Source organism: Hibiscus syriacus, unplaced genomic scaffold, assembly GCF_006381635.1.
Source record: "Hibiscus syriacus cultivar Baekdansim isolate YM2019G1 unplaced genomic scaffold, ASM638163v2 tig00002847_pilon, whole genome shotgun sequence".
In the NCBI taxonomy this organism is placed as follows: Eukaryota; Viridiplantae; Streptophyta; class Magnoliopsida; order Malvales; family Malvaceae; genus Hibiscus; species Hibiscus syriacus.
In genome coordinates this window covers 1019988-1092076 of record NW_024061949.1, presented here as the reverse complement: position 1 = coordinate 1092076, position 72089 = coordinate 1019988, and the positions used below count along the sequence as shown (strand labels likewise).

General features: G+C 34.4%; 1 protein-coding gene and 3 pseudogenes across 1 annotated transcript; all 4 read right to left on the bottom strand.

Annotated features, from left to right (window-relative positions):
• Positions 1–22142: 22142 nt before the first annotated feature.
• On the bottom strand, positions 22143–25699 carry LOC120159915 (annotated as a pseudogene).
• A 3199-nt stretch (positions 25700–28898) lies between these two features.
• Positions 28899–30579, bottom strand: LOC120160498 (elongation factor 1-delta-like). Its single transcript, XM_039170910.1, has 8 exons — positions 30558–30579; positions 30330–30425; positions 30116–30232; positions 29886–29973; positions 29663–29786; positions 29444–29557; positions 29166–29327; positions 28899–29027 (listed from the first exon to the last, which is right to left on the bottom strand). Coding segments are annotated over exons 2-8 (693 nt in total). The 5' UTR covers positions 30416–30425; positions 30558–30579; the 3' UTR covers positions 28899–29025.
• A 454-nt stretch (positions 30580–31033) lies between these two features.
• On the bottom strand, positions 31034–54354 carry LOC120159905 (annotated as a pseudogene).
• Positions 54355–69450: 15096 nt separating this feature from the next.
• LOC120159893 overlaps positions 69451–72089 on the bottom strand; it is a 3487-nt pseudogene continuing 848 nt past the window's right edge.

The window sequence follows — 72089 nt, the reverse complement described above, 5'->3', positions numbered from 1 at the left end:
TTTTTTTGATGGCACGGATGATGAGCAGCCTCCACTTCAGGAGCCATCACCTCACCCAGAGCTATCACCTCACCCAGAGCCATCACCTGATCGACCCGACTATACACCTCCACAACGACAGCCATCACCTATTTTGTCACATCATCGAGCCTCTTCTCCACCATCACCGCAAGATAGGCAACCGACAAAGTTGCCACGACGTTTATCTCCCTGTTCTCCATCTCCACGGGATGAGTTAGGGGAGTTACGTATTGAGGTCAATGCCTTGCGTGAGGAGGTCGGTACTTTACGCAAAGACGATGGTGCATGGCGTGTTGAGGTGTCTACTTTACGCGGTGAGGTAGCCGCTCTACGTGAGATGGTAGCATCGTTGCAGAATGAGGTTCATACTCTACGCAACGAGGTAAGTTTACGATTTTTCATATTTAACTTGATGATAAATTTACTCGTAATTTCACTTAGATTAACCATTTCACTTAGATTGCTTAATAAATTCATTCGGTTGCTGTTAGTATTTGTTTTTTGTTTTGTTTTTGTCTTTTGGTTGAAGTAATGCAATCCATTCAAGTTTCAATTTGCAGAAGAAGAATAGTTTACTTTCGTAACATGAAAATGACTATCGCAATGCGGAAATGGCTATCGCAATGCGAAATGAAAATCGCAACGACAAAATCGCAATGCGAAATGAAAATCGCAACGCGAAATGAAAATCGCAATGCAATTTGTGTTTCGCGTTGCGATTTTATCATTGCGATTTTCATTTCGCATTGCGATTTTTTCGTTGCGATTTTCATTTCGCATTGCGATAGCCATTTCCGCATTGCGATAGCCATTTCCGTGTTGCGATAGTCATTTTCGCGTTGCGAAAGTAAGTTTCGTGTTGCGAAAGTAAACTATTCTTCTTCTGGAATGTTTATATATGTTGTCCTTTTAAATGTTTATATAAGTGCTTACTTCTAGAATGTTATCTGATGCATTTTGTGAACTATGATAGAATAATGACTTGGGTGAATACAATGCAAGTTTGAAACATATTTGTCTTTGTTTAATATCATGTCTGTTTATTATGATTATGTATTAATTTTTTTTAGCGGCCCGATAAGGTGGATGCTTTACGTCGGGTTTTCCTTGCACGACGGAGTTCACGCATCAGACGGCGTACACGTGCTATTACGTCTCTGTTCACCCCAATGGTGCGAAGACTCCGCAAGAAGAAGCCCGACTCACCTGTCATCCCTCAAGAGTCCCCTCTAATCGTTCAAGAGGCCCCTATCATCCCTCAAAAGTCCCCCCCCACCGTTCAAAAGGCCACTGTCATCGTTGAAGAGGTCCCTTCCACCATTCCAGAGCCCGATTCACATGGGGTAATATATCGAATTATTGAGAAACCCCCACCGTTGCCGGACATGATGGATGAGAGTTGGCTCTCGTATGAGTTACCTGCTAGTACCCTTCCGTTATCTGAAGTGGAGAGGAGACAACTACTGGAAACAATTCTGGATAATACCCTTTGGGCTAAGACCGCAGTTGATTTTTATCTACATGAGCGGAGCCAAGGGTGTTACACTGACATAAGCAAACTCAACGATGAGATGTATTTGTTGCTTAATCGGTCTTGGTGGGGTTGTTATTGGGGTTGAAGACAGTGGCTATTCGATGGGGAGATAAGTCTTATATTTGTCTTATATATGATTTTGATTAATTTTTTTAAAAATTAATGTAATTCACTAATATATGTCTTTTTTTGTAAAATAACATATCGATGCGTGGGTGTCACGTCTTCTAATAATAAGGAAGCTTAGGAAAAATAAAAAAAATTCGCGATATACAATAATGTCGGCGGCTTTTCACGCAGTTCACTTGAAGAATCAACGAGATGAATCATTTTCGTTGGGCAATGGACAAGCTAAACTTTATCCCGCATGGTGGGAGGTCGATAAGGTTAGTGTTTATCTTTTAAATTTTTTAAAGGTGTTCATAAATAAGTGCGCAAATAAATGAATTATTACTTATGATTGCAGGTGTTTATCCCTGTTTTGGAACGTCGTCATTGGCTTCTCGTCCAACTTCAGCTCTCATCCCTGAAGATAATAGTATATGACAGCATGATAAATTACATATCACTGTCTGATTTGAGAGATATTATCAAGGGATGGAGCTCTCATTTGGCTAAATTCTTGGATGGGATTAATTATTGGACTCATTCTGGACACAAGAAGCCAAAGAAGTTCAATGTCACAGTTGTCAGAGACGAGACCGCGCCACAACAATCGTCGGGAGCCAGAGGGGATTGTGGTCCTCTCGTATGCTTGTGCTTGGCGCGTTTGACGACGGGAAGCACAGAGTTTATATCTCCCACCGATAGAGATAGAGCTGCAGTAGGCTTGTGGTTTCGGCATTATATGGCTAGAGTGATATATTCGAGATGCTGCCTACCTGCATCCGCGTTATGAAAGTATCCATTGTTAATTGGTAAGTCAAATGCAAGTTTTGTTAACATATATACTCCTTTTGGTTTGAAAATGTTTGGTTAAGTACCTAGAATTCAATAATTTGTTGTTTGTAGGTTTTAGATGTGTAGGAAGTCGTTTGAGCAAATGTTTGGTTTCTGTAGGTTAATCCTTAAGTGAGCTGCGTGAAATGGATGTACGGGTGCAAAAGTTGATTCATTGATTCAATAATTGATGAGGAAATAAGAATTATTATTATTTTTTGACTGTTTAATTGATTTGTAAAAAATGATTTGTAAATGTTGATTTGATTAATTGATGTGTACATAATTCTTATTTGTGCTTGTTTAATTGATTGAAATGTAATAGTTGATTTGTTGATTTTCAATCTGCATTATGTTGAAGGCAAAACAGACTATCGCAACACGAAACTGACTATCGTAACGAGAGAATCGCAACGCGAAAATGGCTATCGCAACGAGAAAATCGCATTGCGATTTTCTCGTTGCGATAGCCATTTTCGCGTTGCGATAGTCATTTTCGCGTTGCGATTTCCCCGTTGCGATAGTCAAATGAATGTCTAATAAGTGATAACAACTGAACAGATCATAGCAATGTTCAAACTCAAGTTACTAATACATGCCTAACTGAAAATGTTAAAAGTGCACACATAAAATACACATAATACAACGTTTGCATTTAAAAATCACCTAAGTTAACAGTCCCAAAAGGTGAAGCCGGTTGTGATTGGGATTTTGAAGATGATTGCGATTTTCAGAATCTCGTTGCGAAAGTCAGAATCGCGTTGCGAAAGTCAGTATCGCGTTACGATAGTCAGTATCACATTGCGATTTTCCAAATTCGCATTGCGATTTACTTATTCGCATTGCGAATTGGGAAAATCGCAACGCGAAATTGTAAAATCGCATTGCGATAGTCATAATCTTGTTGCGAATCTGGAAACTGATTTGCGATAATGGAGATCGCGTTGCGAATTAGCGATCGCATTGCGATTTTTTGGTCATTTTTGCAAATCCGGAAAAAGTGGTTAAAATCGTATATATATGGGATTTTTGGTCACTGGGTTTTTCTCTTTTTCAGTGACCAAAATTGTCTTATAATATACGATTTTAACCAACTTTTTTTGGATTTGCCAAAATGACCAACTAAATCGCAATACGATCGATAATTCGCAATGCGATATCCGGTATCGCAAATCAGTTTCCAGATTCGCAACGCGATTCTGACTATCGCATTGCGATTTCCCAAATTCGCGTTGCGACTTTCCTAATTTGCAATGCGAATACGTAAATCGCAATGCGAATTAGGAAAATCGCAATGCGATTACGTAAATCGCAATGCGAATTAGGAAAATCGCAATGCGATTACGTAAATCACAATGCGATTACGTAAATCGCAATGCGATTACGTAAATCACAATGCGATTACGTAAATCGCAATGCGATTTAGTAAATCGCAACGAGATTCTGACTATCGCAATATTGAATTTCAAATTCGCAACTCGATTTCTGAATTCGCAACAGGTTTTAATTTCGCAACACAAATGTTTTGGGTATATAACTACGCAATAGCAGCAACTCATAACCTAAATCCCTAAATCGCAACTCATTCAATCTCCATCTATCACTATCTCCGGCGACATCCGTTCCTATATCCAACGACATCCTTCCCCATCCGGCAACAGGTTTTAGTTTCGTAGCTCGTTTGTTTAGTAAATTAATTTACAATAATGAAATCATCTAATGTTGATCATGTTTGGATAGATTTGTGTTTTGGAGGGTCATGGGAGAATGTTCATGGTGTTTTACAATATATGCCTTTACCCATGAATCTTCAACTAAAACTGTCATTAAAAAAGTTAGCTTATGAAACTCTAATGTTACATATTGCAAATAAATTGAATTTAGAGCCCCTAAGTGGATTTAGGCTATCTTATCAGAGAAATGGTAAAGTTTATTTGTTAACCGACAATGAAGATGTTGAACGATTCATTGCTTACATTAGTGTTTCAAGTGATGATGTTACATTGTATGTTGTTGAACCTAGAAGTAGTGAAGTTGGGTCAGTAGCGGGTAGTAATCAACTAAGTTTTTCAACCCCAGTTTATGGTGCTCAAAATTTAATGGTTCCACCACAATTTCATCACAAGCAATATTTTTCACCATATTTCCAATACCAAAACAATCTCAAAACCCACAACCTTTCCCTAATCCAAATCCCAATCAACTTTCAGCACCAAATTCTGGTTTTCGTATTGACCAGTTAGACGATGATGAGCCAACAGAAAAATTTGTGAGTACTAGTCAGTATTCGAAATTTGATCTTGGTCAATACCCGGACTTTGATCTTGGTCAATACTCGGATTTTGATGATTTTTCAGAAGAAGAAACAGACCATGCGTGTAATGATTTTGATATTGGTCAATACCCGAATTTTGATGATGAAACAGCCGTTGCCGAGGAAGATGTTGTTGATGATAATGAGGAGGAAGTTACGACTGTAAATGAACATGTTGAACATCCATTCTGTAATTCATATAACACTGAAGAAGAAAAAGAAGAAGAAGAATCCCCAAAAAAAAAAAAGAATGCCACGGGAGTATAACTGGAATATGCCAGAATTACTTCAATACCGGAAAAGAGTTTGGTAAATATAGTTGATTGTTACACAAAAATTATTCGTATCAAGAAAGATGATTGTTTTGATACAAAGGAAGACTTGAAGATAGCTTTGTATATGAAATGTAACATCCTCAATACCGGGTTAGTGACCAAATTGTAAAGTTTCAGAATTTGGTGACTAAAGTATAAGAATGAAATAGTTCAATGATTATTTGAATATATAATGAAGGTTATTTAGTAATTATTAAAGGAAATTAAGGGTATTATGGTCTTTTCCTTTAAAAGATATTCTTCCCCCTTTTATAAGAGTGAAAACGTGGGAAGAGAGATCTGGAAGCTTTCTTCTTCTTGCTTTCTCTTCTTCACGTGGGGCTTAGCTACATAGGTAAGTTTAATTTCAGTTGGTTAATTCTTGAGTTTTAAGCTTAGTTTTGATTCTTTGGGTATTAAATAAGCTTAAGGAAAGCTTATATGGGATTTAAACAATAAGATAAAGGAATTAAGAAGGAATTTGTAATATGAGTTTTTAAGATGAAATTTTGATATGGTATGGTTGTTGAAGTTTATGGATGAATTGACTTGTCATCAAATCTAATTAAGAAGTATGAAGTGTTAGAATTGGAATTAGAACACATTGAAAATTTGGTATGATTCTTGAATCTCATATGGAAGATAGGATTTTGAGGTTTAAGATGAAATAAATGAATATAGATTGGTTTAAGTATGTGTACTAGAGTTAAGAATGAAAGGGGATGATATGAAGTGTTTGAGAGGAAATGAAGTAATTTTCGGTTGAAATATGATTTTGGGCAAGGGGAATCGGTACCCATTCAAGGGAAACCGATACCCCTTCAAACGAACAAATTTCCAGAATGTCATGAGGGAATCGATACCCCCTTAGTAGGGAACCGATTCCCCCTAAAGGAAATTGTGAATATAGTTTAATAAGTTCGTTTAAGTTGCTAGTATCTAATTACAAGGTGTAGGTATCTAATGATTGCCTCAAAATGTACATTTATGTAGATTCTGCGCGTAAAGCAATTCCGGAACATTTGGCAAGTAAGATCGATCAAGGGAAAGATAAGAGATTGAAATTGACTAGTGAGGCCAGGTGAGTGCATACTAGTGATATGTAGTGTTTAAGGAAAAGACTTGCGATGAGTCTATTTCCTAGAGTAATATGCATGAAGTCATGGACATGATTATGTGTGGTTTATAATTATATGTGATTATCTGTATTACATTAATTGTATGTATGCATGACTAAAGATAATGATATGATTTGTATATGCTATATGATGTAAGACTTTATTATGTAATAATGGAAGAACATGAGATAAGTTATATGATAGAGTCATAAGAAATGAAATGAACATGAGAGAATAAGATAATCAAGTATAAGTTATATGATATGGTATAAGTGATTATACGAGAAATGTTTAGGACTCTAAGAGAATAGTATGAATTCAAAGGCATAAATAAGGATACATAAGTAATATAGGGAAGATTGATAAATTAAAGGAAACTATGGTTTATGTATTATAGGAAGCTACAAAGTTTATTAAAGGGTATTGTGGAAGTCATGAGAAATTGAACTAAATAAATAGATGGTTTATGTGAATAAAAGGAAAATGATATAAAATAAGTTATGAATTATAGGAATATAGAAGATAAGTCGAGAGATGTAGGGAAATAGAAAATATATGTTTATTAAGGGTCATAGGAGAACAAGTATATGTAATATGATAATGAAATATAAGACTATGTGGATACTGGTTATGAGATAAAATATGTAATAATAGGAAAATATGATGAAAGTGAGTTTATAAAAGTGATATGAACTAGGTAACATGGGTAACAGTATATGTATAATGGAAACATGAGTTGGACAGTACCTAGTGGTATGATTTATTATGATTATTATAATGGAGCTATATGAAAAGATTATAATGAATATATGAAATTGAATTAAGTAAAGATTAAATTAGTACCTAATAAAATACTATTAAATGACATATGTTTAGAAATATAGCATAATTATAATCTATGGGAATCAAAGAAATAGAGCATAAGGTAGATAATAGATATCCCTTATTATGTCTATGATATTTGTCATCAGTAATATGAAAGAACTCTGAAAATTGATATAAGCTAGGAGGAAGTGTTCTATGTGTTATATGAAGCATATATGATATGTGAACAAGATATGATATGTATGTTTATATAAATATCTGAGAAATGATCTAAGCTATACGATATGATATGTGTGATTATGTGCACTTTGTGATATATGTTATATGATATGGATCTATGTAACTACGTGAGAAAGTATATAAGCTATGTGACATGTAAATGTGACTCATATGAAAATGTTCTATGAGTAATTGAACTATGTGTTATGTGAAATGATAAGTATAAAAAAATGCCCATGTTATGTGTCTTGAGAGCTAGGGGTATAGTTGGCATGCCAAGAGAGGGTCTACGCCCTTCGGGACAATATTCTACGCGGTCCTTCGGGATATATATATATATATTCTTTGGAACATGTGTGAAGTCTGGTGAGACACATATATGATCCCTAGGTATGTATATGATTCTTAAGGAATTCTATGTGGTCCTTATGGACATCATTATATGGCACTACGGTGCAATTCTACGCGGCACTTCGGTGCATTTATACGAGCTGTGGTGACGCATAGTGCACAACTCACAATACTCAGATACCTTAGGTTTCTCAATATGATATCATGGGCCAATAAACTCATTATACAAATTTATGAATGTTAAGTAATATGCTTACAGGTATGGATATTGGTGATATGAGAACAATGTATGTGATATATGTATATGATTTGTGATATGATGTGTGCATGATATGATATATATGTGATAGGGGTATGGTATCTGTTACATAATATGCACGAATATGTTGATGTATATGTAAATGAGTTGTATAATTTGATAGCATAAACAGTCATGCATGATTAGTGGGTATGAATTCCATTAGATGTGTTTTTTCTTTATGCCTCACTAAGTCTTCGACTTAGCGTGTGATTGTTTCACACGTAGGTTCCGAGAAGAGTAAAGATTAATGCAGAGCAAGACAGGTCAGTTTCCTTACCAAATGTCAGATCAGAAAATATAGGTACTGTATATAGAGTGTAGTTGGCATGTAGTCTAAAGATATAAATTGTATGAACTCTGATATGTTTTGTAAACGTTTTGAATAAGTTAAATGTTATCAAAGTTTTTTTTTTTAAATTACTCACTATTTTATATGAATAAATGTTTGAAAAGTCAATGTGACACTTCAGACTCGTATTCGGGTCGGATACGGGTTGGGGGTGTTACATTTAATGGTATCAGAGCTATGGTTTAGCCGATTCTCAACATAAACCGAAGTCCAAAGTGTCATAAAAGATGTACATGCCAACATAGATTGAAAAAAAATTTCTGATCTGATAGTGTAAGGAATATGTTGTCTCGCTAATAGAATAAGAATAGTTTAATACAGTAGAAATCCGATCGTGATAATTTCGAAGTAAGTGAAAGGTGATATTCCTGATTGTGATAGCTATTCACCTGCCCTGGCCAGGCAAGATGAAGAGCGGACACCTCAGGAAATGCCTAGTAAGATCAAAAGTTGATTTCAGAAAACTGAAATCATATCTGAATAATGATAGAAAGTTTTCATCGTTTGGAATCGGAAACACGATATAGAGTAGTTTTGTTATTATATGGATAAGATAGAATATGGTGAACAGGTGTCACCATAAGAAGGTTAAAAAGATCTAAGGACGTGATGAGTACGTATAGAAGAACTCAAGGATAAGTGCATCAGTGACAAGTGTATAAGATGTATAAAGTCAGAGCTTATGAGTTTGAAACGAAGTGATAGTATTGCGCATAAACAAGAGTATGTTATGATAAGGTTTGCGGTTAAGATGGAAAGAGTTAGCATTGGCTAACTAGAGTATGTGATAAAAATGTACTGGAATTATAAGATTATAAGATATTGTCATGATATGATAACCAGATCTGTAATGGATCTGGATATAGTTGCATATTTGGATCATAGTAATGTGGTATAGTAAAGGAAAAGGAAGTAAGAATTTGTATATTTAAGTAAAGCTGAGGATTGATAAGAAGAGTTTGAGAATGTGTATATCGATGATCAGATTATAGGACATAGGAAGTCAGAATGTTGAGTTTGAGCAAAAGAAATTTCAGGATGTATGAGAATAGAAGTGAAATTGATAAGTTGAGTAAGCGAATTTTGAGATAATTTAGATTGGAAAGGATGTATATGATTGGTATAATAGGGATTGTGCCCTAGATTGAACAAAAGTTATTATCTAGCTGTCAGAGTAAAGGTGCTAGAGTTATAAGATTGGAGGAAAGATATAGTGGAGTTAATTGATTATGATGTGAATTGAATATAGTTGTATATTCTGAGCAGATAGCTATGATGTAGAAACAGAGATAAGTATTTGCATGGAACCTTCAGGAAGGAAAATACAAGTATAAGAAATGATAAGAATGAAGTTATATAAAGAAATGGGTTATCAGAGTAATGAGGATGCAATGAAGATTGGTACATATAAGATGAGTATAAGTGATAAGACAAGAGTATGTGAACATGAAAGGAAATATATAATTTATGTATAAGGAATAAAGAAATGAAAGGGATTGATTTAAAAGAATCAGATACGATAAATATGGAAGTACAGAGGACAATTTTGATATAGAAAGACAAGTGTGTAAGGTGATGTGAAAATATGTTTGACTCCTTAAAGTATATGTTTAATCACATTGAAGAAGATTTAAAGTTCTATTTGGTCAAATGATGACGAAATACAGTTGGTATGGTTATAAGGAATTAGAGAGTTTATGAAGAAATAGATGGATTTATGATATAGAGATGGATGTTACTGTCAACGTGATGAGTGACATTATATTTTTTTAGAAAGTCAGAGGAAAGATGCATAATCGAATAAGAGAAAAGAAAACAATGGATTGGTATTACTGGTTATTGTTTATATGATAAGCAACAGAGGATGAATGTATAAACGAAAAAGATAGTCGGAAAACTAAAGGATTAAAAAGTAGTTTCTGATGATGACAAGAAAGAATAAGTCAGGAAGCACATAAGAACATTAGAAGATATGTTCTTATTAAGATGTGCAGTGAAAATTCGAGGACGAATTTTCTTAAAAGGAGGGGAGATTTGTAACATCCTCAATACCGGGTTAGTGACCAAATTGTAAAGTTTTAGAATTTGGTGACTAAATAAGAAGAATGAATAGTTCAATGATTATTTGAATATATAATGAGGTTATTTAGTAATTATTAAAGGAAATTAAGGGTATTATGGTCTTTTCCTTTAAAAGATATTCTTCCCCCTTTTATAAGAGTGAAAAACGTGGGAAGAGAGCTATCTGGAAGCTTTCTTCTTCTTGCTTTCTCTTCTTCACGTGGGGCTTAGCTACATAGGTAAGTTTAATTTCAGTTGGTTAATTCTTGAGTTTTAAGCTTAGTTTTGATTCTTTGGGTATTAAATAAGCTTAAGGAAAGCTTATGGGATTTAAACAATAAGATAAAGGAATTAAGAAGGAATTTGTAATATGAGTTTTAAGATGAAATTTTGATATGGTATGGTTGTGAAGTTTTGGATGAATTTGACTTGTCATCAATCTAATTAAGAAGTATGAAGTGTTAGAATTGGAATTAGAACACATTGAAAATTTGGTATGATTCTTGAATCTCATATGGAAGATAGGATTTTGAGGTTTAAGATGAAATAATGAATATAGATTGGTTAAGTATGTGTACTAGAGTTAAGAATGAAAAGGGGATGATATATGAAGTGTTTGATAGGAATGAAGTAATTTTCGGGTTGAAAACATGATTTCTGGGCAAGGGGAATCGGTACCCACTCAAGGGGAACCGATACCCCTTCAAACGAACAAAATTTCCAGAATGTCATGAGGGAATCGATACCCCTTTAGTAGGAAACCGATTCCCCCTAAAGGAAATTGTGAATATAGGTTTAATAAGTTCGTTTAAGTTGCTAGTATCTAATTACAAGGTGTAGGTATCTAATGATTGCCTCAAAATGTACATTTATGTAGATTCTGCACGTAAAGCAATTCCGGAACATTTGGCAAGTAGATCGATCAAGGGAAAGATAAGAGATTGAAATTGACTAGTGAGGCCAGGTGAGTGCATACTAGTGATATGTAGTGTTTAATGGAAATAAGACTTGCGATGAGTCTATTTCCTAGAGTAATATGCATGAAGTCATGGACATGATTATGTGTGGTTATAATATATGTGATTATCTGTACATTAATTGTATGTATGCATGACTAAAGATAATGATATGCTTTGTATATGCTATATGAGTAAGACTTTATTATGTAATAATGGAAGAACATGAGATAAGTTATATGATAGAGTCATAAGAAATGAAAAACATGAGAGAATAAGATAATCAAGTATAAGTTATATGATAGGGTATAAGTGATTATACGAGAAATGTTAGGAGACTCTAAGAGAATAGTATGAATTCAAAGGCATAAATAATGATACATAAGTAATATAGGGAAGATTGATAAATTAAAGGAAACTATGGTTTATGTATTATAGGGAAGAGCTACAAAGTTTTATTAAAGAGTATTGTGGAAGTCATGAGAAATTGAACTAAATAAATAGATGGTTTATGTGATAAAAAGGGAAAATGATATAAAATAGTTATGAAATTATAGGAATATAGAAGATAAGTCGAGAGATGTAGGGAAATAGAAATATATGTTTATTAAGGGTCATAGGAGAACAAGTATATGTAATATGATAATGAAATATAAGACTATGTGGATACATGGTTATGAGATAAAATATGTAATAATAGGAAAATATGAAAAAGTGAGTTTATAAGAAGTGATATGAACTAGGTAAACATGGGTAACAGTATATGCATAAATGGAAACATGAGTTGGACAAGTACCTAGTGGTATGATTTATTATGAGAATTATATAATGGAGCTATATGAAAAGATTATAATGAATATATGAAATTGAATTAAGTAAAGAGATTAAATTAGTACCTAAATAAAAATACTATTAAATGATATATGTTTAGAAATATAGCATAATTTATAATCTATGGGAATACAAAGAAATAGAGCATAAGGTGATAATATGATATCCTTATTATGTCTATATGATATATGTCATCAGGTAATATGAAAGACTCTGAAAATTGATATAAGCTAGGAGGAAGTGTTCTATTGTTTATATGAAGCATATATGATCATATGTGAACAAGATATGATATGTATGTTTATATGATATATGAGAAATGATCTAAGCTATATGATATGATATGTGTGATTATGTGCACTTTGTGATATATGTTATATATGGATCTATGTAACTACGTGAGAAAGTATATAAGCTATGTGACATGTAAATGTGACTCATATGAAAATGTTCTATGAGTAATTGAACTATGTGTTATGTGAAATGATAAGTATAAAAGAAAATGCCCATGTTATGTGTCTTGAGAGCTAGGGGTATAGTTGGCATGCCAAGAGTAGAGGGTCTACGCGGTCCTTCGGGATAATATTCTACGCGGTCCTTCGGGATATATATATATTCTTTGGAACATGTGTGAAGTCTGGTGAGACACATATATGATCCCTAGCATATGTATATGATTCTTAAGGAATTCTATGTGGTCCTTATGGACATCATTATATGGCACTACGGTGCAATTCTACGCGGCACTTCGGTGCATTTATACGAGCTGTGGTGACAGCATAGTGCACAACCTCATAATACTCAGATACCTTAGGTTCTCAATATGATATCATGGGCCAATAAACTCATTAATACAAATTTATGAATGTTAAAGTAATATGCTTACAGGTATGGATATTGGTGATATGAGAACAATGTATGTGATATATGTATATGATTTGTGATATGATGTGTACATGGTATGATATATCTGTGATAGGGGTAATGGTATTTGTTACATAATATGCACGAATATATGTTGATGTATATGTAAATGAGTTGTATAATTTGATAGCATAAAACAGTCATGCATGATTAGTGGGTATGAATTCCATTAGATGTGTTTTCTTTATGCCTCACTAAGTCTTCGACTTAGCGTGTGATTGTTTCACACGTAGGTTCCGAGAAGAGTAAAGATTAATGCGGAGCAAGACAGGTCAGTTTTCCTTACCAAATGTCAGATCAGAAAAATATAGGTACTGTATAGAGTGTAGTTGGCATGTAGTCTAAAGATATAAATTGTATGATCTCTGATATGTTTTGTAACGTTTTGAATAAGTTAAATGTTATCAAAGTTTTTTTTTAAATTACTCACTATTTTATACGAATAAATGTTTGAAAAGTCAATGTGACACTTCGGACTCGTATCCGGGTCGGATACGGGTTGGGGTGTTACATGAAATGTGTGGAAGATGGCTATCAACTAAAAGTTAACAAATCAAGAAAAGATCGTTTCGAAACAAGGTGTATGATTGACAAAAACTGTATGTGGCGTATGATTGCAAAGAGGATAAAAGATTGTGAAATGTTTCAAGTTAGGACTTTTATTGATAACATACATGTTCAAGAACCCAAGTTTTTCCTCACCATAGACAGACAAACAAAAAGGTGTTAGGTGGTTTTCTGGCTGAGTTAATGTTTTTGAATGGTAGGGTATATCGGGGACATGAAATTATGACTGACATGAATGCTCGGTTCAAGATTAGTATCTCATATTCTCAAGCTTGGAGAGCCAAATGTTATGCCTTGGAATTGTTGAGGGGGTCCCAGAAGCATCGTTTGCCCAATGCCGGCTTATTGTCACAATTAAAGCTAAAAATCCTGGGTCGTAACTTATATCAAAACATAGAGATGGACGCTTTGAGTTGTTTTTATCGCCATTGGTGTTGCGGTTAGTAATCAATATAATTTTGTTGACTCATTTTTGTAGTTACATGCATTTCACATTAAATGATTATATTTCTTGTGTATATGATTTTGTAGATTCGTTTGTTTATTAATTGCATGCGCCCAGTTATTATAGTTGACGGAGCACATTTAAAAGGTCGATACCTTGGAGTAAACTTATTAGCAGTAGCCATGGATGCTAACAATGGGATACTGCCAATAGCTTACGGGGTTGGAAAATCTGAAACCTCTGATTCATGGACATGGTTTATGGGGTATATTAGGGATTGCATAGGTCCTACTAGCAATCTGAAAATCATATCCGATAGGGTAAACTCAATTGACAACGTTGTTAGAAGGTGTTTCCCAGATGCTTTTAATGGACTTTGTGGTGTTCATTTGTATAGAAATCTAAAATCAAGGTCTGCTGGTATAAAAAATCACAAATGGACATACTGGAAGGATGTAAAAGCTTATCGGAAGTGGATTTTAATAAGCATAAATTGTTTAAGACGTGTTTTGCCTCAGTGTGCTCAAACACTAGAAGATGTCGGGTTTGAAAGATGGTCAAGAGTACATCAACTTGGAGCAAGATATGGTTTCATGACGTCTAATAGTACAGAATCAATCAACGCTCTAAGTTGTCATTCCCGGAAATTACCCATTACTATGTTAATGGAGTTTTTTCGAGCCTCTATTCAACAGTGGTACTACAAGAAAAGAAACCATGCAGGTATTATTTCTTTAAATTCGTAACTTATCATATATTTTACTAAGTATTATTTATTTAAATTTATAGGAACATTGGAACATCGTGTTACACCATGGACAGAAAAAAAGATAACGAAACGTGTTGTGAAGTCAACGTCATGGAGAGTTGAACCATGTTCAAACACTTTGTTTGAAGTACTGGATAATAACTTAAATGGGCTTGTCGATCTAAATGCAAAGATGTGTAGTTGTATGAAATGGCAAATATCTGGTTATCCGTGTGGCCATGTTATAAAAGTTTATCTTCATCTAAACCAAGATGATTCAAGCGCATACGCTATGGATTGCTATACTACAGAAGTATATCGACAGACTTATGGCGAGATTGTCTACCCTATTCCACATCCTTCTGAGTGGGACATACCAGATGACTTACAAACAGTTTTGCCACCAACCATAGATAGAAGGCTACCTGGCCGACCAAAAAATCACGATCGTATACCGTCTAAGGGTGAAGAGAAGAAGAGATCGACATGTAGTCAGTGCAAGGAAAGTAGTCATACAAGGTTGACATGTGGATCACCACTGCCATCACAATCATCTTTTCCTCTACCAAAATATGGATCCTCATCAAAATCCAAAGCTCATATGGTGTCAAGCAAAAGGCAATCAAAATCGCAATCATCTTTAAAATCCCAATCACAACCGGCTTCACCTTTTGGGACTGTTAACTTAGGTGATTTTTAAATGCAAACGTTGTATTATGTGGATTTTATGTGTGAACTTTTAACATTTTCAATTAGGCATGTATTAGTAACTTGAGTTTGAAAATTGCTATGATCTGTTCAGTTGTTTTCACTTATTAGGCATTCATTTGACTATCGCAACACGGAAATGACGTTCGCAATCATCTTAATGTCTATCGCAACGCGAAAATGACTATCGCAATGCGAAATGAAAATCGCAACGAGAGAATCACAATGCGAAATGAAAATCGCAACGAGAGAATCGCAATGCGAAATGAAAATCGCAACGAGGGAATCGCAAAGCGAAATGAAAATCGCAACGCGAATTTAGTTTCGCGTTGCGATTTTAGTTTCGTGTTGCGATTTTGTCGTTATGATTTTCATTTCGCGTTGCGATTTTCATTTCGCATTGCGATAGTCATTTTTTCCTTCAACATAATGCAGATTGAAATCAACAAAATCAACCATTACATTTCAATCAATTAAACAAGCACAAATAAGAATTATGTTCACATCAATTAAACAAATCAACTTTTTCAAATCATCTTTTACAAATCAATTAAACAATCAAAAAATAAGCAATAATTCTTATTTTCTCATCTACTATTGAATCAACTTTTGCAGCCATACATCATTTTCACGCAGCTCGCTTCTGAGATTAACCTGCAGAAACCAAACATTTGCTCAAACAACACTTTCTATACATCTAAAACCTACAAACAGCAAATTATTGAATTCTAGGTACTTAACCAAACATTTTCAAACCAAAAGCCTATAAACTTACCAATTGTTTATGGACATTTTTATAACGCGGATGCAGGTAGGCAGCGTCTCGTATATATCAATCTAGCCATATAATGCCGAAACCACAAGCTAACTGCAGCTCTATCTCTATCGGTGGGAGGTAGATACTTTATACTTCCTGTGATCAAACGCTCCAACGCCAAGCATACGAGAGGACCACAATCCCCTCTGGGTCCTTTCGTTTGTTGTGGTGCGGTCTCATCTCTGCTAACTGTAATATTGAGCTTCTTTGGCTTCTTGTTTCCAGAACGAGTCCAATAATTTATCGCATCCAAGAATTTAGCCAAATGAGAGCTCTATCCCTTAATAATATCTCTTAAATCAGCCAATGATATATAATTTATCATGCTGTCATATACTATTGCCTTAAGGGATGGGAGCTGAAGCTCGACGAGAAGCCAATGTTTATTTTCCAAAACAGGGATATATACCTGCAATCATAAGTAATAATTCATTCATTTGCGCACTTATTTATGAATACCTTTAAACTCAATCTAAAATAAATACTAACCTTATCGACCTCCACCATGCAGGATAAAGTTTAGCTTGTCCATGCCCAACGCAAATGATTCATCTCGTTGATTCTTCAAGTGAACGGCGTTAAAAAACGTCGGCATAATTGTATATCGTGTATTTCTTTTATTTTCCTTAAGTTTTCTAATTATTAGAAGACGTGACACCCATGCATCGATATGCTGTTTTACAAAAAAAGACATATATTAATAACTTACATAAATTTTAAAAAAATAATCAAATTGAAATATAAGAAAAATAAAATACTTACCCCTCCATCGAAATAGCCATTGTTTTCGACCCCTAATAATACGCCCCACCAAGACCGATCAAGCAACAAATAGATATCATCGTTGAGCTTGCATATATCAGTGAAACACCCTGGCTCCGCTCATGTAGATAAAATCAACTGCGGTCTTAGCCCAAAGGGTGTTATCCAGAATTGTGTCCGGTAGTTGTCTCCTCTCCACTTCAGATACCGGAATGGTACTGGCCGGTAACTCATACGAAAGCCAACTCTCATCCATCATGTCCGGCACGTCAGAGGGTTTCTCAAGAATATTACATATGACGCCATGTGAATCGGGCTCTTGAATGGTGGGAGGGACCTCTTCAACGATGATAGTGGCCTCTTGAACGGTGGGAGGGGATTCTCGAGGAATGATAGGGGCCTCTTCAACGATAGGAGTGGACTCTTGAGGGATGATAGGCGAGTCGGGCTTCTTCTTGCGGTGTCTTCGCACTATTAGGGTGTACGGAAACTTAATAGCACGTGCACGCCGTCTGATGCGTGAACTCTGTCGTGCAAGAAAAACCCGACGTAAAGCATCCACCTTACCGGGCCGCTAAATAATTAAATACAAAAATCAGTAAATAAATAGACATGATATTTAAACGTGAAAACAAAGACAAATATGTTCAAACTGCATTGAATTCACCCAAGTCATTATTCTATCATAGTTCACAAAGCATCAGATAACAAAGGCAAATATGTTTCAAACTTGCAACACTGTCAACTTAGTATTTGTCTTTGTCTATTGGTTGAAGTAATGCATTCATTCAAGTTTCAATTTGCAGAAGAAGAATAGTTTCTGGAACTTAAATCGCAACGTGAAAATGACTATCGCAACGCGAAACGAAAATCGCAACGCGAAATAAAATCGCAACGAGAGAATCGCAATGCAAATGAAAATCGCAACGCGATTATAGTTTCGCGTTGCGATTTTTGGTTTCGCGTTGCGATTTTGTCGTTGCGATTTTCATTTCGCGTTGCGATTTTCGTTTCGCGTTGCGATTTTCATTCTCTCGTTGCGATTTTCATTTCAACCAAAAGACAAAACAGTGTTGCTAAAATATAGTTTCAAGAAAACTATTTCTTCTTCTTCTGCAAATTGAAACTTGAATGGATTGCATTACTTCAACCAAAGACAAAACAAAGACAAATACTAACTTCAGAGTATAAAGAATACACAATTTAGCAGAATTGGCAGCAAATGAACAAATTACTTTCAATCAAAAGACAAAACAAAGACAAATACTAACTTCACAGTGTTAAAGAATACACAGTTTAGCAGAATTGGCAGCAAACGAACAAATTTACGTTCAACCAAAGACAAAACAAAGACAAATACTAACTTCACAATGTTAAAGAATACACATTTTAGCAGAATTGGCAGCAACCGAATAAATTACTTCAACCAAAAGACAAAAGTATGAACCTCATTCTACAACGATACTACCATCTCACGTAGAGCGGCAACCTCACCACGTAAAGTAGACACCTCCACACGCCATGCACCATCGTTATCGCGTAGAGTACCGATCTCCTCATGCAAGGCATTGACCTCATCACGTAACTCCTTTGACTCATCCCATTGAGGTGGAGGTGGAGAACAGGGAGATAAAAGTCGTGGCATCTTTTCCGGTCGCCTATCATGAGGTGATGGTGGAGAAGAGGTTCGATGATGTGACGGGATAGTGATGGCTCTCGTTGTAGAGGTGTATCGGTCGATCAGGTGATGGCTCTGGGTGAGGTGATGGCTCTCGAAGTGGAGGAAGTGGAGGCTGCTCATCATTCGTGCCATCAAGAAAACGCTGACTAGCTTGCCACCAATCAGTGGCAAGCTCAGCCTTCGTGGGTGTCAGTCTCATTAATGGAGTGTTGGCCTCCTAAAAATATAAAAACTCAAACAAAGTTAAACGTCTACTATTAATAAGTTGTTTATATATGATAGTATTTGTGTTAACTTACATTATTTATTGTCGCATATGGTATTAAGTCTTCCCAATCCAACAGACGTTTCCTCTTCCAGGAAATAGCCCTAGGAATATCATTTGAAGTTTTTAATGCATATGTCCGCATGTTGGGGAAAGCCTCGAATATCCAAATCTACAAACAATATAATAACAAACATTAGTAATTATTAAATAATTAATTATAATTTTGAAAACATTATATAGAAATGCTTACCTTAAAGGCCCAAACAAAGCCTGACAAAGTGTATTTCGACCCATCGCCACACAAACTTTTGCGGTCATCAAAGGCAGACGACAACTTAGTCCAGGTAGCTTTCCATATATACGAACCCCACGGAAACAGATTCCATGCATTTAGGTCCTCTACCAATATATTAGCTCCTGAGGAATAGGTTGTCTGGCCTCTCTGCCTAAAAAGCCGGCATACAAAAGTAGTAGAAGGCATACTGGCACATCGACGTCATTCATCCGAGTAAAACCATCTTTCTTATTAAACAATTTCTTCAGGTCGTCGACGTGTAAGTTCAGCTTCTCTATTGATTCATCAGGAAAAACCCTGGATAACCATGATGGGAGGGTGATATGACGAGTATACCGGCCTACATTATCGTGTCCGAATCGTAGACCAGTGATTAAGCAGAACTCCTTCCGCCCAAAACAAGTATACGTCGGTGGAAAATGAAATCATATCTCTTCCTCACCACGTTGTATACTATCGGGTAGATCGCTAGTCATGGTCTGAAGCCACAAATGGGTCAAATTACCATCTCCACCCAGATGCTGTACTCTCAGCCATGGCCTGAAGTAGGTTTCCTCAAACAATTTTCTTTGTGCAGGTGAAAGCTTCGAAGCAATTGTAGTGGCTAGGCTAACTTTATTCCTTAATGTCAATGAAGCCGAAAAAAATTTATACAAAAACAATAAATATACCAAGTTATATATACCAAAACTACACTGTGAAGATACAAAAAACAATAAACATAAATAGTAGTTTATTCTTGAAACTAAAATTTGCAACACTGTTTTGTCTTTTGGTTGAAATGAAAAGCGCAACGAGAGAATGAAAATCGCAACGCGGAAATGACTATCGCAACGAGAGAATCGCAACGCGAAATGAAAATCGCAACGAGAGAATCGCAACGCGAAATGAAAATCGCAATACGGTTTGGTTTCGCGTTGCGATTATCTCGTTGCGATTTTCATTTCGCATTGCGATTCTCTCGTTGCGATTTTCATTTCTCTCGTTGCGATAGTCATTTTCGTGTTGCGATTTTCATTTTCATGTTGCGATTTTAAGTTTAGAAACTATTCTTATTCTGCATTACTTCAACCAAAAGACAAAACAAAGACAAATACTAACTTCATAGGGTTAAAGACTAAACAGTTTAGCAGTATTGACAGCAATCGAATGAATTTAATAAGAAATCTAAGTGAAATGGTTAATCTATTATTGAAATTACCAGTAAACTTATCATCAATTTCAATATGAAAAACCTAAAATAATACAAAATTTTGAAAATAAAAATAATTAAAAAAAACTAACCCTCGGAGGTTGATTTTCCATTTCTGAATGATTGTGAGGGATTTCTGACCGTGAATGGTTGTGAGGGATTTCGCCGGCGATGGTGACGGAAATCTTCGGAGATGGGGACGGATTTCGCCGTAGAGAGTGAGAGATGGAGATGAGACTGAGTTGTGATTTTAGGTTTTAGGTTATGAGTTGCGATTACGGGATATACTGTGGACGGTTCAGTTTCCGATATATTAAGAAATTCGTGTTTGGAATTTGAAAAAAAAAATACGCGTTAATACGAATGGCGCTATGTAAATCGCATTGCGATAGTCAGATTCGCATTGCGATTTACGTATTCGCATTGCGATTTACGTAATCGCGTTGCGATTTACGTATTCGCATTCCAAATTAGGAAAATCGTAATGCGAATTTAGGAAATCGCAACACGAATTTGGGAAATCGCAATGCGATAGTCAAAATAGCGTTGCGAATCTGGAAACTGACTTGCGATACTCGCAACACGAATTTGGGAAATCGCAATGCGATAGTCAAAATAGCGTTGCGAATCTGGAAACTGACTTGCGATACCGGAGATCGCGTTGCGAATTATCGATCGCATTGTGATTTAGTTGATCATTTTAACGAATCTAAAAAAAATTAATTAAAATCGTATATTATAAGATACTTATTTTCTCTTTGCTTTGCTTGTGAGTACTAACAAAAAGCCGCAGATTCATTCCTCCGAAGTCCGAACCGTGACGCTTTCTGGGATGGTGACTCCTTAGCCACCTTATCCCATCATTGCTTCCCACGTGTCTAATCCAACTCTGCAACTTGTATTTTCTTTTACTTTATTCATCTCCACCAAGGAATAAACGAAGATTTTAATGATCATTTTATAGATTATTTTAATCTAATTTTGTTTAAAAATAAAATTTGTTTTGATTAAATTTAGAGTTGGAGTTTGATTCAAAATAAAAATTATTCACTCAATTTCGTTAAATTAAGCTTTGATTAAACTATCTGGTTTGCAATAATTCTACAAGCCAGTCAACAATGTAGTGGGGAATAAAATTATCAACTTTTATATTTAATATTATTGTTATCAATATTCATTACTCTTAAAATATTTAAAGAAAATATATGCAAGTAGTCATTCAAATCAAACCCCATAAATTAAATACACAAGTAATAGCCATCTCTTTACTCACTCTGTCAAGAATCCATCATCATTAATACATGTATCTTTAACCTCAAACATGTCCAAGTCAGATATATATATATATATATATATATATTATATATATATATTATATATATATTCATATTTCTATGATGCAGTAGAAAAGAACTGCCAAAGAATAGCAGCAAAGGGAACCGAGAGGAAATGAATTAATGCTCCCTTTTCCACAGATTAGCGAACTAAAAGGATACAATACTCGTTCTGTTCAAGCTACACCTTGAAGAAAACAAATCAACTGACATTACGAGTGCTTCGTGCATGTCGTTCGATAAGAGAATTGATCTCAAACACCTGGCGAATCAAACAGCATAGAAACCGATGTGGAGATGATTGGCACAAATCAGAAATAATGAGGGCAGACTACCTAAGCACTTTGCATTTTAGCCAGTACAACAAAATAAGCAAATATTTTTGAATGGAATGATATGCTCCACGGTGAATTCAGATGACTTGGGAGGAAAGTTTTGGTCCAAAATCCTCATGATAGTTTCTTTGTTCGTAGCATCTAATGTCCCCCGAATCAATTAGCAACACAATGCAGGCCAGAAGTTAGAACTTACAAGCCTTGAGATTCATGCGAACAATCAACAATTCAAAAGAACCCTGCTCAAGCGCTTCCTACAGAATCTCCTCCCATTGACTTGCGATTCAGGTAACGGATTACACCATCTTCCCTAGAAATTCCAGACATATGAAAAAAGACCGTCAGAAGATGCTTTTAATACAGAAGCTGTAAGATTTTAATTGAAGCTCCACAGTAACTTTAACACCCCATGTGACCAATCATTTTCAAATAAAACCAAATCGGCATCATTATGATGAATTAGGCTCTATGGGGGACATGGCTTTCACATATCAACCCGTATAAAATCATAGCTAGAGATCATACTTTATTTAGAGAAGCCAAAAGATGTAGTTATTCATAGCATGAAATTAACACCAGACGTCAACATAGTAAATCATATAGCCTCGGATCGATCAATCCTAGGGGTCCTAAGAATTTCTTCTAAAGGATTATCGTTGCTGGTAAAATACAGATCAGTTGATGAGAGTACTAATTCATCCAGTTTCTCATTCTTCTCTGTCAAACCATATAATCAAATAGGAAGATCAAGCTGGAATAAACAGGTTATTTTGACAGATTCCAATCATATACAGGCATTGAAGCAAACATAGAATGAGATTAAATAAGAGAAGCAAAGACGTGTAATTTTGACAGATGTATGCCAAACTAAGACATCAAACAAACATAGAATGAAAATAAAATAACTGGAACAAGGTTTACCATGGTTGTTATAGAATTCAGATCGCCGCTCCTCAGCATTATGGTTAGCTTCTCCAGCAAAAAGCTTCAAATCCTTGCCTTCGGAAGAAATTTAAGCATTAATAACTCTGCAGGAGATTGGCTAAAACTGAGGAAGAAAGCTCGTCTCCGACAACGCTCATGTATTTTCTTTATGGCGGTACAAATCACTTCATCGCAAGCATCAATTTCTTTGTTCTTTTCCATGTCCGCCAAGAATGCAGGCTTTTCCATTTCTAACGGGAAAGGCACATCAACCTGGACATCGTAACAATTGATCCAATAGGACAGTTCCCTCGAAGCTATGTTTCACTGATACAGGGACGGAAAACGATAATTTCTAAAATTACAGGGGTACGAGAACGCAAGAGTACGACGTATAAAAAAATTAAAATTATAAATAGAAGTAAAAAGTCATAAATAAAGTCAATATTTTATAAAAAAAAATAAAAAATAAAATTGATAAGTAAATCATAATAATAAAGTATCAAGACTCAAATCACAATATTAACTCTAAAACGATAAATCCATAACCAAATCATAATATCAAGTCTTGGTACCACCTTGAGATGTCATATTTAAATTAAATTGTTCTGTGTACATTAAAAAAAACAAATCATTGAGTTCGATTATCGTGCATCAATTGAATGTAAAGCCTAGCTCTTAAACCAATGAACGAAGATCAATAAACATAGTGTAACATGTTAAATAACTGACTTCAAGACTAAAGATAGTACAACATGTGAAACAAACCGAGAACCGATGTTAATGAAAAAATTATTAAATATATAAATAATAACAGAAAACTCAACTGGGATATTAAAGAACAAATTATTTGATGGCAAGCCCAGTAAAATCAATGTAGATCCTTCATCTATTGAAGTGCTTAAATGTTTAAATTGCAAAGGATATTCGGTAATGAAAATAAATTAAAAAGGGTAGATAAAGAAATTGAAAAACGTAGAGAAATAGAAACTTACATAGCCAATTGAAAGTTTGAACCTGGAAGTCTTCACTTCAACAACACAATTTAATTTTTGGAATGAAAAAAAACAGTTTTCTCATTTCTGGTGATGAAAGGGAAAGTTGAGAGACTATGAGAAAGAAAGAGGGTATCGAAAAGCTGTAAAATTAGGTTTTGCTCTAAGTTTTATTTTTAAATGGAAAATGACAAAATTCCTGGGACACATTCACATGCCGTCTTCGAAACATCCCAAGTCTTGGTGAAACGTCCCCGATGTCGTTCAGCCGAACCTACCACCGTGGCATGTCCCCAATACGTACCTCAGCCTGTGTCATCCCCATGCCGGGACGTATCGGGTACTTGAAACGGTAGAACTATGCCGTCCCGTGCTTCCTAGCCTGGAAGCTTGATCCTATGCTCCAAATGCATGGGCGATAGAGGATTAAATGCTGTGATATCTTTTGTGAAACCATAATGAATTTTTTCTTCCCTGAATACCTTCTGCAGAGGTGGATCACATGAAAAAAAGGAATTGTCTTCATAATTCTGCAACTTCTTTGACTTCACATACTGCCAAATCGCAGCCAAGATTCTTGGCGTGTATCTACTTCAATTCCCAAACTCTGCTAGAGCAGGTGAAAGTTTAAATCTTTCAGGTCGATAGTTCATTTCTAGTCTTATTCTCACTGTAGATTCCTTGTCTCCTTCCCTCTTCAACTCAAACGCTTCATGATGGGCAGGCGACCGAGCACTCTCCCATAAAATCACACGGTTATCTGGATAGAGACTTGCATCCAAGTATATTTAATTTTTCTTAAAAAAAGACGAGATTTCGGGTATGAATTCTGTGCCATTCCAGCCAGAACAGGGTCTTTCCCATCTTCCAATATCCTACCAATAATCTTAAGCGACCATGATGGAGCTTCGATGCTCTTCTGGTCAGGGTCAGTTATCCCGGATTGGAATAAGTGTTGAAAACATATAATCTAAGAGTCTTCTGAATACAGGGAGGGTTTTTAAGCGACTCTTGAATGTCAACCTTCTTTCTCTACAAAGCAGCATCCACCTTAGCTTCAAATTCAAGCAACAGAGTGTATATACCACACTCTGGGTATTTGGCTCTCGGGAAGCTTCCGCTTTTTTCTAGGAGCAGCCGGGGTTAACTCCATTGTTTTAAACAGAGAAGCCGTATTACTATTAGATGAACCGGAGTTTTTCGAAGGTGGCTTACCGCTTGACACTTCCTGAGCCAGGGTGGCCTCAGCCATTATTAACATTTAGCGAGTGCACTTGAGCTGGGAATTGGGAATGAGCAGCAACCTGAGGTTGAGCCAGCGGCTGCACATGAGCCTGCACGTGTGACCGTGCAAGCACCTGTGCTTGAGGCAGACAATTTAAAGTGGCCCGGAAACTGAGGCCCCCCACCTTGCGTGATGAAACTGATTGTTGATGGGAATATGTTTGCGGTTTTGGCACCGTCCCGGGACTCCCCAACTGAGAAGGTGCCCCAAAATTCTTTGAAGGTTAGTGTTGCTATTCATCCCAAACCCCAACTTGAAACAAAAATCCTTCAGAAGCAGTACCCATGCTTATCTACCAAAAACCAAACTACCCAACATGTAGCCAAACAAAACCCCTGATTTTGACAACAAACAAAAGGCTAAAAAAGGGCATGAATCAAAAACACTAATACTAATTCTCAAAATGGGTCACCAGAAATCAAACACGGAATAACTTTCCCGTCATTCTAACTCAACGAAAGCTGCTAAAAACTAAACAAAGCCCTGATTGAATACGATTATTAGCAGAGAAAAAACAAAGTTTTTCTTACAATGTCCAATAGAGATGAGAAGCTCCGGTCCAGTTCTTATTTGATTCACTCTTTAGCTTCTTTGCTCTGCTGTTTCTCATCTCAGATCGGTTAAAGGGCCTCCTCTCTGTCCTTCTTCTTCTTCTTCTTTTCTGTTCCTTCTTTATATTTTTTAGTTTTAACTTAGTTATAATAATATTTTTTTATCATTTTTGATAGAAGGTATAATGGCTATGAGATTTGTAGATTTTTGGTACAGGTTTTAAATTTAAATTTTCTTCTTGGTCTATTATTTTACATGATATATGATTGGTTGTGTTTTTAATGTTTGATTCCTATGTTTATTTGTACAAGACGATTAGTTAGTTATTATATATGTGTGTCAGATAGGATTACCGTTAAGGAAAGATTGATTTTTCTGTTGGTTATTTTGGTTCTTCACAAGCTTTTCTCCTTTATGTTTGATGCTCGAAACCATTGGTCTGATTGGTTTATATACGTCGTTGCTTCACTTGTTAATGTTTTTGTTTATTAGGTTGAACACACCTTTTCGTCCTACTAGGATTCAAACTCCTAAAAATAAGATAGAGTTCTACTATGATTTAAACTTTTAAATATAGGATTCACAAGCATTATAAAATAGTCATGTACTCACTATTGTGACACAAGATTACAAACAAAATACAGAGGAAAGCGGAAAATACAAGACAAGCTATTGTAAACGATTCGAAAAAGAAATAAATGTAGCATTTTTTTTGATTCGTTCATTTCTCGCATGTGCACGTTATTTTCTTGAGATTTGGTTCGATAACCCAAAACGGCGGGTTGCGCCGATGACAAAAATGGGTGGGGTTTTCGAAGTTTCGAACCTAGATCTATCCCGAGGCGTGTTCATTTTTTAATCCCCTAATGTACAATATCAACGTTAATTTTCTTTCAAATTTAGCAACAATCTTTATTTTTCTTTATATTAGTCATTTTATTTATTGTATGAATATTTTTATTTATTTATTATTTACATTATTGTCATTATATAAATATATATACGTATGTTTTTTTTAAATGATTTCAATTGATTTTTTTACACTATATATATTATATTACATATATTTTAGATATATATATATATATATACTTTTTTTTAATATTTTACTTATAAGCGTATTATTATCATATATTATATATTGTAATTATCTTTATTTAGTTTTTTTTACTTTATCATTATATATATATGTATGTTTTAATAGTTTATTTATAAGCCAATCATTATATGTATCTTTTATATTGATTTTATATTTTTTATTTTTGTTTTTAGTTTTTTATTTGTTTTATTTATATTTTCATGTTACTATCATTATTATGATTATTATTTTCTATTTTACTCATTTTATATATATATTATTTTTTAATATTTCATTTATTATTTATTTATTTTTTATTTTTCCTTTTATTTTTATTTATTTTACTTATTTTTATTCTTCATTTTTTTCATTTATTCATTTTTCCCTCTAACACATCTTATGACTTTTTAAGGGTATTTTCGTCAATTAATCAGAGGTAAGTAATTCATGATCAAATTTTACCTTTTAATTTAAAATTACAATTTTCTTAATTAAGACAACTAGAAATTACGTAGTACCGAAAGGGCGGTTCAAGGGTGCTAATCCTTCATTGACCGTAACCGACTCCCGAGCCCACATATTTCTGGTAAGACGCAGATCATGTAAGAAATAGGTATCCGATCAACCCATTTTTTTTAAATAAATGATCGGTGACGACTCCAATCCATTTTCCTAAGTCGAAGCCTAATCTCGGGGCCCAACTGAAAGACGGTTGCGACGTAGGCTATCACTAAGTAATTATTGTTATATTTTATTTATGATAGTCACAGTTGTATTTTTTTAGTCTGTAACTGATAAAATATTTGTTAATACGACTTTCGATAAATGAAATATTCTGATTATTTAAAAAAAAATAGGCCCGAAAGGAAAATACAAATGAAAGAAAATATTTTAATTTTAAAAAGTGTATTTAAAAATTTTAATAACAATTACATGGGTGTAGACGTGTAGTAAAGAATTTATATAAGTTTTTATTAATAGTCGTTCAATACATTTATTTTTCAAATAATATTTTTTGATTATTTTATTTTATTTAATGTATTATTAAAAACAAAATATTCTTTTATGTGTAATATTGATTACAATTTCATAAAATATTTTTTAATATTTTCTTACTAAATCAGTATTTTATTAATATATAACACTAAATTAAAATTTTAATAATAATTAACTACTCATATTTAAAAAATCATTTGAATATACAAATATGTTAAAAGCAATAAATTAATTACTAAAATATTAAAAATGAGATAAATATCTAATTTTCAAAATACAATCATTATTAAATTTTGAGTGGGCGATTTTTAATAAAGATAGCGAATAGAAAACTATTAAATTCGGAGCATACTTATATGTTTTTTAATTACTATTATTATTATTATGATAAATTACAAAATTAATAACTAAACTTTATTATCTCTTTCTTATTTCACTTACCATATTTAAATTTTTTTTTTCAATTTTTTCAATTTTCAAAACGATGACGTTTTGATAAAAATTTTATTTTTTAACATCGTTTTAATAAAAAAAATCAATGTATTAAACTTGGTAAGGAAATTGAAATTTTTTTTAAATTCAACGAAAAAATGAGAGTAAAATTTAAGGGAGAGTGTAAAGTCCAATAATAATAATAAGAAAACTTCTGAGCCGCGTCGTTTAAAAACATAGACGGGGTTTTGTAAGATGGTCTTGTTTGATAATAGCAAAAATACCGGGTTTTGATTTTCGGTCTAAACTTGTATTTCAAATCATTTTTTATCCAGCAATTATATTAGACATCGAATAAACTTGGGCTCAATCAGAAACTCATCAACTGATACCTCAATCACAATGGTTCCATCGACCAACACAAAACTAACAATGAACTTTCAAATTAAGTTCTAGCAAATTCATAAACTCCGGATAAAATTTTAGAACATAAAGGACATAACTTTGAAGGGCTTCTCCAAGAAACTCTCATTGCAAACATCAATAATTGCTCATTCTGCAAGATGAAAAGGAAGATACATAAGAAAATATCGAATTTTCTGCAGGTTTTTTGCATGCAAAACATGGGCACTCCATCTTCTGCAAAAGCACAGAAAGTGTTGCGTGAAACATGTCCAGAATCTGGTATACTTACAGATCTTGTTGAATGCGACAATGTCACAACTCTGAACATACTCGTTAATCGGCTCAACAGTCAGTCGTTCCTCGATGAGAGTGTCAACGGACACCAAATCATCCACGATAGTCAACATAATTTGCAATTTCTTAATCCCATAACCAACAGGCACAAGCTTAGCTGCCACATGAAAAGAACTCGCTTGTTAGTTCAAATACACTTGTAACCATTATTCAACTTGAACAATTAAGGATTGAAATTATATACTACAAAACCAAACCTGCCAAACTACTTACATGCTCCCCAAAGTAACCCTTCCATCTGAACACCTCTTACTGCTTCTTCAAGTTTCTTCATGTCAGTCTCATCATCCCAGGGTTTAACATCCAACAATACTGAAGACTTGCCGGCTGTGAAAAAGGAATGAAATTCTATGTTATAACCATTGCATGGAACAAACAAAATTTACCAAGTATCACTCGATAATCATAACAAAATCAAGTTGAAGGCCTCACATTCTTTCTTCTTGCCAGATGCCTTCACAGCAGCAGCACGCTCTTCAGCTGCCTTCTTCTCCTCCTCAGTCTCTTCTCCAAACAAATCGACATCATCATCATCATCTTCCTCAGCAGCTGCAGCCTGCATGTGCATAATATGTTCTCGCAATTGGATGATCAACAGACAATCAAATCACTTGATTTAGTAAATTTAAATATAAAAGCACAGATATTAACTTGCCTTTGAATCTGCAGCCGGAGGAGTTGCAACAGCCACAGCAGGAGCAAACCCCTCAACAGTCACACCAGACCCCTCTCCAGAAGCACCCCTAAATTAACAAATAACATTAATTTTTCATTAAACATTCAGATCCCGCATCAATATGCTCGTAGTCAAACATGAAAGTAAAAATAAAAGTAAATCTCTAGTAAACATCGAAATCCAACATAAAAGTTGTCGAAAAAACTTACGAGATCCTCAAAAGGGCATCGATGTGGTTAAACCATCGAGAAACATTCACATAGCTAGACGATGGAGCCCCTGAGAGAGCTGCGTAGACGGTAATATCATCCTTAGAAGCTTGATACCTGCAGAAAAAAAATAACAAAAAACGTGAACCAAACAAGATGAAACCTATCAACCGTAGGTAGAACACTTAATTAAAAATTATTTTTGAAAAATTACCCTGAGATGTAGCTGCGAGAGAGGAGATAATCATCGAGCATCTTCAAGCCAGCAGCAGAACCGAGGTCGTTGAAAGTGACAGCCATTAGTTTGTTCCTGAAATTTAAATCAAGCCAAAGAAACATCAAATTATGAACTACTTCTACTGAAACTTAAGAAAAATCGAATGGGAGAAAATCATGTGTTGATGATGGATTCGGTATGAATAAATTGAGATCTAAATCTTACCAGCGATTAATAAGAGGAACAGCGGCGGTCTCTGCTTACTTGGCTTGTGAACTATAGTTTTGATAGGACTAGGGTTTTTGAGGCCGAGGTATTTATAGGTGAATTTGATCGGAATTAATTTTTTTAAATTCAATTATAAAATATGTAAATAAGTATTAATATGATTATTATTAGTAAACAATTTAATAAAAATATAAAAATCAATTTTAAATATATTTTCTAATATAATGATTAAAATGAATATCAATATTTTAATAATTTAAATTAACAACCAATTTAAATACAATTCAATTAAGACTCACATAAAATTAAAAATAGAATTCATAAAACGTATTGAATTGGCTTAATAGTGAAAAAAATATTTTTTTTTAAGTACTCGTTGTTTCTAACCACATAAATATATCAATTTTTCTAAAAAAATTACATTAATTATTTTTTTAGAACTAAGATTATATATACAGTGGTAGAATAATTTGTTAAGCATGGGGAATACGTGCTTGGAGTTGTGCCGCATGTTGCAAACTCCAAAGGATGTCTTCGAAAGATGGACGGCTCCATAATTCTGGGCAAATGCACTTGCTTGTTAAGCAAGCCACTGCCGATATCGATTCTTCGGAACCGTCGACAAAATGACTGGGTTCATCATCTTTGCTCGCCCTTCCTTCTTGCTTAATGATGCCTGTTTCAAAGTCATTGCAGCTGTAATTTAATAAAATGGGTGACGTAAGTCGGATCATAAGAAGTTTGATTTCGATTTGACGATTCGTACCAGTTCAGCTCGTAGAGTGGCCCCTTTCTTGGCAGCTACGGAACGACCCAACATCATCTCCAGCAAGATGAGACCAAAGCTGTAAACATCATCCTCTGATCTTGTCGTTCGCCTGAGAATATTGTGAGTACAATTTGATTCGATCGCCTTGATGTTGAACAATAAACGATGAATTTATCGAATGAAATTAGTTCTTACCATGATTTCGGTTCCTCTGCTTTTGTCTGAAACACAAGAATGTGATTTTGCAGTCAATTGAAACAAAGGAATCAATAAATTAGGCTTGTGTAATGGAAGCGAGCCGAGTTTGACTCGAAGTTCAATCGCGTTTCAGTCGAATCAGACTTAATTAAGCTTGTTTAGTTTACAACTAAAATGTAAGCTCAATTTTCATGATGCTCAAGCCGAGTTCAAACTAGTCTCACTCGATTCCTCGAAGTTGAGCTTGAAAGTACCCTGATCTGAGCATATTCCGAGTAATTTTCGAGCACATATATCTCGGTTATGCCCTGCACTTACCCCATAATTGCCGGTTTCTTCTGAGATAATTGAAAGGCCATAGTCACTCAACTTTGCCAACTGATGTTCATTGATCAAGATGTTATTTGCCTTCAACCTATTGTGGAAGAAACCGGGAATAACTCCAGTGTGCAAGAAATGCACGGCCTTGCAGACACCGATCAAAACCGCTAATCGTTCAGGCCAATCGAGAACCTCTCCGGGAAAATAATCGGAGAGACGAGATTGGAAACTCCCATTAGGAACATATTCAAACACAAGGAAGACTCTGTTTACAGTGCAATGATCATCTTGTTTAACTTCAATGCAGTACCCCAAAATGCAAACCAAATGAGGGTGTCGGATCTTTGCCAGCATTTCCAACCTGAGTTTCAGGTTTCGAATAGAGTATTTCTTCAAATGTCGGCAGGCATCTTATAGAAACTTGGATTCCGTTCTCTAATCTTCCTTTAAAAATCTGGGAAAGGGATTCAAGAGGAGATTCAGTGATGGAGACTAATGTAATGTACAGTTCATGAATCTAGATTTTACGTTTCCATATGAACCTTCACAGAGAAGCTGAGTTACCGAAGTTGTTCGTAGCTTCCTTTAACTCTTCCAACGCGAATGATCGACAAGTCGGTAGAATTTGTGCTCCCGGCTTTGCAGATTCAGGAACATATCTTGAAGAACAATCAAAGGGAAGATATTCATCAATTTTTTGAAGTTTTTTCCATATATTTGAATGATCCAGTGAGTGTCATATGCTCATCATAATGCCGAGTAGAACATTTGTTTTGTTTCTGTATCAGGCCCCAAGTCGGACTACACGAGGCCCAGCTGCACCAGACACGTGAGCCCAAACACGTAGGGTTTCGAGAAACCCTAGCAAGCCTTCACTCCCAACGCCGCAAGCTCCTTTGACCGAGGACTCCTCATCTCGTACGCCTCTTCACGCTGCCCGAGTTCCACGCCGGAGATCTCGGCACCCACAACACCAACAAAACGCACAATAGTATTAGTGTTCTACTCGGATTCAAACACTAAAAATAGGATATTTGGCACTATAAATAAATTGTAAGATCACACACGTTACAGGAGGACAAACGGAGAGTTACCATAAAGAAATACCACGAAAATATCAGCATATATGAGGGCATCCTGTCATTTTTGTAACAAGTTTCGAAGCAAATAAAGGTATATTTTTCCTTTTTACCTTCGATTTGGTGTGTTATTGGCTTACATGTTGGTGTAGCGCCGTTTATCCGTTGTTTTTATTCGAATTGAACCCCAAAAAATCATTTTAGCCGATGAACAGAGGGAGTTTTTCAAAACTTTGAAGCTAGATCTACTCCCCCGAAGCTCGTTATTTGTTGAAATTTTTTCGATTTTTGAAAAGTACGGGTAAAAGGCTTTTGAACTGTAATTTTTTTTTTTGATTTTGCCGCCAATGAATGACGGTCGGAATCTGGATTCATGCGAGAACCCAGCTGAGTTCATCTCCCCGATGAACAAACACGAGAGAGAAAAGAGGGATAGGGGGCGTGTTTTTGGTTTCAAAATGAAACAAATAAAGACTTCAAAAAAATTTAAGCTTTATATGGCCCATTAAGCCGACCCGCCAGACCTGTGACCCGATCCAGACGCCTCAAGACCCACGTGTTTTGCTTAATAAAAGGGTAAATTACGCTTTGGTCCCGCGTATTTCCCTCATATTTATTCTGCCCCCCTAAATCTGGGTTTTCCACGTTAATTTGCTTCCAATTTGGCCACCCGATTAATGTTCATTTCAATCTGGTCCTTTTATTATTTTTACTCTATTTATTTCTTTTATTAATATCATTATTATCTTTCTTTTTATCCTACTTACTTATATATGTATATATTTCTCTATTATTTTTGTTTATTTATATATGTACCTCTATTTTGTTTTTACATATTATTTATCTTTATTATTTTTCTTATTATTTAGATACCATATATTTATATATATATTATTTTCTTTATTTTTTCTTTGTTTTATTCTTATTTTATTTTAGTTTCATTTTTATTCTTATTCTTATTTTTATCTTCATTTTTATATTTATATTTTTTTCTTCTTTTTTTCCTTCTTTGTCATATTTTTACTTATGTTACCATTGTACATATTTTGCTTATTTTATTTCTACTCCATTATTTTTTTCTTCTTTTTTTGTTTGGCTTATCATTTGCATATGTAAATACTTTTTCTCTTAATTTAGCTATGAACTTCACTATAAATCTAATGTCACTATCTTTTTAAGGGTTATCGTTCAAACCAGTTAGAGGTAAGTAATTTGGATCAACTTTTACCTTTTAATTTAAAGTTGTGATTTTCTTAATTGAAGACAACTGGAAATTACATAATATCGAAAGGGCAGTTCAAGGGTGCTAACCCTTCCTTGACTGTAACCGACTCTCGAATCCGACATATCACTGGTAAGACGCAGATCAGGTAAGAATTAAGGTATCTGGTCAACCAATTTATTTGTAAATAAATGATCGGTGGCAACTCCTAATCCATTTTCCTAAGTCGAAGCCCAATTCCAAGGCCCACCCGAAAGACGGCCACGACATATATGAATGTGTCCGACATAAGTACTTTATGCCAAATAAAGAGTACTAAAACTAATTTTGATTGACTATTGAAATCCTACTTGCATTGGTCGGAATCTCAGACGAGAACCCTACTGTTGAGTTGTCTGGTCCTGATTTCTGCAGCAAATGCTGCTCCGGTATCACTCAAGGGCAGTATCTCCGACACATAACAAGAAAGCTGATAGCCAGAAGCACAAAGCCAACAGTAATTCCAACAATGAGACTCACCGTTACACCAATGCCTTTGCCACCACCATTTCTCTTATAAACATGAACTTCAAATTCTCTGCAATATGATCCTGGATGCTGATGATGTCCAACAATGGACAAACAATTGCCACTGAACTTAACAACTCTAGTTTCAAAGTTCAAACAAGAAGGCAAGCTCCCCGTTGGCCTATTGTTCAATATATCGAAGAACTCGAGGTTTCTCCCACAATTTAGATCGTCCAAAAGGGAGCCACTTAATGAATTCGATGCTAAATTCAAGTGACTAATGTTTGGTAATGAGAAAACTCCAGCAGGAAGTTTACTTGTTAACATATTTAACGAGATATCAAGCAGTTTCAGATTTTTTAAGCTGCTAAGATCTGGCAATGGACCTTTCAATCTGTTGTTGTTCATGCTGAGAATTGTGAGATTTGGGAAAGAGTTTAACCAGCTTGGAACTGTGTCATTAAACATGTTCTCATCCAAAACAAAAGCTTAAAGCTTGGATAATGTGGAAATCTTGGGAGGGATTGAACCAAAGAGAAAAATTGAACTCAAATCGAGGTATTCAAGTGAGGACAACCTGTGGATTTTATCAGGGAGAGGACCCCAAATTCCCAAAGAGACTAAACTGAGAACCTTCAAGTTTGAGAGCCTTGAAGGAGTTGTGACAAAAGAATCCATTGAAAGGTTTCTGATAAAGTTCTGTTTGGTATTGGAAAACCGGCGAAGTCATCACTAACCTTAGTTGCAGGCTTATCTCCCATGATTTTGAGTATATTCTAGAAGTATCTTAGGTGCCAACTCAGCATAGCTAGTTGTTAGGCTTAACAGCTTCAGTTATTCTGTTACTATTGTTGTATAAATAACATACAATGCTTTGTAAATGCGAGATGAAAGATATAATTCAAGTTCCAGCAATTCTGTTATTTTCTTTACTTTCACAACATGGTATCTTTCGCCATTGATCTTGGAGGCTTCTTGTTTCCATTGCTTCTCTTGTAGCTGCTGAAGAATCTTTTTCTTTCCTTCTTTCCTGGTTTGCACTCTTAATGGCTGTTGAGGATGTTGCACACAGCCTTGATCTTGGAGAACCATCGAGAAATAGTCGATTGTTTACAAACAAGAAGGTCAATATTGTGCTCGATGAAATGAACTTTTTGTTATGGAAACAACAAGTTCTTTTAACAGTAAGGAGTCACCGCTTGGAACGACTGCTCACTGGGGAACTTAAACCTCCACCAGCACAGATCCAATATGGAGATGGCAGTCTTGGTGTCAATGAAGAGTACGAGGTCTTTGTGGTACAGGACAACGCCTTAGCCTCGTGGCTGCTCTCTACAATTAATGATCATATACTGCCTCAGTTTGTTGGTGCAGAAACAGCTACGGATGTATGGTCTATTGTGCTCAAGTTCTTTGCCAATCGATCTACAACGACTATGATGAGCCTTCATTGCAAACTAAGGTCGATTAAGAAAGGTGAGGAGAGTATGCGATCATATCTCACTCAAATAAAAGAAGTTTGTGATTCATTAGCTGCGTGTGGTAGTGCTGTTTTCGAGCTTGAACAAATAGCCACCATATTGAATGGCTTGCCGTTTGAGTTTCAACCATTTATGGCAATTATTACGGCCAGCAAAGAGGCGTTCTCTCTTGATGGATTGAAGTCAGTGTTAGTTGATGCCGAGACACAACTTAAGAACTTTCAACTTCAAAATCAAGTCTCGATGAGTGCAAACGTTGTTCATATGAAAAACAACAGACAAGATCATGATCATTCTAGTCAGTATAATAAACCTCATAGTTCGAGTGGCAGGTCTGGTGCTCGATCAGGATCCCGTGGTTGTGGGCGCTCTAGACTCCAATGTCAGTTATGTGGAAAGACTGACCACTCAGTAGATAGGTGCTGGCATCGCTTTGACCAAAATTTTCCTGGAGTATTGGCTCACAAAGATGAATCTACTGCTATGAATATTAATTCATGTGAGGTGGTCAATAGATGTCTCTCATGCAACAGCAACAATGTTCATGCGCAAGTTCATGTGGCCTCACCAACTTTATATAGGTGGGTTGTAGACTCGAGAGCCACACATCATGTAACTCCTGAGGGTTCCAAGGTGGCAGATGGCTCAGATTATACTGGCCTAGGTAAGTTGGTTGTCGGTAATGGGCATGTGTTAGATATTTGCAAAGCTGGTACTGGCATACTCAATACTAAGAATCGAGCTTTGTTCCTTCATAATTTGCTTCATGTTCCATCTGTGACTAAAAACCTTATCTCTATCTCAAAGTTTGCTAGAGACAATGTTGTCTATTTTGAGTGTCACGCGAAAAGATGCTTGGTTAAAGATGAAGGGACTGGTGCTGTTCTGCTAAAGAACAAGAGAATAGAGGACAATATCAATTTGATGCTACAATAGGGGATTAGCAGAATAATGCGGATGGTAGTTTAGAAATAAATGTAATCAATAAAACTTCAGTTGGTATGACAGATGCTTTTAACCTATGGCACATGAGACTTGGGCATCCAGCTCATGCTTCACTTGTAAAGGCTTGTAAGAACATTGGCATTGTCTTTCCTGCTAATGCAAATACAATCAATAGTGATATGTGTGTTGCATGTAAAATGGGAAAGAGCCATAAGATCCCTTTCAATGAATCCTCTACAGTTTATACCAGCCACTTCTAACTCGTTTTCAGACTTATGGGGTCCTTCTCACATTGCTTCAAACAATTTTTATTATTATGTGTCATTTGTCGATGCCTACACAAGGCATTGTTGGGTGTACTTATTAAAGACAAAGAGTCAGGCCTTACAAGCTTATCAATCATTTCATGAGCTAGTCAAGACTCAATTTAGTTCAGTAATTAAGGAAGTACAAACAGACTGGGGGTGAGTCTCGTTCCATATCTCCCTTGTTAACAAAGCTAGGTATGCCTCATCGGCTGTCTTGCCCGCATACATCCGAGCAGAACGGAGTAGTTGAGAGGAAATATCATCATATTATTGAATCAGCGCTTGTCTTAATGGCTCAAGCATCCTTACCTTTTAGATTCTGGTCATATGCAGTAAGCACTGCAGTTCATCTAATCAATCGGCTTCCCACATGTGTTTTGCAAGGAAATTCACCCTTCGAGATGTTATATGATAGGTTACGAGACTATCAGTTCTTGAAAGTATTCGGGTGTAGGTGTTTTCCCTATCTTCGCCCATATCAAAACCATAAACTCAGCTATCGGTCACAACCGTGCACATTTCTTGGGTATAGTTCACAACACAAGGGATATCAATGCATGGCAGCTGATGGAATAATTTTTATATCGAGGCATGTTATTTTTGATGAACGTTGTTTTTCTTTTGCAGGTAAGGAAGCTTCTATTATTAAAAATGATGGTCGAAACGCTGCAAAGTTATCCATGCAGCTGCATGTGGTTGATGGTGCAGGGAAAGTATGCATGAAAGTGGGAGTGCCGCACGAAAATCAAGAAGAATTAGCTGTTGTGCACGTGGAACCTGCCATTATGTCTCAACATAGGGAACAATAAATGTCAAGTTCCAGTTGTTTTTCCAGTCCTCTTACGAGCTCAACTAAGGGGAGTATAGAGCACTTGGAGCACTCGAATGCAGCTCACTCGAATGCAGCTAAGGAATATACTATAAATCAACAATTTGATGGTACTAGCTTGACTCAAAGTGAGTCATAGGAAGTGATGCATAATGTTTGTGATGAAGAGCAGTCAGTGGTTGCTCCTATTGCTGGTCATCCAATGATGACCAAGAGTGAGTATGGAATATTCAAGCCAAAGCTTTATTACATGGTTCATGCAAAAGTAGAAAAGGAGACATGTTCGATATATGAGGCTCTACAATCACCTCAGTGGAAGGTAGCAGTTAATGAAGAGTATGAGGCATTAGAAAGAAATAATACGTGGTCCCTTGTCAGCTTACCTAAAGGACGTTCATTAGTAGGTTGCAAGTGGATTTTTCAAATTAAAAGGAATGCGGATGGGTCTGTGCAACGGTATAAGGCCAGGCTGGTGGCCAAGGGGTTTACACAAATACCTGGACAGGATTTTCAAGAAACGTTCAGTCTAGTAGTTAAATCCTCCACCATCAATGTCATACTTGCATTAGTTGTTCAGAATAAGTGGGAGCTGAGACAAGTAGATGTGAATAACGCTTTTTTAAATGGAGATCTTCAGTAGGATGTTTTCATGCAACAACCTCAGGGCTTTGAAAAAGAAGCACCAGATGGCTCTCGGTTAGTTTGCAAGTTACATAAGGCGTTGTATGGCCTTAGACAAGCCCCACGAAATTGGTTTGCTAAGTTGAGAAATTATGTGATCAACATTGGTTTTAAAAGTACACAGGCGGACATCTCACTCTTTATCAAGCAAGAAGAATGACGAGTGTTGTATGTGCTGGTTTATGTCGATGACATAATCATCACAGGCTGTTCGAATGATGAGATTGAGGAAGTAGTTGGCTTGCTAAGCAAGAAATTTTACTTAAAAGATCTTGGTCAATTGAGTTTTTTTCTTGGCATCGAGGTTAAGCGTGTAGGAGATGCTATCTTTCTTAGTCAACATAATTACATCATGGAGTTGTTAACCAAGGAACGAATGGACACGGCTGCCCCAACGCCTATGATTTCTTCTCTTAAGCTCTTCAAAGAGTCAGGTGAGGAGTTGAATAATGCAAAAGAGTATCGAAGTCTAGTAGGGTCGCTTTTGTATGCTTGTCATACAAGGCCAAATATTGAGTTTAGTGTAAATAAGTTAGCTCAATTCATGCATGCACCACGAGAACAACACTTTGCTGCAGTAAAATGGGTGCTACGCTATCTTTGAGGGACTCTTGACTATGGACTGGTGTTTTCCCCGAGTGATGAACCATTTCAACTCACAGCATTTGCAGATGCTGATTAGGGAGACAGTATAGTTGATAGACGCTCAATATATGGGTGTTGCGTGTATCTAGGAGGAAACTTGGTTATGTGGAGCTCAAGAAAAAAGAAGATTGTTTCTAGATCCATTACTAAATCTGAGTATCGAAGTTTAACGGATGTTATGTCAGATGTAGTCTGGCTGGATGCATTAATAACAGATATGAGAGCACGAGTGCAGGCTTTGCCAGTCATTTGGTGCGATAATTCGAGTGCAATCGCAATGAGGGAAAATCCTGTGTATCATTCGAAGACTAATCATATTGAACTTGATGTGCATTTTGTGCCCACTGAACATCAGGTGACTGATGGCTTGACTAAAGCTCTAACAAAAGAACGTTTTGATGGTTTTCGACAAAAGCTAGGAGTATTGTCATTTAAAGAACTAAAGCAGCTGGGAGAATGTTGAGTATGCAACTTGGAGAGTTAAAGTAGTAGGGAGGATGTTGAGTATATTCTAGAAGTATCTTAGGTGCCAACTCAACATAGCTGGTTGTTAGGCTTAACAGCTTCAGTTATTCTGTTACTATTGTTGTATAAATAACATACAATGCTTTGTAAATGTGAGATGAAAGATACAATTCAAGTTCCAGCAATTCTGTTATTTTCTTTACTTTCACAACAGAAAAGTTTCTGATAAAGTTCTGTTTGGTATTGGAAAACCGGCGAAGTCATCACTAACCTTAGTTGCAGGCTTATCTCCCATGATTTTGAGCTCGTTGACCGAGTTGAACTCACACGAGATGTTCAGATTTGCAGAGGGTGATGAAGAACATAAGTCTGTTTTTCTATCGTACCATGTCTCGAGTTGCTTCGGGTACTCCAAATGCTCCTTTAGCTGGAGGAGGACTTGGCTTTGAGATGTTTGCAATTGAGAGTTGCATGAGAGAAACAAACTCCATGAAAGACAATAAAAACTCCATGGAAAAAGCTACAAACTTTCCCGGTTTTTTCATAGAAAATAGCTAGATGGGAACCTGTTGCAGACAATGATTTGAACCTGAAGACCACCGACAAGGTAATGATGGGGTTGAAATAACTTATATTCACTCTCTTATTTGTTGTTTCCTTTGAAATGAACACCAACCACTTGATAATGGATTTTTCTTCTTCTTTTTAGTTCTGGGGTTGTAAATCTAAGGTGGGGTAGCCAGTTCAATGCATTTACTACTTCCACATGGAGCTTCTTTTGGAGATTTTCAAGCTATTTCCAGTAGTAATGGAATCGGATTCTATTTGGATCCATGTTAAAAAAAACACATACTGATTTTCCAATGGTGAAAAAGCGTGAGTTTTTTTTAGCTTTACTAGGATTTGCTAGAGGGAAAATAAAGGTGAAATTGCCCAGGAAATTGGGTTGATTGGCTTATCTGGTCAGAGTTTCAGACCACCAAACATGGCAATGGCTAAATTACATAACTGACACCCCATGTTTTTAATTTTACTTTTCTAACACCGTTTGACCAATATTTCCAAAACTAGCACCCTTTCTGCTGAGTTGGCAAAGGCGCGTCCCTGGGGACGCGCTTTACCCGTGTTTTCGCTGAGTTGGATGCCACGTGTGAAAGGCGCGTCCCCGGGGACGCGCCTTTGCCAACGCAGCAGACACGTGTGGAAGGCGCATCCCCGGGGACGCGCCTTCCATTAAATGTCATAAATGCCCCCATCCGTTTTTCCTAACTACCCCTCCTCCTCCCCTATAAACCCCCTCAACCCTCACTCATTCTTCACACCAAAATCATCTTCTCTCTCTTATAACTCAAATTCTCCAACTATTTGAGTTTTAAATTTGTTATTAGTGGTAAGAATTTATTTTTATATTAGTATTTTTTTAAATAGTATTATTTTTTATATTAATATATTTATGTAAATATTATTTTTTTATTAAAATAATATTATATAATTATTATTTATTTAGAATTATTAATTTTTTTGCTAATTATATTGTTTTGTCTACAGTTATAATGGAAAACGAAATGCTGTTGCGATTGGATATTGATCATATCTCCAGACATTTTAGCGATATGGTAATATTTTTTATAATTAATGTTAATATTTAAATTTATTTTTATTTTAAAGTTATTATGAATTTATATTAATTTTTGCTTTTTATAATATATATTATTTAGGATGCTGATCGTATTTTAAAAACTTTTATTAAAAATCCACGTATACCGACACCGGAACGTATTTTGCCATATTTGGCTTCTGCTGGGTTCGGGTATATTGCAACAATTATAGGCGGTTGCAAACTCGAACCTGTCCTAATTTCTGCACTGATTGAGAGGTGGAGGCCCGAGACACACACTTTTCACCTTCCATGTGGAGAGGCAACAATTACATTGGAGGATGTCTCTATGCATCTGGGGCTTCCCGTCGACGGAAATATGATGTGTGGTATGGCGGATGGTGATTGGCAATCAATGTGCATTGATTATCTTGGAGCTGCTCCGCTAGAGTTTAATGGAGGTAGAATAGCTTTATCTTGGTTGAAAGCTAATTTTGAGGTTTTAAATGAAAATGCTTCAGAGGATCAAGCAAAGGCATGTGCTCGGGCATATATTCTACGAATAATTGGAGGAATATTGATGCCCGACAAATCTCGCAACCAGGTGCATTGTATGTGGTTGCGGCATCTGATCGATTTTGATGAAGCTGGAAGATATAGTTGGGGTGCTGCAGTTTTGGCATTTCTCTTTAGAGAAATGTGTCGGGCGACGAATTATAAGAAAACTGCTATCGGTGGATGTCTTCTGCTTCTACAATCATGGGCGTGGTTCCGCATGCCTTTCTTATGCCCGATCGTGAATGAACCATACGTATTCCCCTTATTGTTGAGGTAATTTTCGAACTAAATTTTGATTTAAATATTTTCAATTAAATAGGGTGATATTTAGTTTATATTATATTTCATAGGTGGTCGATGAAAAGAAAGGACCATAAAAGTATACCTACTGGGTTAGAGGAAATTCGTTTACTTATTGATACGAAAGCTGGGTCTGAGGTATGTTTTTAAATTTGTTTAATTATTAATATTTTAATTTAAAATGTTTAGATATAATTAGAATTTTTTATTTATTTGAATTGTATATTTATATTTCAGTTTCAGTGGATACCTTATGCGAGCGATGAAGTGAAATCTTGCATCCCACCCCACCTTAGTGGGTCATTAGAGGTATGGATATCGGTTATACCTCTTATATGTTATGCTATTATTGCTGCAACAACTTATGGGAACTAACCAGATACAACGGTCCTCATACATGTTGTGCAACAGGTATAAACCAGGATCATCCAAACTTGGACTCCAACATTATTTGTCAAGCAATCATGCCCATTGTGAAGCAAAGCTCTCATATAGCTGTTGCAGTGTTGATTTCTGCTATACAGTCACAATATGGGTACACTGTCTCATATAAAAAAGCGTGGTTGGCAAAACAGAATGCCATTTGCAAACTTCATGGCGAATGGGATTCCTCTTACAACGAGCTGCCCAGTTGGTTTCATGTTGTGCAAAGACTTAATCCCCGGGACAATTGTTGAGTTCGAAACTCAACATCATTACGTGAATGATCGAATGGTTCGCGATCGCTGCCAATTTTACCGAGTCTTTTGGACTTACCCTCAGTGTATTAATGCAGTCAAGTACTGTAAACCAATTGTCCAAATTGATGGTACTTTCTTGTATGGGAAATACAAGCAAGTTTTATTATTGGCTGTGGTCCAAGATGGAAACCGCAATATTCTTCCTGTTGCGTTTGCCCTCGTTCAAGGAGAAGACACTGAGTCTTGGGCTTTTTTCCTTAAAAATTTACGTTTACATGTTGTCACCAGGGAACGACTATGCATTATTTCAGACCGAGGAGCCGGGATAAAAGCAGCAATGGACTCTTTGGGTACAATGTATAGACCTCCACATGTTCAACATCGTTATTGTGTCCGTCATATTGCTGCAAACTATTACGGAAAATACAAGAAGAACGATGAACGTCAGTTAGTCGTGCGGATGGGTATGTTTCTTTTTCCCAATTTTTCTATCAATTTCTTATTACTTATTTATACTTCATATTAACTATTACATATTCCTAATGGCTTAGGTTACGAACTCTTACCTCAAAGGTTTGAGTCGATGCTACAAGAGCTGTTTGGCAAAAATAAGAAGGGGTGCGAGTACATTATGGACATCAGCAAAGAAATGTGGACAAATGCATATGACGGGGGGTATCGCTATGGTCATATGACAACAAACTTGGCTGAAGCAATAAATTCAACCTTAAAGGGGGCGCGTCATTTACCAGTCACGGCGTTGGTCAAAATGACTTATTTTCGTTTGGGTCAACTCTTTGCAAAACTCGGTGGACAAGCTCTTACTTGGATGCAAAACAGACATATTTACCACCCAAGACTAGTAGCCGATTTACAGAAAAAAGTGGCTACATCAAATGGGATGTTAGTTACAAATTTTTCTCGCACCCGTGAATTGTTTCGTGTAACCGAAATGCCACGTCCGCTGCAAGGGATTGAAGCTAACTCTTTCAGAGTTAATCTGCAAGAGAGGTGGTGCGATTGTGGTTTCTTTCAAGCACTCAAATATCCATGCTCTCATGTCATTGCTGCTTGCTCACATTCGCATTTGGACTACAAAAATTATGTTGATCCCGTATACCAACTTTCACAAGTTTTCAAGGTATATGAATTTGAGTTTCCGCCCATAGGAAACGAAAGAGACCCAAATGAGATTCAAACTTGGCTTACAATTGTACCAGATCCATTGCTATTGAGGGACTCAGGTCGTCCAAAATCTACTAGAATACATTGTGATATGGATATTCGGGAGAAGTCAACAGAACAAAAACGATGTGGGCATTGTAGAAACATCGGGCACAATAGAAAAAAATGTCCAGCTCTGTTATCATCATATAACCGTTAACTCTTATGTAATTAATGTTTTTAAATGAATGTTTTTATTTCTAATAATTTAATGTTATTGCATTTATATAATTTGTCAATGTATGTACACCTAAATAAATTTTTTTAACTTTTAAATACATAAATATATTTAATATATTTATTTAATATAATATTTAATATTATTAGTTATAATTTTTTTAAAAATATAATAATAATTCCACCTTCTAAGTAGAGAAAAATATTAAATTAAACAAATTAAAAGTTATTAAAAAATTTATGTATACGATGACACATTTCATGTTCTGATTGGAGGATTAAATTTATTAAATTAAATTTTCAATAAGACTAATTTTATAAAATATGTAAGTCTTGAAGATTAAATATGTAATTATACTAATTTATTAACTTATGCATCAATATTTTCGTTAAATATTGATATGAGATGACTAGATTGATAACATTTAAATAATTAACTGATAAAATTAATAGATCGATAATCAAAATCAAAAATACTCGAAACTTGATAATTCTTACATTATAATCGAAACATTTTACATAATATATTATTAATTTATAATAATAATAAAAATAAACTATTTATTATAAAACAAAATATGTGTCTGCTGAGTTGGCAAAGGCGCGTCCCCGGGGACGCGCCTTTCACACGTGGCATCCAACTCAGCGAACAACACGGGTAAAGCGCGCCCCCAGGGACGCGCTTTTGCCACCTCAGCAGAAAGGGTGCTAGTTCTGGAAATATTGGTCAAACGGTGTCAGAAAAGTAAAATTAAAAACATGGGGTGTCAGTTATGTAAAAACCCCCCATGGCAATAGGTTGACATCATGGGTAGCCGTCAGACATTGATATTAAAAACAACCGACTGGTCTTATTTTCCAAGGGTAAATTGCAGACAACGTCACTTAACTATGAGTTTGATAGTAAATACATCACTATTTTAGAAAAAAAAAGTTATAAAGAAGTAAAACAATTAAAACATTATTACAAACATGTCAATGTGTCATTAAATATTAGATGAAATAATGTCATTACCTAGTATAATAATAATTTGAGTCTTTAAAATGTAGAATTTAGTCCTAATTTAAAATAATTCAATTAATTTAACCTTTTATATTTAAAAAAATTATCATTTTATTCTTTATTCTTCTCCTAAACTGTCTTTTTTCTTATCCAAAAATAATATATTAATTTCATGTTACTTTCTTGGTATAATAACAATTTAACAATAATATTTTATTGTTTATGGTAGAATATAATATATTAATGATTTTTTTAAAGATGAAGAAGTGTTAAATTTATTGAATTATTACAAATTAGAATAAAGTTAATATAATGTACAAGTTTTGGGGACTAAATATTATTATACCACGGTACATTCTTTTTTTAATTTAATGATCGAGTAACCTATTTATAACAACATTTTAATTGAGTGACTTATTTATAATATTTTAACTGAGTGATATATTTATAATTTTTTTTAATTAGAATCGAAATTATAACCCCCAAAGAAAGGTACAGCTGCAAATTTAACAATGAATCTCCTTGGGACTTGCTATTGGCACAGATTATCTACGACGGGAAATTATTTACTCTGAATAATTTTAATCATTTGAAATAAGAGAGATCATCGGTGTAATTTTAGTGTACATTTTATCAAATATGTTTAAAGGTTTTTATATTATTTTAAAATTTAATTTTTACATGTTTTTATTAAATTGAGTTTTCATACCTATTGATTAAAAAAAATCTCTTGAATTCTGTTTAATTATACTATTAATTGTTGACATGTTCTTTTTCTAAACAATCCGAGTTCAAACGATATTATATTCTCGATGTGTATGAGTTTATTCAAATAAAAATTTCATAATGACATTATACAAGAAAATAGTGTCATTTGTAGGAAAACAATCATGTGATGATTGATGAGGGTGATTAGTGATGAATAAAAAAATATCATGATGGTCACAGATGTCTTAATAATATAATATTTTTGTATGTTATGAAAACAAATAAACTATATAGCCAAAGTTAAATGTAGATATGTCACTGAGGATGACCCTGGCAAAGATAAAATACGAGTGATGTTGAAGAAGGATTTTAATGTTTTTACTTTAAATCCTCGTGATAAAAGTATTATAAAATAAATCTTATCATAAAAATATTAATAAAATAAAGCATATCATGACATATTTTATGATTTAATAGTAATTTTCTAAAACAAATCATTTAATTAAGAGTCATATTAGTGTCTCTTAGAAGAAGAAAAAAACCTATTTTTCTCTCATTTATGTACTGTTCATCTATTTTCCTTTTTATCTTTGTTGATCGACGGCGACACCAACTTTAATGTTGGTTAACGACCATAGATATTCTTTATTGTCTTTTTCTTATCTATATCATATCTTTATTTTCTTTATTAGTATCTAAATTTTTTATATTTTCAAAACAACATATAATGTTTAGTTTTTGTTTCATTTTAGTACCGCACTGTTAAAAATTTAACGCGTTTATTACCTAAACTATCAATTTTGATCCATTTTAGTACCTAGATTTTCAATTTTTTTCAAAACTTATTGTTAAATTTTAAACAGTGTACTAGAGTGAAACAAAAATTAAACTTTGGGTATGGTTTTGAAAAAAATGAAAATTTAGATACTAAAATAGACCAAAATTGATTGTTTAGGTACTAAATGCGTAATTCACCCTTATTTTTAAAGGGTAATAGTTGGAATAATTAACCTGAAATTAATCATATTGGTGTTCAAACCTCGTTTTACTTTTGAATTAGTAAGTCTCACCAAATTTTGTGTAATTACACACTCCCAACCAAACATGTATAAAAAGTTTTTCAAATTGTATACGATAATAATTATAAAGTAGTATATATTTAAAATTATTTTTAATCACTGACAATGAATACACACATATACAGTTGTTTGTAGAGGTGTTCAAATTTGGGTATATGGGTTTTCGAGTATCCGAAGTTCCGAGTAGTTGATTGGTCGGCCCGTGTACCGATCCGGATGTTGCGGGTACCTGTAATTCGGGTAATTAGGTACCCATTTTTATCAGTTTCAAAATATTAATTTAAAAAATGCACGAATTTAAACGTTCAAATTACATACTCTAATATCCAAACATAAAATTTAAAAGTGTTTTTTAAATTTTGTTAGTTTATTTTAATATATAAAATTATTAATAATTAAATATGTAATATTGTTATATATATAAATAAATAAATGTAACCAGGTACTCAAAAGTTTTTGCTACCCGAAAAACTTTAATTTTGTGACCAGGGCTCAATCCAGGAAATGTCAGGTTGGGTACCCGACTTGGAACTTGAAATATTTTAAAAAAATACCCGGATTTTTATATCGGATTACCGAGTCAAGTATTTTTTTATACCCCTAGCTGCTTGAACCAGGTCTAGGTAATGTAAGAAAAGAGTTGGTTCTTTGGATGGGTTACCCAATTCCAAAGTTAGTTTAACATAAGACAAATAAGTGAAAAGGCACGTAAGGATAATCTAGAAGAATTGATTTCACTTTCATCTTAACCACATTAGCTTAAGTGGAGGAAAGTCTAGATTACTTGATTTTGTGTTGCTTGGAATTAAAGGGCAGTCTATTATACGGTTAACAAAAACAGATGTATTTCCTAATTTTCCATCACACTTCTCTTTGGCAAGGGTTGTTTATTATACCAAATTTTGGGCCTCGACCAGGTGATGGCCTTTGCATATCTTTGAAAAACTAGACATATGCATGTGATAAACGTTCTCATTGGTAACTGAGTTTTCTAATTCGAGTTAATAAGGTGCTAAGTATATTCTTAAAACTTAACTAAAAAATATCGACTATTAGTAATCTAGTAGGACGAGGTGATAGATTTTTAAATAATATTCGGGAATAATAATTAGGACGTTGTCGATGAAATAACAAAAAAGAGTAATGTCGGAATCGTCTTTCGGATGGGCCCAAAATTGGGCTTCGACGTGAATGAATTAGGTTAGAGTCACCACCGACCATTTTAAAACGAATTTAGGTGGGTCAGACACCATCTTACCTGATCTGCGTTTTACCGGAAACGTGTCGGGTACGGGAGTCGGTTACGGTCAAGGAAGGATTAGTACCCTCGAACCGCCCTTTCGGTACCAATTAATTTCTCGGTTGTCTTTAATTGCGAAAATTGAAATTAAAAATTAAAAACCCGATTCAAATTGTTTACCTTTAATTGATGTGAACGAAGTCCCTTAAAAAAAGAAATGTTAGATATATAAAAACAAAACTAAAATAAATAAATAAATAAATGGACAAAAGCAAAAAGGAAAAAATAATAGAATATTAAATTTAAGGGAAATGGGAAAAAATAAAAATAAAAGTGATAATAAAAATAAATAAAACATATACTAATAAAAAATGATAAAATCAATGAAAAAATACGAATATATATATATATATATATATATGCATATATAAATACTAGTGTTAAATTAAATGAAACAAAAAGAGAAAAGAACACACATATATATATATCTGATAATAAAAAAATGTAATACTTAAATAAATAAAATAAAAGAGAGAAAAAAAATTGAACCATAAATTAAAAGTGAGGGACTGAATTGAAATAAAATCAGCTTTGAAGATCAATCCAAGAAGAATTCAAAGTTAATTTAAATCAAACGAACCAAGATGAAATAATTACAAAATAGAGTTCCAAACTGCAATTCCCCAAAGTTTTAAAAACATGGGCGTATAGAGGGCTAAACGACGTCGTTTCACTTTTGTTTTTTAAGCCCAAAGCCATGCTTTTCTCATCCCACCTTCCCTCATTTGCATATAACCCTTCTCTCACTAAAAGGAGAGAACGAACGTTCTCTCTGGCCTCTCTCTACAACCCTTACCGGAGGGACGTCGGCCGCCGCCGCCGGCGATCGGAAAAATTACCGAAAACCTCAAAACACTCGTCTCAACGTCCTCAACCCAAATCCGAAATCCAAACACCCAAAAGATACCCCTCCGGCGTAGATCTACAGAAAAGACTTCAGTTTTTTACCCTTTTTTTACGAGACCGTTCCACTTCTGGCGTCCTTACTGCTTTGGTGGTCTTTTTTGTTGGTTGTGTCGGTTTTGTTGTGTGTATGAGTTGGGATTGGTTGGTTTTGTGTTTGGTTGCTCTATTGTATTTTTTGGGGTTAGATAATGCTAAAGTTGTTGGCTCACTGTTGTGGTATTTTTGTTGGTCGTGGCTCTGGATCATGGTTCTAGTACTATGTTTATTGTTTCGTGTTGATACGATGGTATTTTGTTTTTGGTTCCTCGGTTTACTATGGTTCCGTTCGGTTCTGTGTGGTCATCCTTTCTGGCAGTGTTCTGGTTGGTATTTATAGGCCTTCACCGGCCGTTGTGGTCCATAAATAGGGGCGCTCGTGACCGGTCACCCCGGGATGGGTCAGTCCCGGGGATATCGGCCGTCGTTGGCACTGTTGCTCGTTTGTTCCACGTGGCTCTTGGTTGCCCGGGTCGTGCGGCGCCTTGGTTGAAACTGGATATGAAACCTAACATGCTGTTGGGCTGGTTCAGGCCCAGTCTTCGTTTTTGGACCCCGTTTGGACCCTGACAAAAATAAAATAAATGGAACTAAATTAAATTAAATTTATAAAATGAAATGAAATGAAATAAAATAAATGTTAATAATAAAATAGATTATATAATATATATGTTTCAAAAAAAAAATTTTTTAAAATAAATATTATATTTAAAAACGTTTTCAAAACTATATATTATATAGTTTTCAAAAATGATTTTAAAAATATTATAGCTTTTCAAATTTTTTTAAAAAATCTATATATTATATCAATTTTCCAAAAATGTTTTTTGTTAAAACTATATATTATATTTTCAAAATGATTTCAAAACTATATACTATATAATTTTCAAAATGTTTTAAAACTTATATATTGTATATAAGTTTTCAAAAATGTTTTAAAAACTATATAATATATATTTCCAAAATATATTTTTTGAAAACTATATACTATATTTTTCAAAAACATTTTCAAAAATTATACTATATTACTATAACAAAAATAAATAAATAAAAAGCCTCCATTCGGACGAAAATGATTGTCTACAACTGCCCCTCTTTGTCCTTTTTTTCGTGGAACGTAAAATAGGAAAAAGATAAAAAGACACAAATTTTCGTATGGTGGAGTTGAAGATTGAATAGAATGACTCCCTGTCGAATGGGGTTGCAGATGGCTCATTCGTCGCGAAGTCGAGTCCATCCTAAATTGACATGGTATTGAAGCCATAGTTCGGAATTTAAAACCGGAATGTGGCCTCTCGTTGCCAAACTGTAGTCCACTTCGGTCTTCTTCTCGATTTAAAGACCTTGGTTCAAAAATTTGACTGGAAAATAATTATTTGACTCCATCATGTGGTTGATAGGCCCTTGAACTCGAAAATATTCATTGACAAATAGCTTTTCTTGACTTAAGCTATACTGCCGGGAAACGGTTTTTTGTCACTAAGGCACGGTTAACCCATGTCTTCTTCTCGATCTGAAAACCTTGATTGCAACCGGACAGTAGTGTGATGTGTCATCGAGCTGAATGGAGTCGAACTCGACAAATTTATTGGCAGATAGCTCTTCTTGTCTTGAGCTATGCTGTAAATTTGATTTGCCTATGAGTTGAGTGTAATCGAACTCAAAGGTCCTTGGTTGGCAAATAGCTCTTCTCGACTTAAGCTATACTGCAGATGATGTGCCTTGGAGTTGAGCGTGGTCGAACTCGAAGGTCTTTGGTTAGCAGATAACCCTTTCTCGACCTAAGTTATGCTGCAAATGATATGTCTTGGAGCTGAGCGTAGTCAAACTGGAAGGTCTTTGGTTGGCAGATAGCCCTTCTCGACTTAAGATATGCTGCAAATGATGTGCTGTTGAGCTGAGCGTAGTCGAACTCAAAGGTTATTGGTGACAGATAACCCTTCTAGCCTTGAGTTATGTTGTAAATGATATTCCCTCGAAGCTGAGTGTAATCGAACTCGGGGGTCTTTGGAAGATAGCCCTTATCGACTTAAGCTATGCTGCAAATGATGTGCCGTTGAGCTAAGCGTAGTCGAACTCAAAGGTCTTTTGTTGGCAGACAACCCTTCTAGACTTAAGTTGTGTTGCAAATGATATGCCTTGGAGCTGAGCGTAGTCGAACTCGAAGGTCTTTGGTGACAGATAGCCCTTCTCGACTTAAGTTATACTACAAATGATGTGCCTTAGAGCTGAGCGTAGTCGAACTCGAAGGTCTTCGGTTGGCAGATAACTCTTCTAGCCTTGAGTTATGCTGCAAATGATGTGCCCTCGATGCTGAGTGTAATCGAACTCGAGTGTCTTTGGCAGATAGCCCTTCTCGACTTAAGCTATGCTGCAAATGATGTGCCTTGGAGTTGAGCGTAGTCGAACGCGAAGGTCTTTGTTGACAGATAACCCTTCTTGACTTAAGTTATGCTACAAATGATATGCCTTGGAGCTGAGCGTAGTCGAACTCGAATGTCATTGGTGACAGATAACCCTTTTAGCCTTGAGTTATGCTGTAAATGATGTGCCTTGAAGCTGAGCGTAGTCGAACTCGAAGGAATTTGGCAGATAGCCCTTCTCGACTTAAGCTATGCTGCAAATGATATGCCTTGGAGCTGAGCGTAGTCGAACTCAAAGGTCTTTGGTTGGCAGATAACCCTTCTCGACTTATGTTATGCTGCAAATGATGTGCCCTCGGGTGTAATCGAACTCGAGGGTCTTTGGCAGATAGCCCTTCTCGACTTAAGCTATGCTGCAAATGATGTGCCTTAGAGCTGAGCGTAGTCGAACTCGAAGGTATTTGGTTGGCAAATAACCCTTCTTGTCTTGAGCTATATTGCAAATGTTGTCTTAAAAAATGGCTTCTCTTCACAGGTCTAAGCCGGTTGTAGTTCTTCAGGTGGTTCCTCTGAGCGAGTCTGAACCAAATGAGACGATCTTTGAATGACTCCCATTTTACGGGAAAGCCCACTGATGAATTCTGTCAGTCGGATATCTTCCGTTGTGGAATTGGAATCTGGCTCGAAGACATTAACTTGAAATATATTGTTCGTTGTTGAGTTGAGCCGAACTGGATTTGTTCTGAACTGGTTCTCGAACTCATTTGAAGTTGACTTTAAGATCTGTAGATATGTCCAGTCAGTCACCACTGAGTTAAGCAACCACCATCGTTCTTTAAAGGCGCTTGTGAATCGAGTATCCCTCATCCTGAAGTCGAAACTTGACTCTACAAGCTGCAAAAAATCATATATGCTAAAATGATGAATGTAATGCACCTAAGTATGTCTAAGATGCATGCAACAATGAATTATGTCTTCTCTCTTGGATGGAGTCCCACCAATCTGGTCTATGGAATCGATCGTACACCATCCCTTTTCAAGCTTAGGCTTTACAAACCTTTCATATCTGAGACTACTCTGTTTGAAAATGTTTTTTTTCTCTTTTTCTTGTTTTAGGAGAAAAAAATGTTGTAAAATATTATTCGCCATTGAATCAAATTGTAAACGTGAGTTCAAAGAATATCAAAGGAATCAAGAGCTCTTTTAATGCTTTCAGAGTTACAGCTCTTTGACAAATGTTCAAATGGATGAGTTGTCTTTAGGTTGACCTAAGGTTTCAGCCATAAAAGAGTCATTTTTCGGTTATTGCAACAGGATTTTCTTTGGTTTGGCATTTTAATCGGATGCAGACAAAATGACGCAACTAGCCTGATTAATTACTAGACCTTCTATTTCAGTCCTCTGAAATCTTCCATTTGTTCAAGATTTGTAGGCTCCTCTAACAAAGGCAGTGCAAAAAATATCGGTCTAAAAATGAAATTCTTGAGTTCTCGTATATAGTTGACTATAACATGTGTTCCTTAACTCCCTTAGTCCATCATTACCAAAAATTTCTTGCTTAGATAAATTTGATTTAATTTACTATTGTCTAGCTAGCTAAATCCATAAAGCTGGGGCATTTAACCAATTGCTTTAGAGGGACAACTTAATATTATAATCATTTTTATCAAGTTAGCTGAAGGGTTCACCTCATAATAGAGTCTTCGGCCTGACAAGAACAGTGGAGCAAACACCGAATTACCAAGTGTCCGAACAATATCATGGTTTGAACGTGATCTACTCATAAGGCCAAGGCTTTCAAGTTTCCTCTATAACCAATTGCCTTAGTGGAATAACTCAGCTTTACGGGTTTAATTTCTTAAGATTGTCAAGAAGAACATGTTATAACCTAGGTGTATATTGAAAGTCAAAAATTTCATCTTAGCGTTCAATTTTCAAGCAACTGACTTAAACTGAATTCACCTACTCGACTCTTTCATTTGTAAAGATCATCATCGTAATTGAACATCGTAAATAAAAAGCATAGTAATTGCAAATGATGCCCCATGTTGTCCGTACCTTATGAAAGGAAAATGTTGTATTGCTTAATTGTAAGAGCAGGGTACGGTGTTTGAGGGTATATTCTGGGTAAGGTCAAGGTCCTTATTTTAAAACATGTTACTTTGTCAAAGATCCGTAACTTTGAACCATTCACAGAGTTTCTTAATTCAAATTATATTCAAAGAATTGCAAGTTTGCAAATGTGATTTATTGCTCGTCATCATTAAAGTAACATAAATTTATTCAAATGTTCTTACAAAAACTTGAAAAGGTGGAAAAAACAAGTTCAAACAGAATACCTCAAATGATAAAACGATCTTCCTTACTTGGATGCCCCCAAGTTGTTGAAGTCGATCCAGTTCTGGTCACGCATATTCTGTACGACTCTTTTGAATGAGTAACAGTTCTCAATTGTGTGCCCTGGGACACCGCCGTGATATTCACAATGTACATTCTCATCATACCACTTGGGGTATGGGGGCTTTATGGGTTCCACCGGATATGGTGACACTACATGGGTATCAAGAAGTTGCTGGTAAAACTTCTTATAGGTCATGGGAATAGGGTCAAAATGCTCACTTTCCTTACAGGGTTCTCTGAAATCTTATTTAGAAGAACCTGATGGTACAGCTGCAGTTGATTTTGCACCGGAGATTGTAACACTTTTATTGACGTGTTTGATGTTATTAATTTCTCCATCCCTCTCCCTCGTAATAGGTTTCTTATTGGCTTCCCCATCCTTAATCTTGCCTTGCTTTATGGCTGACTCGATCATTTCTCCGGCCATAACCAAGTCTGAAAAGCTCCCTGACGTGATCACAACTAGGTGTCCGAAGTATGGAGCATTCAGGGTCTGTACGAAAAGCTTCTGGATTTCCTTTTCATCTAAAAGTGGATGAACTTGCACAGCCAAGTCCCTCCATTTTTGTACGTATTGCATGAAACTCTCGTTATGCTTCTTTTCCATGCTTTGTAGCATAACTCGATCTGGTCTTATGTCATTGATATGCTTGTATTGTTCCAGAAATGACTTGGCCAGGTCCTTCCAGGTATTGAAATTTGATTGGCTTAACTGGTTGTACCACCGAATGGCTGAGCCCGACAGACTCTCCTGGAAGCAGTGGATCAGGAGTTGGTCGTTTCCTCCATATCTTGTCATCTTTCGGCAGAACATGGTGATGTGGGAGGATGGACAACTGTTCCCGTCAAACTTCTCGAATTCTGGGGACTTAAATTTCGGGGGAAGAACTAAGTCCGGGACTAGACTGAGCTCTGCGACATCGATTTCATGGTAGTCATGGTCTTCTTTGACTACCTTCATTTGGTCCTCCAATTGTTTGATTTTTTCCTCCATCTTCTTCGCTTTGACTACCTCTGAGCTTTTTATCTCTTTGTTTTATAACACCTTTGTTCATTAATGCAGATTATTCATGTTTAACAAACATATTTTTTGTGGATCAACACATCGTTTTAAATGATGCAAACGATGAAAAAAAATAAAAGAGAACAAAAAATAAAAGGATAAAAGGGTTAGTGAGGTAAATCAAAACAATAAAAAAATCCTACCCCACATGCTTATTGTTCCTACCTGGACATGATCTCTATCCCGCATGCTAATTTCAAACAAATCCTAAACCGCATATTTGTCTAGTTCGCATGCTTTGACTAGAAAATAAAGCAGAAAACAAAGCAGCCTAGGGTTTGGAATGAGGTTTTGGGGTGGGCTCTAATTTCCTGTACTCTCCCAGTTTAGGTTTTAAAAAGGTACTCGAGTTCTCCTTGCCGGTGCCCCCTTGGGCTTGCCAGACCCTTAGTCCTAAGCCTATTACAAGCTTGTGTGGACTAAGTTAAACTCGAGAGGACACATTCCCTTGTGCCCATACAGAGAATAAATTCACACGAAGGCATAAGGTATATGAATCCCGAAGGTTACTTGCTAGGCCCGCACGGTGAATAAATTCACACGAAGGCGTCGCTTTCACCCCCACTTAAAAGTGTTCGGAGCTCGGGTATAGAGCTAGAGATGAAAACTTTGAAAATCTAAAATCATTGAAAAAACAGTCAGTACAACTATTTACTTGAAAAATAATCAAAGGTAAATAATTAGAATCGAATAAATAAATTAAAATTAAAATTTATAACTTTCGCTAAAAAAGACAACCGAAAATTAATTTCGGCATGACTCACTTACATGTCCCCAGTGGAGTCGCCAAGCTGTCGGAACCGTCTTTCGAATGAGCCCGGAATTGGGCTTCGACGTGAATGAATTGGATTAGAGTCGCCACCGACCATTTTAAAACAAATTTAGGTGGGTCGGACACCATCTTACCTGATCTGGGTTTTACCGGAAACGTGTCGGGTACGGGAGTCGGTTACGGTCAAGGAAGGATTAGCACCCTCCAACCGCCCTTTCGGTACCAATTAATTTGTCGGTTGTCTTTAATTGCGAAAATTGAAATTGAAATTAAAAATTAAAACCCGATTCAAATTGTTTACCTTTGATTGATTTGAACGAAGTCCCTTAAAAAAAAGAAATGTTAGATATATAAAAACAAAACTAAAATAAATAAATAAATAAATAATTAAATGGACAAAAGCAAAAAGGAAAAAATAATAGAATATTAAATTTAAGATAAATGGGGGAAAAATAAAAATAAATGTGATAATAAAAATAAATAAAACATATACTAATAAAAACTGATAAAACCAATGAAAAAAATACGAATATATATATATTCATATATAAATACTAGTGTTAAATTAAATGAAACAAAAAGAGAAAAGAACACACACACACACACATATATATATATATATATATATATATATATATATATATCTGATAATAATAAAAATGTAATACTTAAATAAATAAAATAAAAGAGAGAGAAAAAATTGAACCATAAATTAAAAGTGAGGGACTGAATTGAAATAAAATCAGCTTTAAAGATCAATCCAAGAAGAATTCAAAGTTAATTTAAATCAAACGGACCAAGATGGAATAATTACAAAATAGAGGTCCAAATTGCAATTCCCCAAAGTTTTAAAAACGCGAGCGTATAGAGGGCTAAACGGCGTCGTTTCACTTTTGTTATTTAAGCCCAAAGCCAGGCTTTTCTCATCCCACATTCCCTCATTTGCACATAACCCTTCTCTCACTAAAAGGAGAGAACGAACGTTCTCTCTGGCCTTTCTCTACAACCCTTACCGGAGGGACGCCGGCCGCCGCCTGCGGCGTCCGAAAAAATTACCGAAACCCTCAAAACACTCATCTCAACGTCCTCAACCCAAATCCGAAACCCAAACACCCAAAAGATACCCCCTCCGGCGTAGATCTACAGAAAAGACTTCAATTTTTTACCCTTTTTTACGAGACCGTTCCACTTCCGACGTCCTTACTGCTTTGGTGGTCTTTTTTGTTGGAGTCGGTTTTGTTGTGTTTATGAGTTCGGTTTGGTTGGTTTTGTGTTTGGTTGCTCTGTTGTATTTTTTGGGGTTCGATAATGGTAAAGTTATTAGCTCACTGTTGTGGTATTTTTGTTGGTCGTGGCTCTGGATCGTGGTTCTAGTACTATGTTTATGGTTTTGTGTTGATGCGATGGTATTTTGTTTTTGGTTCCTCAGTTTACTGTGGTTCCGTTCGGTTCTGTGTGGTCATCCTTTCTGGCAGTGTTCTGGTTGGTATTTATAGGCCTTCACCGGTCGTTGTGGTCCCGAAATAGGGGCGGTCGTGACCGGTCACCCCGAGATGGGTCAGTCCCGGGGATCTCAGCCGTCGTTGGCACTGTTGCCCGTCTGTTCCGCGTGGCTCTTGGTTGCCCGGGTCATGCAGCGCCTTAGTTGAAACTGGATATGAAACCTAACATGCTGTTGGGCTGGTTCAGGCCCAGTCTTCGTTTTTGGACCCCGTTTGGACCCTGACAAAAATAAAATAAATGGAACTAAATTAAATTAAATTTATAAAATGAAATGAAATAAAATAAATGTTAATAATAATATAGATTATATAATATATATGTTTCAAAAAAAAATATTTTTTAAACTATATATTATATTTAAAAACGTTTTCAAAACTATATATTATATAGTTTTCAAAAATGATTTTAAAAATATTATAAAAGCTTTTCAAAAAAAAAAAATTTAAAAACTATATATTATATCAATTTTCCAAAAATGTTTTAAAACTTATATTTTGTATATAAGTTTTCAAAAACGTTTTAAAAACTATATAATATATATTTCTAAAATATATTTTTTGAAAACTATATACTATATTTTTCAAAAACATTTTCAAAAATTATACTATATTATTATAACAAAAATAAATAAATAAAAAGCCCGAATTCGGACGAAAATGAATGTCTACAAGTAACACACATGGTGAAATTGTACCGTATTTGATTCGGATAAATTAATAATCACGATCCACCGCGCCTAACTGATTTCCAAATGGTCTCTTTACATACACACCGGTGCTTAGTTGTAGAAGTTAAACCAGTTGTTGATTCCATCCACACAGAGTAAACTAAAACCAAACTTGTTTTAGCAGACAATAATAGAGCCAGAATGGCAAATCCAAGAACTGAACTTATATGGTAGTTGAGTGAGGTCCTAGGTATACGTAGGAAGAAAAAGATCCAGTCTGTAATAATAGTCAAACTCATGTTAAGGTCTACATTTCCATATTTTTTTTATACCAAATTAAATTATTAAATAAACCAATGGGAAAAGATAAAGATCCAGAAACCAAACAAAGGAGATATGTTTTGAGAAACAGGGACTCTACCCATGCATGTTGGTTGAATCGGATGAATAATCAGAAATGGATCGAGGGGCGGATGGGGTAGTTGTCCCCTGAAATTTTAAAATTATTATATATTTTAGATTTTTTTTCTATACATTTTTTATTGAAAAAACTGTTTTCGTTCCTTAAAATTTTATAAATTTAAATTCATCTTCTAACATAAAATTATACGTCCGTTCTTATCCTTGTTAATAATGAGGTGTCCCATTGAAATTCCTCATGGGAGCGGTGCCCAAAATGAGCTGTTGAAGAATAACCAACATCCCATTTTCTATAGCCATGGTCCCTTCATTGTTCAGAATTATGGGCTCATGTCCCTCCCCACCTTTCACTTGTCTTCTTCCATCCCAACAAAACTCACTTCCTTAAGATTGAAGAATTTATAATATGATATATGTCACTTAAATATCATGAGAATTTATAATATGATATATGTCACTTAAATATCATGTTAAATATTTAACCTAATACTGATTGATAATTATATATATAATGTAACTATTAAAGAAATTATAAATAATTTAAAATTTAATCAATACAACGTAACTTCATTTTTATTTATTTATATTTTATTATTTTTTCATATGTATTATATTTAAAAAAGGGTAAAACGATACACGAATCAAACAACCTCGGTGGTAAAAAAATTATCGTTATTCCTTGAAATCATAAATTTAAAAATTATAAATATCAGAGTATAAACATTTAATATTAAATAGTTGAGAATCTACTAACAGATATAGCCATAGATTAATAAAAAAAAATTAGAACGGCTCATTAGGAGTAAAAGGGGTTGTCGTGCCGCCCACAACCGACCCACCCTTAGTGCTTGGTGCAGGTTGTTTAGTGCACTTCACTTGATGTAACCAAGACTCATGCATGTATTTGTACATGGAAAACTGTGCACGTGGCTTTGTCCTCTACTCTTTTGGCTTAAAGTGTTTTTTTAATTATTAAATTAATGTGATTATAAAATATTATTTATTTTAAATATTTTTAATTATTTAATAATAAACACTCAATAATTATATTATAATTATTGATGTTTTAACTCGTAATATCTTAAAATTTCAATTATTTAACAATAAACACTCAATAAGTTGATTAAAAGTTTATAAGTATAAATGGGATAATCCATGAATTTAAACAAAATATGGTGAAAATTACAACGCGATTAAATTTTGGGTACACTAAACCGAATAGTATTAAAGTTTAGGTGATATACTATTTATATTATTGAATTTTTTATTTTTTTAATTATAATATTAAATTTTAATTTTTTAATTATAATATTGAACCTTTAACAATACGTGGACAAAACTAGTCGTTTGGTGATGATTATTGATGCCCAAATATTATCATTGCAGGTATTAAATTTTAGGAGTTATTGATTTTGCCATTAAATTTTTTAATAATATATTTTTTTGGCATTGTATTTTTCAATCATCATTGACAATTAATTATGATCAGTCATCGGTCATCTTTTTCTTAAAATTCGATATCAAAATATTCACATTCCCTCCTCTTTCTTCTTCTATGATTGATTTTCCACAAAACTCACTAAAAACGATGAAAATGTATTTAAAAGTTCGACATGCTAATTCTCCAATCTCTTCCAATGACTGTTCGTTGAGACTAATTTTGAGGTATGTTTTTTTATCTTCTCGAAAGAATGCTACCAACTAGTGGCAGATCTAAAAATATTTTTCAAGGTGGGTACAACTATTAAAATATGTAATTATATGGAGAAAATTCGAATTTCAGGGAGGGCATGTGCTTATCTTGGATCCTTAATGAATCAGCCACCGCTTCCAACTGTTTTTATTTTTGAACAAATACCCTAAATCTCTCAAATATAAGAAAGCCCTTAAACCCCTAAAATGCTATATTTATTTTTTGTTCAACTTCGTCAATTTTGAGTGGGGTTTGTGAAAAAAAAGAAAACAATCCTAGAAATGAAATGCGAATATTTTGATACCAATATTTCTACAAAAGACAACCGATGACGGGTGGTGATTGATTGCCGACAATGGTCGAAAAGTGTAGCAAAAAAATGAAGTATTTAAAAGTTTAATAGTAAAATTGAGACAATTCTAAAATTCAATGTCTAAAATGATATCATTTTTAGCATCAATAGTTGTACCAAAACGATTTTGTATTTTCTATGTCGTCACACCGTTTGAATTTTAATGACCTAGTGACATAATTGAAGTTAAAACCAAAGTGCATTGCTATAATAGGAAAAACAGAAAGTTCAGTAATATAAACGATATATCACCTAAAGTTGAATAACATCTTGTATAATTTATCCTTTAATTTTTATAATATCCGAATTTAAATTAATTAACTCATAATTTCGTTTTTTATAAATCTAAGACGTGTACGATGTTATTCAAATACTCTTAATCATTTGACAATGAACGATTATACTCCTGCCATATGTGATATTCAGACTTAAACCTTCAAGAAATAATAATAATAATAATAATAAATCTTTTAATCACAGTCGTTTGATTTTTGCAATCATAAATTAATTAATATAATTATACAGGGAGAGTGGATATATATCCCAAAGGAGTGGGGGGGGGGGGGCGAAGCGGCGGGTCAGGGAAGAAGACGACGGAAACATAAACACATGGCCACGTGGTTAAGCACATGCACGTAACTCCTCTTCGGACCCCTCACCCCTTCAAATATTATATTTTCCCCTTTCTCTTATATATTTATCTCTTCATCGATTTGTCCTTTTATATCTTTTACTTTCAAAATCTAATCATTATTGCTATATTTTTCCTTTTAGACATGATTGATTACTCATGGATATATACTTCTGTGTATAACTGGTCGTAAGGAGAATCCAATGCACAAATTCCAGCTGTAACCTTTGATCTAATATAATTTTGCTTTAATTAGTATATCAACTTCGTACATTATTATTGTTGTTTTATTTAGTGTATTATATATACTTGATGATTAAAATTTTTATGTAATATAAAAAATTCAAGTATATTAGATGTCTCTGTAACTCATATTTCAAATTAATTTTTAAATTTTAAACCGTTTTAATTAAAATTTTTAATACAATTTTAATTATGTTTTTTAAGTAATTTAATCGTCGGTTAAATGTAAACGTAATTAATCTATTATAATAATAATTTGAATATGATTATTAAATTTTAACTACATAATATATTTTTCAGCTATCAAATTTAGAGTATTAATACATCTTATCTTCATATGTTTAAAATTTGATTTATATATTTTAAATAACTTAAAATAAAACACTTGAATGAGACATACATCTCTCCCACACCATGTTATAAATGTATGCATAAATAGAATAATATTCATTTCGGATCACACCTATTCTTTAATTATTCTCGGAAAATGATAATTGGATTGGACCGTTTGGGAGCAAGCGAAATTCTAATCATTATTATTATTTATTGAATTTAGTTTAAGTAATAATGAAAATAGAGGGATGGCAAAACGGTACAAGTGTGTGGTATAAAAGGAGGTCCATGTTGTTCACCGAGTCTCAGCCAGCCCCATGCAGAGCACAGCCTGATTAAATTCTCATACAAATTTGTTCATCGGAGAAGCCATGGTATCGAGAGTGGAAGACGCAACGAGAAGGCGGCAGCAGCAGCAGAATCAAAAGGGAAATCATAGCAAGGAATGGCATCACCATCAGCAGCAGTCGTCGCCGATGAACCAGATGATACAGTGTAACAAAGGGAAGACTTCGAAGTTCAAGAGAAGCACTTCCAACCTTGAAGAAGACGGCGCCTCCTCCGCCATTCTCTTGCTCGCTTGCATTGCCTGCACCCCCTCTTTCTAATTCTTCTTCTCTACTTTACAATATATATACATATACGTATATGTCTGTGTGCTTAATCATATTTGCTTTCACCTCCATTTTCTCTCTTCTCTCTCTCTCTCTCTACATTTTGTCGGGATTTTCCGATGAAGTTCTCCGTCGGGAAATATCCTCCCTCTTGTAGTGTATTAGTACTTCTAACCCTTTTTCTATTACTCCTTTATATTGTATTAGTCCAAATTTATGTATTATAGAAATATTTATCGTTGATTATGTTACTCTATTTTAATAAAAAAACATTTATGTTCATAAATATATATTTGAATTTGGATATGGGGGTGTAAAGTTTTTAGTAATATGTTTTTGAGTATATTGATATTCTGTCCGAATTTGAATAATATAATTTTTTTAAATAAACAATTTAATTTATTCAAAAATATTCATATTAAAATATTAATGCATATATCTTTCTACATGATATTTGTATTTTGAGAAATTTTAATGTTAAAAATATATTCGTTTGTAATATTCTTCTATTTTTTTTTTATAAACTTTTTGTTGACAGTACACCCGAATATAAATTTAAATTTACAATCAGCGAATAGAAAGGAAAAAGAAGATAAAAAAAAAAGTACTATAAAGCTCTGAATGAATTGGTCACGTTATGAAAGAAACAAGACAATAATATGAGTGTCGTAAAGGGAAAATTATTATATAAATCACTTTCATTGTTATTTATAGTCCTAACTAATAAAAATCAATTATTCTACTTTTTCTTCTATCAATTTTTTAGAGATAAATCTTTATTTTCCTTTCCTACAAATATAGAAGTGATTATTTGAAAGTTAATTAATGATGAATTAGTGATATGGAGGAAAAAGAGTGAGGTGGGTGATTTTTATTGGTCTCAATTATCGATTCTTCGTACTAAAGATTGTCTGATTAACTCTCAAAATTGGAGATGTAAATAAACATATGGTTCTATGGACAAGTATGAACAATCATTTAATAAATGAATGAACACAAATAAAGATGTGCTTAATTCGTTTATGTTCACAAACATGCTCATTCGAAAGCTCATTTATTGACTAATTTATAAGCTCGTTTACCTGATTCTCCATTTTTTTTTTACATTTTAAATATTGGTGAAGATATGAACTAAATTGAACATAGGTTGAACAGTGAAGCCTAAGGAGCTAAAGGACTAGTGACATAATTTCATCATTTATAAACATATGAACGAACATGTTAGCGAACACTAAAAAAACATGTTTGCAAACTTATAAACAAATATGAGCACCTTCATAAGAAAAAAGAAAAAGAAAAAAAAGAACATAAACAAGATATTAAAATTTTAAACTAACACAAAGCGAACACTAAACAAACATGTTCACGAACATATAAATGAATATGAGTACCTTAAAAAAAATTAACATGAACAAGATATTAAAATTTTAAATGAACACAATCATGAACACATTAAAAAAAAACAAACAAACAAGAACAAATTATTTGTTCAAGCTTAATTCATTTACACCCTTACTCAAAATTAAGTCCCTATGACCTATCATCAGCCATCTTTTATATTATCACCGACCACCATTAGTCACTATCTCCAATGTATGATTGTACCCAAAATTTCAGTACAAAATTATGTCGATGTAAACCTATAATGAAGCTAATACTATTTTATTTCTATGAAACCCTACCTGGATGCTCAACGAAAATTAAAAACTAGATGCCTAAGATACTAAAATTTGATTTATCCAGCTCACATTGTGGGGGCTTTTTTTCACAACTATGGGGAAAAAATCCCATTATTACCAAGAAAAACACCACATCTCTAACCACATTCCTCAGCCAATACAACTCTTAAATATAAAAATATTTATAAACTATATACACCAAAATTTCTTCTAATTTAATACAACACACAAAAAATTTTAAAATTTTCATGGCCTACCAAAGTACTGCAAGCGCAAGGTGATTGTAATACTCCAAATTTTGGCCAGTGACTAAAATATAACTCTTAAAAGTTTGGTGGCTAAAGTATAAGTTCTGTGAAAGTTTAGGTATCAAAACTTTAATTTTAAAAAGTTATATATTTTAGCCCGTATATGAATATTTTGGCCTAAATTTTTTTTTCGTGGTAATCAGATTTTCGGTATGAGATTTTTGTTAAAAGTTATAAAGCGATAAAGTTTGGTATAAAAATTGGATAATCGGATCGAACTGAAATTTTAAGAAATTGTGAAGGATGCTAGATAAAGGTTGAAAATATTATTTTTCATGTTTTAGATAAGCGAAATATAGCATGAATCAGTGAAATTGAAGTCAATTATTCAATTTTGGCCGAATAGTAGAAATTTAGTGACCAAAATGAAATTTTCAAGCATTTCATGGCCAAAGTAGAAAGTCAAAGCCAAGTTGATTCATATTTAACTATGAGATATTTTAATGAAAGATATTTCAATGGCAAATGATAATTACCATGATTCATTAATGGCAATTTTGGGATTTTTCATAAATTGAATTTTATATTCAATTTAATTAGTTTAAAGCCATGTGTAATATGTGATAATTACTAGAAAAATTATCAAAATTTTCAGCCATCTTTTTCAAGCTGGCCGAAACTCCATAGCACAAGAGGTGAGAAATTTCAAATTTATTTTTAGGCTTATTCGATTGATTTTTGGGTTAAGTTATTATATAGAGAATTAATCTAAATGAAATTTTCTATCAATTGGTATAAAAATTTCATAGTGAAGATGCTTGTGTGTTGAGATTTGGTGATTAGGGTTTATGTAGGGTTTGGTGATTTTGAAGAATTGATTAAAGATTATTATGCTTTTAAGGTTGGAGATTAATTCTAAGGCTTGTAAGATGATTGAAATTGTTTATATATGCTTGTATGAGATTCGACCAACTTAGGGTTTATAAGGAATTATTGGATTTTGATTCAATTTGATGTTGTGATGATTGGAAATGCATGAATTTGATCATTAGAGGTTGAATTGATGCTTGAAACTTAACAAAAAGTCTACCTTAGGTAGTAATAAGCATTCGACAATAGGAGATAAAGTGGGGGAAATATTAAAAAAATTCTTATGGTCTAGAATTGATATTAGAAGTAATTTATGTGTTTTGGAGATCAATTTGAATCAATTTGGAAGCTTGATTTAGAAAAAGGGCTATTTTTCAAGTTTTGAGAATTGTGGGATATTATTGCAAGAATATGATATTTGAGGTGTTTAATGTTAACTTCTAACATTGATATGCTGGAATTTTAAGTTTGAAAGTTGGTTGAAACCAAATTTTAAGTTTGGTAATTTTTAATGGTTGAATGTGAAAAGTCCTAAAACTTTAGGGACTTGTTTGTGATTTTGTAAAGGTGTTGGTATTATTTTGAACAAGAAATTTCAATTCTGGAAATTTTAGTAGTATTATGTGTTTTAGTGTTTAAAAATTTGGGTTTGGATCAAATTGCAAGTTTATAAGGTTGAGTGGTTGAAATCGAAAGTTTAGGTTGAAATTGCCATGTTTTGAATATTAAAGTATTCATTTGAGCATTTTGTTTAGGTGCTAGAAAATTTACTAATTAAAGTGCAATGATCATAATAATAAAGGATCATTACGAAGTTAATGAAAAAGTTGAGGTGAATTCTAGAAAGAATTCATAATTAGTGGCTTGATTGTGTAATTTATAAAAGTTGAAGGATCGAAGATGAAAATAAATATACATGAGATCGAAAGAGTATTTTGAGAAGTTTGAAATTTTGATGGAAAAACGATTTAGTTTCATATCGATTTGAGCATTGATTTTATTTCTATCAAATTCTATATTTAAGCTTAGATTATGTTAGTTTGATTCTAACATATAATTTGAATATCTTATGTTATTATATGACGTTGTAAGACCACGATAAATCAAGTGATCCAAGTAACTCGAAAGGGGAGGAAAAAGTGCGGGATTGAGAAGACTATCATATAGAAGGTTCAATAGTATGACCAATATGTGTGCATATTTAATTTGTACTTATATTATTGAACGAATATTGGCTTGCAATGAGCTAGTAATAGAGTTACTATGATAAGAAGTGACTCATAATTGTTATGTAAATTGTGGTTTATGCATATATGTGCATTTGGTGAGCTAATATAATTAGTGAACAAGTTGAAAATACAATTTGGGAAAATCTACCTAGAGTTATGTTCTGAATAGTAAGTTTAGAAAAATTACCATAAATTCTACATAATGATTAGAGTTTCTATACCGTTAGATTTGTATATCAGTTTATTTTCTTCTTAAACAAACGGTTATTGATTTCAAGGTGTACACAAAAATATATGAATTTTTAATCAAGGATAGGTCAGAAAATAAGGCAGCAGTTTCTGCTAAAAACAATATATGTTTGTCAGCTTTGAAAATTCTCTATAAATTGTACAAGTTGAATTAAGAGAATTTCCTTATATGGTTAGATTCATATTCGAGTCTAGTTTCCAGAAGTATAAACGAAACAATTTTTAAATATGTGGTTTAATACAAAATAATACTTCTTTGAAGGTTGTGAAAACTACCAAGGTATGAAATTTCGATAAATTTTATAGTCGAAGTAATTTAAAGCAAGGGACTAAATTTAAAGCTTAGTGAGACTTATAATTTTGATTTATAAAGCGTTAAAGGGAGTATAATTTGTTTGTTTATTTAATTATTTAGATGAGGACGACTTGCGATAAAGCAACCTCATATTATTTTTCCAGTATGTTTCATTCTTTAATTATGGATGATTTCCATAGTGTTTATAGAAATTTTTTATGGATGACTTAGGGTATGAACTGCCCAAGTTTTATTTTGACAATGATAAAGTAAAATGATTCTGAAACGAATAAGATATGTTCTGAAAGCCCATTGTATGTTGCATTGAGAGTCGTAGGTACAATTGGCATGTCATGAGGTGGAGTGATTACGATTATGATTTAGTACATTTGTGTACATTATGTGTAGCACCGTTGGTGCAAATGATATGAATTCACTTAGAGTGCATATTCTGATTACGGTGATAACACTAAAGTGCTTATTGTGCACACTCATTTGACTCACGTACCTTGCATTCTCTTACATATACATTGGGCTATAAAAATAAATGTGAAAGTTTTGACGAGTATGTGAAAGAAAAGAATATGGAAATGAAATGATTTGGAGTGTGCGTGTGAAAATAATATGAATTGTTTATGATATTTGAGGTTGATTTACATGATTTTTGATAAATTATAATATGATGATTTCCAAGTTTTCAAGAGGAAAATAACTTGAATAGCTCGGTTTGAAAGATTTAATGTTTTTATTTAAATTACAACTTTATGTTTATAATACTTTATGAGACTTATGTTTTATTTCACTTTAGCTATATTACTGCCTCGCTAAATTTTTACTTAGCGTGTGATGATTTTCATGCGTAGGTTCAGATAGAGAAAGGAACGTGAAATGAGGAGCCTCTTGAACATCTTTCAGAAAAGCATACCTAATATCAGTATCAGTAAAACATCTTATCTTTGACTTATTAGTGACATGTATATTATATTTGTATACTGCTTTATCTATTTGTTTTTAAATGGTCTGTAATAGTAAACTAAAACCATTTATTTTTGGTTAGTCTAGTTATATCCATATTTATGAGCTAATAGTATATATATTTATGTTTTAAAATGGTTTTCTAATTAAACAATATTTAGATAGTTTTAAAAAGTTCGTAAAACAACACTAAACTGTCTAATTGTTACCTAAAACTGGACTCGTTTTGAATGATTAAATATTATATTATGATTTTACACGATTACTAAAATAATTTAAAGTTGGAAAATGAAGTTCTTTAAAATGTAACAAAATTTTAAACATTCATGATCAACGAATGTATATAATGTTGATGTAACATCTTTAACTCGTATCTTGAGACATATACGGGTTATGGATGTTACAGTGATAGATTCTTACGTTCTCTTTTTTTCCTCTCTTTCTCGAACTCGTTTCAGGTTCTGCCTCTTCGGCCTTCTGTTCTGCCTCTAATATGGCCAACTGCAGAGTATAGAATGAAACAGAACTCATTAGTTTGAGAAACGAATATGATTGCTTTGCCGATTCTGCAGCAGTTTGATATAAACATGAAGAAAGACAGGGAGAACTTACCTTGTCGAGAAGTGGTTTAAGCTCCCTGTACCGAGCCTCAGCAAGATCGAAGCCATCATTACGGAGTTCGTGCATAGTCAGAGACTCCATCATGTTTTGTACCCAAAAAAGAAGAGAGAAAAATGATGCATCGTGTTACTTTGACATTTGATATATTTGTGCACACATTGGTGTGTGTTTCTGTGCGTGAGTGCAGTTGCATGCAATTAAAAGGGAACAAAGTAAAACAGTGGCATGCATGGTAGTCTCGTTTAGAATAAGAAAGCTCAAGAAGAAAAACAAATAGACCTTGCCAGTGTGCTGAGTTATGTTCATGGGCAGCCATTTGCCAGTACAAATTGGTACGTCTATAGAAATCCCTCAATGATTCTCCGGGCTGCAGAAGGAAACATGTGACAGACAATGAGTTTACAATTTGGGGACTTGGATACGAGTGTTGGATACTAGCATGTCCCTGGCATAGATTTTCTAGGTTTTCCCCATGTATTTGGTGATCCTCAGAGGATCATATCTCCATAATCACATCAGACATGGCTGTCGGACACAAATACATCGAGAAAGATGGAAAGTAGAAGAAGCATAGGCTATGATTAGCCGACGAAAACTGTATCAAACATAACCTCAAACATCGTCTTGGAACAGAAGAATTTTAGAGAGCCTATTAGGGTACTGTTGGTGTTCTCTGTGAATCTGAGAGGCCAAGGTTAGGTCTAATTTGCTCTATCCGGGCTCGTTTCTCTTTCCTTCGTAAATTCTTTCCCGTACCCCTTATTAAAGCAACAGCATCTCCCATCTGAAGTGATCTCGGGCCATCATTTGTACCCTGCATTGTCAAGTGAATACAAAATCATATAAATCGCCTGGTTCATTTTTCTAACATGTCAAAGAAACAAGTATCAGCTTTCGATGAAACATTTAGGAAATCTCATTCTAGACAAATACTATATATTATTCATGTTACAAATTGTTTTTGAAGGAACAGAAAAAGAAAATAAATTATGAATCCAAAGGGAGACGAGATCTACGACATAATCTTCTTCCTGAAGATGAAACAGCAAAAGAAGTTGCAATTAACATAAGTATTTTGGCTTAAACAGGGAAGCAATCACCTCTGCCTCATCATCAGTCTCCTCACCATCGCTACCGCTCTCGCCTTCATAATCGCTATCATCTTCATCTTCGTCTTCATCTTCATCAACTTCATCTTCTGAGGCTTCCACCCATTCACTTTCAGATGCCTGCGAATTTTCAGGGACAAGGAAGACAAAAAGTAAAGCAGACATGCATACTTAATAGTAAAACAGAATTTACTACCTAATCAAGAATTCGCTAACAAAAATTACTAAAGAAATTGATTTATTTATACTTCAAAGAATCAGCTTTCAGTATATAAATCTAGAAGGTGCCCGGAGAAGGGGTTGTGGAGAGGATAAACTAGTAAAAACAGCATCCTTTTGGATTCTTAACGAGATCTAATCCTATTTGAGCATATATCATCGATCTGTCAAAATATTGGGATTTATGATAATGATGATTCATATACAGTCCGTCGTTTTAATAGGTAAGGAATGAATAAATGAACACTGAAAGTAGAGAAGAAAAATCGACAAACCAGAATAATGCACTTCCATTCATCAAGTTTACTAAGATTAAGTGAATACAAATCATCAAGCGTAATTTATCGATCTTTAACCTCCATCATGCCCCCGTATATATATAGTGTCTTTACCAACAACCATGCAGGTATTTTATACGTCCACAGGGCTTTAAAACCTGAAAAATGACAGCAGATCCACGTACTAATAAGTAAGGCATGTTTAAAACCAATAAACAATCATTTCAATGCAGTACGATAAACCTCTGGTGAAACAGAATCTTGATAATTAAAGATAGTTTTAGATTTAGATTGTTGGGGCTTTGAAGCAGATTTAGTTGGCCTATCATCATCAATTGTCATGTTCGCTACCAAGTTCCCAGACATTGCATCAATGTTGTTTTCCTCATCACCTGCTTCTTCATCGTACTCTGAAATCTGGTCTTTATCATCGATACCACTTGCCTCTACTTCAATTGCATTTACCTTATCATTATAATCAGAACCTGGTGGTTCTTGTTTTGAATCCTTTTTCGACTGTGAAACACCAATTGAAAAGCGAGTTGTATTATTAAAATAAAAGCTATCACAAAAGAATACGACTATAATTGAATGGTCAACATAAAGAAAGGCCTCCACAACTTGAAAGGAGAAAAATAGTATGGACAGCTGTGTAACCAGTAGATAAATCTAATACTTGTAGCCTTATCTATCACAATACCTTGACCCTATTTGACTGTTCTTTCCGTAGCTCCAAAGGGTACCTAATAAGAACAGTCTCATTCAGTGAAAAAAACCAGCAATATCACCGAACAGCCCATTTCAAAATTTAAACTAAAATGAGATTGATACAAGGTTAAATCGAAAAAAGGGACTGCGATAATTCCTTTAAAAAGTAAAGTTGTCTCGTTCACAATTATTTACCAAGCCTGCAGACAGCAAGCTTTGGATAAATTACCAGTTCATTATTCTACAACAGTCTTAAAGTGTCGGAATATCGTAAACAACTACAAAAGTTATACCCAATAGCAAGGGTAGAAATTAAAGATTCTAAGTTGTTTAATAGACCAGGCTTACCATCGGTGGTTATCTAGTTGGAAGCCATAGAGTTCATTCAAGAACAAGCTCATCATCACATCACCTGCACAGATAAATTTAGTCAAATAAAGATGACAAGTAATCCAGAATCATCATTTAACAGACCATTAATTCCGGTGGGTGAAGTGAATATCACTGGAACCTCAAAAATAACATTGTTTGTTTAATTGCAATTAAGATGTGTCGACTGTTTATATTTGATAACCAGATATATTTTTAGCTTAAGGTATGGTTGTCAAATGCCACTAGAAAAAGAACTTTCTGCAGACAATCAGAGAGATGAAGGGGAAGTTACCTTGCATTTCCATATCTACCACACCTCCAAAAAGCATAGCACGCTTCTCATTAACACACATGGAAAACCCAGCACAAGCACTAGGAGGCATCCCACTTTTTTTAACCTATAAGACAGGAAGTTTTATCAAAGACAAACAAGCTTGCTGAGAGTAAAGAAATTCTAGATAGGACTTCCAAATTAATAAAACTCTTCAATAGAAAGTAAATGTTACAAAAGAGAATTGTCCATATCAACAATAATCTGTAGACTTCTAAAAATTATAAGAATCTAAAACAAAGTACTTATAATATATGCAAAAGCATCTGTTCCA

Excerpts from the sequence above, each read along its gene's own strand:
- LOC120160498 (XM_039170910.1), bottom strand. The coding sequence starts at position 30,415 with ATGGCTGTCACTTTCAACGACCTCGGTTCTGCTGCTGGCTTGAAGATG. Across the intron at positions 29,558-29,662 it reads ATCTGGCAAGAAGAAAGAAT|CCGGCAAGTCTTCAGTATTG; the intron begins GTGAGGCCTTCA and ends CCTTTTTCACAG. Across the intron at positions 29,328-29,443 it reads AGGGTTACTTTGGGGAGCAT|CTAAGCTTGTGCCTGTTGGT; the intron begins GTAAGTAGTTTG and ends TTCATGTGGCAG.